This window comes from Musca autumnalis, unplaced genomic scaffold, assembly GCF_047663935.1.
Source record: "Musca autumnalis isolate F117 unplaced genomic scaffold, ASM4766393v1 scaffold_3, whole genome shotgun sequence".
NCBI classification, from domain to species: Eukaryota; Metazoa; Arthropoda; class Insecta; order Diptera; family Muscidae; genus Musca; species Musca autumnalis.
The window spans coordinates 26,010,731-26,082,819 of NW_027411866.1; the positions used below are offsets into that span (position 1 = coordinate 26,010,731).

General features: G+C 37.5%; 2 protein-coding genes across 2 annotated transcripts; both read left to right on the forward strand.

Annotated features, from left to right (window-relative positions):
- The first annotated feature begins 23,738 nt into the window (after nucleotides 1–23,738).
- On the forward strand, nucleotides 23,739–26,056 carry LOC141397747 (uncharacterized). Its single transcript, XM_073974407.1, has 2 exons — nucleotides 23,739–25,251; nucleotides 25,307–26,056. Exons 1-2 carry the CDS (start codon nucleotides 24,676–24,678, stop codon nucleotides 25,313–25,315), a joined length of 585 nt encoding a protein of 194 aa, XP_073830508.1. The 5' UTR covers nucleotides 23,739–24,675; the 3' UTR covers nucleotides 25,316–26,056.
- Nucleotides 26,057–49,351: 23,295 nt separating this feature from the next.
- LOC141398108 (uncharacterized) lies at nucleotides 49,352–50,481 on the forward strand. The gene is made up of 2 exons (XM_073975337.1): nucleotides 49,352–50,122; nucleotides 50,178–50,481. Exons 1-2 carry the CDS (start codon nucleotides 49,352–49,354, stop codon nucleotides 50,184–50,186), a joined length of 780 nt encoding a protein of 259 aa, XP_073831438.1. The 3' UTR covers nucleotides 50,187–50,481.
- Nucleotides 50,482–72,089: the final 21,608 nt, after the last annotated feature.

A 72,089-nucleotide genomic window follows, 5' to 3' on the forward strand; every position in this document is an offset into this window, starting at 1 on the left:
ATTTCAGCTTGAATTATTACATCCAGTGACTTCATATCATGAAAATCCTGGTACTGACGGTAACGTTGCCAGATACGTCTTGATCTGTTTCTAGATTTTATTAAATTTTTTATGTATAAAGGGAGTTGTTTTCCAGTGTGTTTAACTGGTATTTGAGGAACGCTAAAAGATATGGCTCTTTTAATGGAATCTTTAAACATAGATATTAATGAGTCCACTTGTTCGGTGTTTACTATTTCGTTAATGTTAGGAGTAACTAGGCTTGAATTAATACTTCTAGAATAAGCCCTCCAGTTGGCTTTATTAAAATCATACTTTAAGAATTGTTGACATATAACACTATGATCTACCGTTATCTTAACAGGTAAATGATCTGAATTTAGATTATTCAGCGAGGTTGCTTGAGATAAAAATTCTGGAATGTTGGATAGGAAGAAGTCAAGGGTTGACCCTTGCCTATTTCTATTAGATGGTATGTACGTGTGGTCACTTGGATAGATAATATTGGTATTGTATGTTGTTATTTTTTCACGAAGCACATTACCCCAAGCATTAGCTCTTAGGCATCCCCAATCTTGGTGGCGGCAATTGAAATCTCCACCTAAAATATATTTATCGCCTCTTGTTAGCTTAAAGAGGTCATTTGCAAAAAGAAATTTCCTGTTAGTATCAGATCTCACTGCTCCCCCCGGAAAATAACAGGCATAAATATCTATGGGTGTAGAACTGGTAATAATTTGGATACCCACATTTTCAATTATATGTGTGTTGACTATAGGTAGCAAACTATGTCTCACCGACTTTTTGACAATGACAGCTACTCCTCCGCCCCTAATAGTATCCCTATCATAGCGGTAAATACGAAATGCACTGTGCCTTATAGAAATGTTTGGTTTTAACCAGGTTTCAGACACTAAACATACATGAATGTCATTGCTTAAAAGAAAATTAAAAAGTTCGATATTTTTATTACGAATGCCTCTAGCATTCCAAGTAATAATATTGATTTTATCCATTAAGAGAGAAATTTGCAAGCCAAATTGGTAATAACCACGAATTGGTCTGCCTTAGTTTTACAGTTTTTAAGATTAGTTATGAGATCTAGAGTTAGATTTCTAATTTCTTCCATTGAAAATAAATCATTGTTAGATACATTGTTGTTATCATATGAAGTGATGTTGATGTTGTTGACTCCAGTTTGCCAAGCGGGACCTGAAATAGGTTGCGGTTGTTGGAGTTTGTTTGGAAAATTACTATGGTTCATATTGAAATTGTTACTGGCAATAGGTTGTCTTCGAGAAGTACGTTGAATTCGTTGACGAATCTCTAGATATGACTGCCTATTTGGGCATTTGTCTGAAACAGATTGGTGACCGCCACCGCTATTTGCACATTTTATTACATTGTCCTTGCAATCAGACGTTTTATGGGCACCTGCACAGTTTGCACAAAATGTTTTGACGTTGCATCGGCTAGCTCCATGGCCAAACATTTGGCAATTGTAACATTGCGTTATTTGAGTTTTGTTTGAACTCTGATAATCCCATGTGACTTTGTTACGTTCAATATCAGAGTAATACTGCCTTAGCTGCTTCATTGTTATGGTTTTGCGTTGAAAATATACAACAAATATAATAAATTCTGGCAAACGAACTGCTTTCTTTACCACCAATTTTACGTCAAGGCACTTCAGACCCATATCTATCAATTTTTTCTTTACAATTTGAGGATCTTGTTTGTCGAGTCCAAAAAGCAGAGCTTTGTATGGTTTCTCATCCTTTGTAGCGTATGTAAAATACTCGTACTTGCTTTCCAAGCATTTACAAATCTTTTCAAAATCAGCCTTCAATTGACAGAATAACTTTACTCCGATAGAAATTTTTCGTACCGAATAATTTTCAACATTGACAGATTTACAAATCTCATGAACTTCCACAGTTGTAACCTTTAAGATAGTAATAGGAGAGACCTGGATTTTTGCAGGCTTTTTTTCAATGATAACTTCATCATCAACATCTTCGTTATCCACTGTTTGTAGTGGAGCATAATAATTATTTGATGTCATCATAAATGATGCTGAATTAGGCCTATTTTTCTTGTTCATATTTAAAACGCACTGTGCGTTTTGATCATCGTGGCCATGTGCACGTTTTATTTTGTTTGTTTTGATCACTTAATTCGTAGTATAATTGTTGTTGTAAGTAATAATTACACAAATCAACGTTATGCGTAGAAACACGTCTGTTACTGACGAGAGCAAGAGAGTGACTGTGTTCCGTATCGAAGATAGATGCAGAAGCATCCAAGTCTCCCGAAATACAAGGGTCAGCTTTGTCAAATCAATCACATGTCCATATGAGAGCAAATATATCGTGACCTATAGAATCTACAGTCTCGTTTCTTACGACGTTTGTTAAGCAAACTTTGACACACAATCCATGCAATTTATATGATGATATCGAGTTCCGTATCGAAATTAGATGCAGAAGCATCCAAGTCTCACGAAATACAAGGGTCAGCTTTGTCAAATCAATCACATGTCCATATGAGAGCAAATATATCGTCACCTATAGAATCTACAGTCTCGTTTCTTACGTCGTTTGTTAAGCAAACTTTGACACACAATCCATGCAATTTATATGATGATGTCGAGTTCCGTTTCGAAGATAGATGCAGAAGCATCCAAGTCTCCCGAAATACAAGGGTCAGCTTTGTCAAATCAATCACATGCCCATATGAGAGCAAATATATCATGACCTATAGAATCTACAGTCTCGTTTCTTACATCGTTTAGTAAGCAAACTTTGACACACAATCCATGCAATTTATATGATGATATCGAGTTCCGTATCGAAATTAGATGCAGAAGCATCCAAGTCTCACGAAATACAAGGGTCAGCTTTGTCAAATCAATCACATGTCCATATGAGAGCAAATATATCGTCAGCTAAAGAATCTACAGTCTCGTTTCTTACGTCGTTTGTAAAGCAAACTTTGACACACAATCCATGCAATTTATACGATGATATCGAGTTCCGTATCGAAATTAGATGCAGAAGCATCAAAGTCTCACGAAATACAAGGGTCAGCTTTGTCAAATCAATCACATGTCCATATGAGAGCAAATATATCGTCACCTATAGAATCTACAGTCTCGTTTCTTACGACGTTTGTTAAGCAAACTTTGACACACAATCCATGCAATTTACAGTCTGTCGCAAAAGTTAGTATACACCGTTGAAACCAAAATGCATTAGGGATAAATATCACTATAACTTATAGAAAACAACAAACAATTAGTTTTATTTGATAGACAAGAAGGTTGTCTTCCGTAATAACAAGTAAAAGTGCGCAATATTTGCATACATTAGCAAATGTACGGTTCGAATCCCAAAAAGACCAAAATTTATGTCGCAAAAGTTAGTATACAACGGAGAATCCTCGTGGAACTGTGTAAAAAATTCTTGATATTTTTGAACAAAATAAACCTAAATCTGTACTTAAGATCATAAAGAGTATATTAATTGGTTTAAATGGCAGTTATAGTACTTATAGTGACAAGTCCAACGTACACTGGATCGTAAAATCCACAAACATTGGTCATCTACAAATACAGCAACTGTAGCGACAAAATTCCGAGCGTTATGTCCTGTTTATGAATTCTAAAGCCATGAAATGCTCAGAAAAGTTCTAAAGTTTCAATATGGGGTGATTTTGATCGAGTTTCGACTTGTCCTGTTTGAAAAAAAGGGAATTTCTTGAAGGAAATCTATACTTTTGAGGCCATTGTCCTTTTGAAACATATAATAATCCTTAATCCTTACACATAAGGACTTTCCTTTTGAGTTAATTTTCTCACAAATGTTGCACCTTTTTATATTCTCACCAAAAGTAAATAGTAGGAGAACCTCAAGGTCCGTTGTAAGCCCTACAGTTATACTGTCCTACCGGCCTTTTAGCAGTATCCGACATTCTTTTTGTGTCCCTAGTGTCTAATGTATTACTAATGTCTAATGAACTACTTCTAACTGATCCATTTAGTTCTATTTTAGTCCTAAGTGAAGCGAACACAGCTTTTCAGAACGTTTTTGCACAAACCATGCGTTATAATAGCAGAGAAAGCTCTGTATTAAAATTTTAAATTAGCTATTATATCCTTCTGTGGTGGTGGAGTATCACTGTAGGGCTTACACCAGAACTTGAGGTTCTCGTACTATTTATTTTTGGTGGGAAAGTGAACAGGGACATAATTTGTAAGAAAATTAACTTAAAAGGAAGGTCCTTATGTGTAAGGATAAAGGATTGTTACATGTTTCAAAAGGACAACGGGCTCGAAAGTATGGGTTTCCTTCAAGAAATTCCCGTTTTTTCAAATAGGACAAGTCGAAACTCGATCAAGATCACGCCATATTGAAACTTTAGAGCTTTTCCTAGCATTTCACGGCTTTAAAATTCATAAACAGGACATAACACCCGGAATTTTGTCGCTACAATTGTTGTATTTGTAGATGACCAATTTTTGTGGATTTTACGATCCAGTGTACGTTGGACTTGTCACTATAAGTACTATAACTGCCATTATAACCAATAAATATACTCTTTATGATCTTGAGTACAGATTTAGTTTCATTTTGTTCAAAAATATCAAGAATTTTTTAAACAGTTCCACGGGGATTCTCCTTTGTATACTAACTTTTGCGACATAAAGTTTGGTCTTTTTGGGATTCGAACCGTACATTTGCTAATGTATGCAAATATTGCGCACTTTTAATTGTTATTGCGGAAGACAACCTTCTTATCTATCAAATAAAACTAATTGTTTGTTGTTTTCAATAAGTTATAGTGATATTTATCGCTAATACATTTTGGTTTCAACGGTGTATACTAACTTTTGCGACAGACTGTATATGATGATATCGAGTTCCGTATCGAAATTAGATGCAGAAGCATCCAAGTCTCCCGAAATACAAGGGTCAGCTTTGTCAAATCAATCACATGTCCATATGAGAACAAATATATCGTGACCTATAGAATCTACAGTCTCGTTTCTTACGTCATTTGTTAAGCAAACTTTGACACACAATCCATGCAATTTATATGATGATATCGAGTTCCGTTTCGAAGATAGATGCAGAAGCATCCAAGTCTCCCGAAATACAAGGGTCAGCTTTGTCAAATCAATCACATGTCCATATGAGAGCAAATATATCGTGACCTATAGAATCTACAGTCTCGTTTCTTACGACGTTTGTTAAGCAAACTTTGACACACAATCCATGCAATTTATATGATGATATCGAGTTCCGTTTCGAAGATAGATGCAGAAGCATCCAAGTCTTACGAAATACAAGGGTCAGCTTTGTCAAATCAATCACATGTCCATATGAGAGCAAATAAATCGTGACCTATAGAATCTACAGTCTCGTTTCTTACGTCGTTTGTTAAGCAAACTTTGACACACAATCCATGCAATTTATATGATGATATCGAGTTCCGTATCGAAATTAGATGCAGAAGCATCCAAGTCTCCCGAAATACAAGGGTCAGCTTTGTCAAATCAATCACATGTCCATATGAGAACAAATATATCGTCACCTATAGAATCTACAGTCTCGTTTCTTACGTCGTTTGTTAAGCAAACTTTGACACACAATCCATGCAATTTATATGATGATATCGAGTTCCGTTTCGAAGATAGATGCAGAAGCATCCAAGTCTCCCGAAATACAAGGGTCAGCTTTGTCAAATCAATCACATGTCCATATGAGAGCAAATAAATCGTGACCTATAGAATCTACAGTCTCGTTTCTTACGTCGTTTGTTAAGCAAACTTTGACACACAATCCATGCAATTTATATGATGATATCGAGTTCCGTTTCGAAATTAGATGCAGAAGCATCCAAGTCTCCCGAAATACAAGGGTCAGCTTTGTCAAATCAATCACATGTCCATATGAGAACAAATATATCGTCACCTATAGAATCTACAGTCTCGTTTCTTACGTCGTTTGTTAAGCAAACTTTGACACACAATCCATGCAATTTATATGATGATATCGAGTTCCGTTTCGAAGATAGATGCAGAAGCATCCAAGTCTCCCGAAATACAAGGGTCAGCTTTGTCAAATCAATCACATGTCCATATGAGAGCAAATATATCGTGACCTATAGAATCTACAGTCTCGTTTCTTACGACGTTTGTTAAGCAAACTTTGACACACAATCCATGCAATTTATATGATGATATCGAGTTCCGTTTCGAAGATAGATGCAGAAGCATCCAAGTCTCCCGAAATACAAGGGTCAGCTTTGTCAAATCAAACACATGTCCATATTAGAGCAAATAAATCGTGACCTATAGAATCTACAGTCTCGTTTCTTACGTCGTTTGTTAAGCAAACTTTGACACACAATCCATGCAATTTATATGATGATATCGAGTTCCGTTTCGAAATTAGATGCAGAAGCATCCAAGTCTCCCGAAATACAAGGGTCAGCTTTGTCAAATCAATCACATGTCCATATGAGAGCAAATATATCGTGACCTATAGAATCTACAGTCTCGTTTCTTACGACGTTTGTTAAGCAAACTTTGACACACAATCCATGCAATTTATATGATGATATCGAGTTCCGTATCGAAATTAGATGCAGAAGCATCCAAGTCTCCCGAAATACAAGGGTCAGCTTTGTCAAATCAATCACATGTCCATATGAGAGCAAATAAATCGTGACCTATAGAATCTACAGTCTCGTTTCTTACGTCGTTTGTTAAGCAAACTTTGACACACAATCCATGCAATTTATATGATGATATCGAGTTCCGTTTCGAAGATAGATGCAGAAGCATCCAAGTCTCCCGAAATACAAGGGTCAGCTTTGTCAAATCAATCACATGTCCATATGAGAGCAAATATATCGTCAGCTAAAGAATCTACAGTCTCGTTTCTTACGACGTTTGTTAAGCAAACTTTGACACACAATCCATGCAATTTTTTTGATGATATCGAGTTCCGTATCGAAATTAGATGCAGAAGCATCCAAGTCTCACGAAATACAAGGGTCAGCTTTGTCAAATCAATCACATGTCCATATGAGAGCAAATATATCGTCACCTATAGAATCTACAGTCTCGTTTCTTACGTCGTTTGTTAAGCAAACTTTGACACACAATCCATGCAATTTATATGATGATATCGAGTTCCGTTTCGAAATTAGATGCAGAAGCATCCAAGTCTCCCGAAATACAAGGGTCAGCTTTGTCAAATCAATCACATGTCCATATGAGAGCAAATATATCGTGACCTATAGAATCTACAGTCTCGTTTCTTACGACGTTTGTTAAGCAAACTTTGACACACAATCCATGCAATTTATATGATGATATCGAGTTCCGTTTCGAAGATAGATGCAGAAGCATCCAAGTCTCCCGAAATACAAGGGTCAGCTTTGTCAAATCAATCACATGTCCATATGAGAGCAAATATATCGTCAGCTAAAGAATCTACAGTCTCGTTTCTTACGACGTTTGTTAAGCAAACTTTGACACACAATCCATGCAATTTTTTTGATGATATCGAGTTCCGTATCGAAATTAGATGCAGAAGCATCCAAGTCTCACGAAATACAAGGGTCAGCTTTGTCAAATCAATCACATGTCCATATGAGAGCAAATATATCGTCACCTATAGAATCTACAGTCTCGTTTCTTACGTCGTTTGTTAAGCAAACTTTGACACACAATCCATGCAATTTATATGATGATATCGAGTTCCGTATCGAAATTAGATGCAGAAGCATCCAAGTCTCCCGAAATACAAGGGTCAGCTTTGTCAAATCAATCACATGTCCATATGAGAGCAAATATATCGTGACCTATAGAATCTACAGTCTCGTTCCTTACGTCGTTTGTTAAGCAAACTTTGACACACAATCCATGCAATTTATATGATGATGTCGAGTTCCGTTTCGAAGATAGATGCAGAAGCATCCAAGTCTCACGAAATACAAGGGTCAGCTTTGTCAAATCAATCACATGTCCATATGAGAGCAAATATATCGTCACCTATAGAATCTACAGTCTCGTTTCTTACGTCGTTTGTAAAGCAAACTTTGACACACAATCCATGCAATTTATATGATGATATCGAGTTCCGTATCGAAATTAGATGCAGAAGCATCCAAGTCTCACGAAATACAAGTGTCAGCTTTGTCAAATCAATCACGTGTCCATATGAGAGCAAATTATCGTCAGCTAAAGAATCTACAGTCTCGTTTCTTACGTCGTTTGTTAGGCAAACTTTGACACACAATCCATGCAATTTATATGATGATATCGTGTTCCGTATCGAAATTAGATGCAGAAGCATCCAAGTCTTACGAAATACAAGGGTCAGCTTTGTCAAATCAATCACATGTCCATATGAGAACAAATATATCGTGACCTATAGAATCTACAGTCTCGTTTCTTACGTCGTTTGTTAAGCAAACTTTGACACACAATCCATGCAATTTATATGATGATATCGAGTTCCGTATCGAAATTAGATGCAGAAGCATCCAAGTCTCCCGAAATACAAGGGTCAGCTTTGTCAAATCAATCACATGTCCATATGAGAGCAAATAAATCGTCAGCTAAAGAATCTACACTCTCGTTTCTTACGTCGTTTGTTAGGCAAACTTTGACACACAATCCATGCAATTTATATGATGATATCGAGTTCCGTATCGAAATTAGATGCAGAAGCATCCAAGTCTCACGAAATACAAGGGTCAGCTTTGTCAAATCAATCACATGTCCATATGAGAGCAAATAAATCGTCAGCTAAAGAATCTACAGTCTCGTTTCTTACGTCGTTTGTTAGGCAAACTTTGACACACAATCCATGCAATTTATATGATGATATCGTGTTCCGTATCGAAATTAGATGCAGAAGCATCCAAGTCTTACGAAATACAAGGGTCAGCTTTGTCAAATCAATCACATGTCCATATGAGAACAAATATATCGTGACCTATAGAATCTACAGTCTCGTTTCTTACGTCGTTTGTTAAGCAAACTTTGACACACAATCGATGCAATTTATATGATGATATCGAGTTCCGTATCGAAATTAGATGCAGAAGCATCCAAGTCTCACGAAATACAAGGGTCAGCTTTGTCAAATCAATCACATGTCCATATGAGAGCAAATATATAGTGACCTATAGAATCTACAGTCTCGTTTCTTACGTCGTTTGTAAAGCAAACTTTGACACACAATCCATGCAATTTATATGATGATATCGAGTTCCGTATCGAAATTAGATGCAGAAGCATCCAAGTCTCACGAAATACAAGGGTCAGCTTTGTCAAATCAATCACATGCCCATATGAGAGCAAATATATCGTGACCTATAGAATCTACAGTCTCGTTTCTTACGTCGTTTGTTAAGCAAACTTTGACACACAATCCATGCAATTTATATGATGATATCGAGTTCCGTATCGAAATTAGATGCAGAAGCATCCAAGTCTCACGAAATACAAGGGTCAGCTTTGTCAAATCAATCACATGTCCATATGAGAGCAAATATATCGTCAGCTAAAGAATCTACAGTCTCGTTTCTTACGTCGTTTGTTAAGCAAACTTTGACACACAATCCATGCAATTTATATGATGATATCGAGTTCCGTATCGAAATTAGATGCAGAAGCATCCAAGTCTCACGAAATACAAGGGTCAGCTTTGTCAAATCAATCACATGTCCATATGAGAGCAAATATATCGTCAGCTAAAGAATCTACAGTCTCGTTTCTTACGTCGTTTGTTAAGCAAACTTTGACACACAATCCATGCAATTTATATGATGATATCGAGTTCCGTATCGAAATTAGATGCAGAAGCATCCAAGTCTCACGAAATACAAGGGTCAGCTTTGTCAAATCAATCACATGTCCATATGAGAGCAAATATATCGTCAGCTAAAGAATCTACAGTCTCGTTTCTTACGTCGTTTGTTAAGCAAACTTTGACACACAATCCATGCAATTTATATGATGATATCGTGTTCCGTATCGAAATTAGATGCAGAAGCATCCAAGTCTCCCGAAATACAAGGGTCAGCTTTGTCAAATCAATCACATGTCCATATGAGAGCAAATATATCGTGACCTATAGAATCTACAGTCTCGTTTCTTACGTCGTTTGTTAAGCAAACTTTGACACACAATCCATGCAATTTATATGATGATGTCGAGTTCCGTATCGAAATTAGATGCAGAAGCATCCAAATCTCACGAAATACAAGGGTCAGCTTTGTCAAATCAATCACATGTCCATATGAGAGCAAATATATCGTCAGCTAAAGAATCTACAGTCTCGTTTCTTACGTCGTTTGTTAAGCAAACTTTGACACACAATCCATGCAATTTATATGATGATATCGTGTTCCGTATCGAAATTATATGCAGAAGCATTCAAGTCTCACGAAATACAAGGGTCAGCTTTGTCAAATCAATCACATGTCCATATGAGAGCAAATATATCGTGACCTATAGAATCTACAGTCTCGTTTCTTACGACGTTTGTTAAGCAAACTTTGACACACAATCCATGCAATTTATATGATGATGTCGAGTTCCGTTTCAAAGATAGATGCAGAAGCATCCAAGTCTCACGAAATACAAGGGTCAGCTTTGTCAAATCAATCACATGTCCATATGAGAGCAAATATATCGTGACCTAAATTATCTACAGTCTCGTTTCTTACGTCGTTTGTTAAGCAAACTTTGACACACAATCCATGCAATTTATATGATGATATCGTGTTCCGTATCGAAATTAGATGCAGAAGCATCCAAGTCTCCCGAAATACAAGGGTCAGCTTTGTCAAATCAATCACATGTCCATATGAGAGCAAATATATCGTCAGCTAAAGAATCTACAGTCTCGTTTCTTACGTCGTTTGTTAAGTAAACTTTGACACACAATCCATGCAATTTATATGATGATATCGAGTTCCGTATCGAAATTAGATGCAGAAGCATCCAAGTCTCCCGAAATACAAGGGTCAGCTTTGTCAAATCAATCACATGTCCATATGAGAGCAAATATATCGTGACCTATAGAATCTACAGTCTCGTTTCTTACGACGTTTGTTAAGCAAACTTTGACACACAATCCATGCAATTTATATGATGATATCGAGTTCCGTTTCGAAGATAGATGCAGAAGCATCCAAGTCTCCCGAAATACAAGGGTCAGCTTTGTCAAATCAATCACATGTCCATATGAGAGCAAATATATCGTGACCTATAGAATCTACAGTCTCGTTTCTTACGACGTTTGTTAAGCAAACTTTGACACACAATCCATGCAATTTATATGATGATATCGAGTTCCGTATCGAAATTAGATGCAGAAGCATCCAAGTCTCCCGAAATACAAGGGTCAGCTTTGTCAAATCAATCACATGTCCATATGAGAGCAAATATATCGTCACCTATAGAATCTACAGTCTCGTTTCTTACGTCGTTTGTTAAGCAAACTTTGACACACAATCCATGCAATTTATATGATGATATCGAGTTCCGTATCGAAATTAGATGCAGAAGCATCCAAGTCTCCCGAAATACAAGGGTCAGCTTTGTCAAATCAATCACATGTCCATATGAGAGCAAATATATCGTCACCTATAGAATCTACAGTCTCGTTTCTTACGTCGTTTGTTAAGCAAACTTTGACACACAATCCATGCAATTTTTTTGATGATATCGAGTTCCGTATCGAAATTAGATGCAGAAGCATCCAAGTCTCACGAAATACAAGGGTCAGCTTTGTCAAATCAATCACATGTCCATATGAGAGCAAATATATCGTCACCTATAGAATCTACAGTCTCGTTTCTTACGTCGTTTGTTAAGCAAACTTGGACACACAATCCATGCAATTTATATGATGATATCGAGTTCCGTATCGAAATTAGATGCAGAAGCATCCAAGTCTCCCGAAATACAAGGGTCAGCTTTGTCAAATCAATCACATGTCCATATGAGAGCAAATATATCGTGACCTATAGAATCTACAGTCTCGTTCCTTACGTTGTTTGTTAAGCAAACTTTGACACACAATCCATGCAATTTATATGATGATGTCGAGTTCCGTTTCGAAGATAGATGCAGAAGCATCCAAGTCTCACGAAATACAAGGGTCAGCTTTGTCAAATCAATCACATGTCCATATGAGAGCAAATATATCGTCAGCTAAAGAATCTACAGTCTCGTTTCTTACGTCGTTTGTTAAGCAAACTTTGACACACAATCCATGCAATTTATATGATGATATCGTGTTCCGTATCGAAATTAGATGCAGAAGCATCCAAGTCTCCCGAAATACAAGGGTCAGCTTTGTCAAATCAATCACATGTCCATATGAGAGCAAATATATCGTGACCTATAGAATCTACAGTCTCGTTTCTTACGTCGTTTGTTAAGCAAACTTTGACACACAATCCATGCAATTTATATGATGATGTCGAGTTCCGTTTCAAAGATAGATGCAGAAGCATCCAAGTCTCACGAAATACAAGGGTCAGCTTTGTCAAATCAATCACATGTCCATATGAGAGCAAATATATCGTCAGCTAAAGAATCTACAGTCTCGTTTCTTACGTCGTTTGTTAAGCAAACTTTGACACACAATCCATGCAATTTATATGATGATATCGTGTTCCGTATCGAAATTATATGCAGAAGCATCCAAGTCTCCCGAAATACAAGGGTCAGCTTTGTCAAATCAATCACATGTCCATATGAGAGCAAATATATCGTGACCTATAGAATCTACAGTCTCGTTTCTTACGACGTTTGTTAAGCAAACTTTGACACACAATCCATGCAATTTATATGATGATGTCGAGTTCCGTTTCAAAGATAGATGCAGAAGCATCCAAGTCTCACGAAATACAAGGGTCAGCTTTGTCAAATCAATCACATGTCCATATGAGAGCAAATATATCGTGACCTAAATTATCTACAGTCTCGTTTCTTACGTCGTTTGTTAAGCAAACTTTGACACACAATCCATGCAATTTATATGATGATATCGTGTTCCGTATCGAAATTAGATGCAGAAGCATCCAAGTCTCCCGAAATACAAGGGTCAGCTTTGTCAAATCAATCACATGTCCATATGAGAGCAAATATATCGTCAGCTAAAGAATCTACAGTCTCGTTTCTTACGTCGTTTGTTAAGCAAACTTTGACACACAATCCATGCAATTTATATGATGATGTCGTTTTCCGTATCGAAATTAGATGCAGAAGCATCCAAGTCTCACGAAATACAAGGGTCAGCTTTGTCAAATCAATCACATGTCCATATGAGAGCAAATATATCGTGACCTATAGAATCTACAGTCTCGTTTCTTACGACGTTTGTTAAGCAAACTTTGACACACAATCCATGCAATTTATATGATGATATCGAGTTCCGTATCGAAATTAGATGCAGAAGCATCCAAGTCTTACGAAATACAAGGTTCAGCTTTTCAAATCAATCACATGTCCATATGAGAGCAAATATATCGTCAGCTAAAGCATCTACAGTCTCGTTTCTTACGTCGTTTGTTAAGCAAACTTTGACACACAATCCATGCAATTTATATGATGATATCGAGATCCGTATCGAAATTAGATGCAGAAGCATCCAAGTCTAACGAAATACAAGGGTCAGCTTTGTCAAATCAATCACATGTCCATATGAGAGCAAATATATCGTGACCTAAATTATCTACAGTCTCGTTTCTTACGTCGTTTGTTAAGCAAACTTTGACACACAATCCATGCAATTTATATGATGATGTCGAGTTCCGTATCGAAATTAGATGCAGAAGCATCCAAGTCTCACGAAATACAAGGGTCAGCTTTGTCAAATCAATCACATGTCCATATGAGAGCAAATATATCGTGACCTATAGAATCTACAGTCTCGTTTCTTACGTCATTTGGTAAGCAAACTTTGACACACAATACATGCAATTTATATGATGATATCGAGTTCCGTATCGAAATTAGATGCAGAAGCATCCAAGTCTCACGAAATACAAGGGTCAGCTTTGTCAAATCAATCACATGTCCATATGAGAGCAAATATATCGTCAGCTAAAGCATCTACAGTCTCGTTTCTTACGTCGTTTGGTAAGCAAACTTTGACACACAATCCATGCAATTTATATGATGATATCGAGTTCCGTATCGAAATTAGATGCAGAAGCATCCAAGTCTCACGAAATACAAGGGTCAGCTTTGTCAAATCAATCACATGTCCATATGAGAGCAAATATATCGTCACCTATAGAATCTACAGTCTCGTTTCTTACGTCGTTTGGTAAGCAAACTTTGACACACAATCCATGCAATTTATATGATGATGTCGAGTTCCGTATCGAAGATAGATGCAGAAGCATCCAAGTTTCCCGAAATACAAGGGTCAGCTTTGTCAAATCAATCACATGTCCATATGAGAGCAAATATATCGTGACCTATAGAATCTACAGTCTCGTTTCTTACGTCGTTTGTTAAGCAAACTTTGACACACAATCCATGCAATTTATATGATGATATCGAGTTCCGTATCGAAATTATATGCAGAAGCATCCAAGTCTCCCGAAATACAAGGGTCAGTTTTGTCAAATCAATCACATGCCCATATGAGAGCAAATATATCGTGACCTATAGAATCTACAGTCTCGTTTCTTACGACGTTTGTTAAGCAAACTTTGACACACAATCCATGCAATTTATATGATGATATCGAGTTCCGTTTCGAAGATAGATGCAGAAGCATCCAAGTCTCACGAAATACAAGGGTCAGCTTTGTCAAATCAATCACATGTCCATATGAGAGCAAATATATCGTGACCTATAGAATCTACAGTCTCGTTTCTTACGACGTTTGTTAAGCAAACTTTGACACACAATCCATGCAATTTATATGATGATATCGAGTTCCGTTTCGAAATTAGATGCAGAAGCATCCAAGTCTCACGAAATATAAGGGTCAGCTTTGTCAAATCAATCACATGTCCATATGAGAGCAAATATATCGTGACCTATAGAATCTACAGTCTCGTTTCTTACGTCGTTTGTTAAGCAAACTTTGACACACAATCCATGCAATTTATATGATGATATCGAGTTCCCTTTCGAAGATAGATGCAGAAGCATCCAAGTCTCCCGAAATACAAGGGTCAGCTTTGTCAAATCAAACACATGTCCATATGAGAGCAAATATATCGTCAGCTAAAGAATCTACCGTCTCGTTTCTTACGTCGTTTGTTAAGCAAACTTTGACACACAATCCATGCAATTTATACGATGATATCGAGTTCCGTATCGAAATTATATGCAGAAGCATCCAAGTCTCCCGAAATACAAGGGTCAGCTTTGTCAAATCAATCACATGTCCATATGAGAGCAAATATATCGTCATCTAAAGAATCTACAGTCTCGTTTCTTACGTCGTTTGGTAAGCAAACTTTGGCACACAATCCATGCAATTTATACGATGATATCGAGTTCCGTATCGAAATTATATGCAGAAGCATCCAAGTCTCCCGAAATACAAGGGTCAGCTTTGTCAAATCAAACACATGTCCATATGAGAGCAAATATATCGTCAGCTAAAGAATCTACCGTCTCGTTTCTTACGTCGTTTGTTAAGCAAACTTTGACACACAATCCATGCATTTTATACGATGATATCGAGTTCCGTATCGAAATTATATGCAGAAGCATCCAAGTCTCACGAAATACAAGGGTCAGCTTTGTCAAATCAATCACATGTCCATATGAGAGCAAATATATCGTCATCTAAAGAATCTACAGTCTCGTTTCTTACGTCGTTTGGTAAGCAAACTTTGACACACAATCCATGCAATTTATACGATGATATCGAGTTCCGTATCGAAATTATATGCAGAAGCATCCAAGTCTCACGAAATACAAGGGTCAGCTTTGTCAAATCAATCACATGTCCATATGAGAACAAATATATCGTGACCTATAGAATCTACAGTCTCGTTTCTTAAGACGTTTGTTAAGCAAACTTTGACACACAATCCATGCAATTTATATGATGATATCGTGTTCCGTATCGAAATTAGATGCAGAAGCATCCAAGTCTTACGAAATACAAGGGTCAGCTTTGTCAAATCAATCACATGTCCATATGAGAGCAAATATATCGTCACCTATAGAATCTACAGTCTCGTTTCTTACGTCGTTTGTTAAGCAAACTTTGACACACAATCCATGCAATTTATATGATGATATCGTGTTCCGTATCGAAATTAGATGCAGAAGCATCCAAGTCTTACGAAATACAAGGGTCAGCTTTGTCAAATCAATCACATGTCCATATGAGAGCAAATATATCGTCAGCTATAGAATCTACAGTCTCGTTTCTTACGTCGTTTGTTAAGCAAACTTTGACACACAATCCATGCAATTTATATGATGATATCGAGTTCCGTATCGAAATTATATGCAGAAGCATCCAAGTCTCCCGAAATACAAGGGTCAGTTTTGTCAAATCAATCACATGCCCATATGAGAGCAAATATATCGTGACCTATAGAATCTACAGTCTCGTTTCTTACGACGTTTGTTAAGCAAACTTTGACACACAATCCATGCAATTTATATGATGATATCGAGTTCCGTTTCGAAGATAGATGCAGAAGCATCCAAGTCTCACGAAATACAAGGGTCAGCTTTGTCAAATCAATCACATGTCCATATGAGAGCAAATATATCGTGACCTATAGAATCTACAGTCTCGTTTCTTACGACGTTTGTTAAGCAAACGTTGACACACAATCCATGCAATTTATATGATGATGTCGAGTTCCGTATCGAAATTATATGCAGAAGCATCCAAGTCTCCCGAAATACAAGGGTCAGCTTTGTCAAATCAATCACATGTCCATATGAGAGCAAATATATCGTCATCTAAAGAATCTACAGTCTCGTTTCTTACGTCGTTTGTTAAGCAAACTTTGACACACAATCCATGCAATTTATACGATGATATCGAGTTCCGTATCGAAATTATATGCAGAAGCATCCAAGTCTCCCGAAATACAAGGGTCAGCTTTGTCAAATCAAACACATGTCCATATGAGAGCAAATATATCGTCAGCTAAAGAATCTACCGTCTCGTTTCTTACGTCGTTTGTTAAGCAAACTTTGACACACAATCCATGCAATTTATACGATGATATCGAGTTCCGTATCGAAATTATATGCAGAAGCATCCAAGTCTCCCGAAATACAAGGGTCAGCTTTGTCAAATCAAACACATGTCCATATGAGAGCAAATATATCGTCAGCTAAAGAATCTACCGTCTCGTTTCTTACGTCGTTTGTTAAGCAAACTTTGACACACAATCCATGCAATTTATACGATGATATCGAGTTCCGTATCGAAATTATATGCAGAAGCATCCATGTCTCACGAAATACAAGGGTCAGCTTTGTCAAATCAAACACATGTCCATATGAGAGCAAATATATCGTGACCTATAGAATCTACAGTCTCGTTTCTTAAGACGTTTGTTAAGCAAACTTTGACACACAATCCATGCAATTTATATGATGATATCGAGTTCCGTTTCGAAATTAGATGCAGAAGCATCCAAGTCTCACGAAATACAAGGGTCAGCTTTGTCAAATCAATCACATGTCCATATGAGAGCAAATATATCGTCACCTATAGAATCTACAGTCTCGTTTCTTACGTCGTTTGGTAAGCAAACTTTGACACACAATCCATGCAATTTATATGATGATATCGTGTTCCGTATCGAAATTAGATGCAGAAGCATCCAAATCTTAAGAAATACAAGGGTAAGCTTTGTCAAATCAATCACATGTCCATATGAGAGCAAATATATCGTGACCTATAGAATCTACAGTCTCGTTCCTTACGTCGTTTGGTAAGCAAACTTTGACACACAATCCATGCAATTTATATGATGATATCGTGTTCCGTATCGAAATTAGATGCAGAAGCATCCAAGTCTTACGAAATACAAGGGTCAGCTTTGTCAAATCAATCACATGACCATATGAGAACAAATATATCGTGACCTATAGAATCTACAGTCTCGTTTCTTACGTCGTTTGTTAAGCAAACTTTGACACACAATCCATGCAATTTATATGATGATATCGTGTTCCGTATCGAAATTAGATGCAGAAGCATCCAAGTCTTACGAAATACAAGGGTCAGCTTTGTCAAATCAATCACATGTCCATATGAGAGCAAATATATCGTCAGCTATAGAATCTACAGTCTCGTTTCTTACGTCGTTTGTTAAGCAAACTTTGACACACAATCCATGCAATTTATATGATGATGTCGAGTTCCGTATCGAAATTATATGCAGAAGCATCCAAGTCTCCCGAAATACAAGGGTCAGCTTTGTCAAATCAATCACATGTCCATATGAGAGCAAATATATCGTCATCTAAAGAATCTACAGTCTCGTTTCTTACGTCGTTTGTTAAGCAAACTTTGACACACAATCCATGCAATTTATACGATGATATCGAGTTCCGTATCGAAATTATATGCAGAAGCATCCAAGTCTCCCGAAATACAAGGGTCAGCTTTGTCAAATCAAACACATGTCCATATGAGAGCAAATATATCGTCAGCTAAAGAATCTACCGTCTCGTTTCTTACGTCGTTTGTTAAGCAAACTTTGACACACAATCCATGCAATTTATACGATGATATCGAGTTCCGTATCGAAATTATATGCAGAAGCATCCAAGTCTCCCGAAATACAAGGGTCAGCTTTGTCAAATCAAACACATGTCCATATGAGAGCAAATATATCGTCAGCTAAAGAATCTACCGTCTCGTTTCTTACGTCGTTTGTTAAGCAAACTTTGACACACAATCCATGCAATTTATACGATGATATCGAGTTCCGTATCGAAATTATATGCAGAAGCATCCATGTCTCACGAAATACAAGGGTCAGCTTTGTCAAATCAATCACATGTCCATATGAGAACAAATATATCGTGACCTATAGAATCTACAGTCTCGTTTCTTAAGACGTTTGTTAAGCAAACTTTGACACACAATCCATGCAATTTATATGATGATATCGAGTTCCGTTTCGAAATTAGATGCAGAAGCATCCAAGTCTCACGAAATACAAGGGTCAGCTTTGTCAAATCAATCACATGTCCATATGAGAGCAAATATATCGTCACCTATAGAATCTACAGTCTCGTTTCTTACGTCGTTTGGTAAGCAAACTTTGACACACAATCCATGCAATTTATATGATGATATCGAGTTCCGTATCGAAATTAGGTGCAGAAACATCCAAATCTCACGAAATACAAGGGTCAGCTTTGTCAAATCAATTACGTGTCCATATGAGAGCAAATATATCGTGACCTATAGAATCTACAGTCTCGTTTCTTACGTCGTTTGTTAAGCAAACTTTGACACACAATCCATGCAATTTATATGATGATATCGTGTTCCGTATCGAAATTAGATGCAGAAGCATCCAAATCTTAAGAAATACAAGGGTAAGCTTTGTCAAATCAATCACATGTCCATATGAGAGCAAATATATCGTGACCTATAGAATCTACAGTCTCGTTCCTTACGTCGTTTGGTAAGCAAACTTTGACACACAATCCATGCAATTTATATGATGATATCGTGTTCCGTATCGAAATTAGATGCAGAAGCATCCAAGTCTTACGAAATACAAGGGTCAGCTTTGTCAAATCAATCACATGACCATATGAGAACAAATATATCGTGACCTATAGAATCTACAGTCTCGTTTCTTACGTCGTTTGTTAAGCAAACTTTGACACACAATCCATGCAATTTATATGATGATATCGTGTTCCGTATCGAAATTAGATGCAGAAGCATCCAAGTCTTACGAAATACAAGGGTCAGCTTTGTCAAATCAATCACATGTCCATATGAGAGCAAATATATCGTCAGCTATAGAATCTACAGTCTCGTTTCTTACGTCGTTTGTTAAGCAAACTTTGACACACAATTCATGCAATTTATATGATGATATCGAGTTCCGTTTCGAAGATAGATGCAGAAGCATCCAAGTCTCCCGAAATACAAGGGTCAGCTTTGTCAAATCAATCACATGTCCATATGAGAGCAAATATATCGTGACCTATAGAATCTACAGTCTCGTTTCTTACGACGTTTGTTAAGCAAACTTTGACACACAATCCATGCAATTTATATGATGATGTCGAGTTCCGTTTCGAAGATAGATGCAGAAGCATCCAAGTCTCACGAAATACAAGGGTCAGCTTTGTCAAATCAATCACATGTCCATATGAGAGCAAATATATCGTCAGCTATAGAATCTACAGTCTCGTTTCTTACGTCGTTTGTTAAGCAAACTTTGACACACAATTCATGCAATTTATATGATGATATCGAGTTCCGTTTCGAAGATAGATGCAGAAGCATCCAAGTCTCCCGAAATACAAGGGTCAGCTTTGTCAAATCAATCACATGTCCATATGAGAGCAAATATATCGTGACCTATAGAATCTACAGTCTCGTTTCTTACGACGTTTGTTAAGCAAACTTTGACACACAATCCATGCAATTTATATGATGATGTCGAGTTCCGTTTCGAAGATAGATGCAGAAGCATCCAAGTCTCACGAAATACAAGGGTCAGCTTTGTCAAATCAATCACATGTCCATATGAGAGCAAATATATCGTCAGCTAAAGAATCTACAGTCTCGTTTCTTACGTCGTTTGTTAAGCAAACTTTGACACACAATCCATGCAATTTATATGATGATTTCGAGTTCCGTATCGAAATTAGATGCAGAAGCATCCAAGTCTCACGAAATACAAGGGTCAGCTTTGTCAAATCAATCACATGTCCATACGAGAGCAAATATATCGTGACCTATAGAATCTACAGTCTCGTTTCTTACGACGTTTGTTAAGCAAACTTTGACACACAATCCATGCAATTTATATGATGATGTCGAGTTCCGTTTCGAAGATAGATGCAGAAGCATCCAAGTCTCACGAAATACAAGGGTCAGCTTTGTCAAATCAATCACATGTCCATATGAGAGCAAATATATCGTCAGCTATAGAATCTACAGTCTCGTTTCTTACGTCGTTTGTTAAGCAAACTTTGACACACAATTCATGCAATTTATATGATGATATCGAGTTCCGTTTCGAAGATAGATGCAGAAGCATCCAAGTCTCCCGAAATACAAGGGTCAGCTTTGTCAAATCAATCACATGTCCATATGAGAGCAAATATATCGTGACCTATAGAATCTACAGTCTCGTTTCTTACGACGTTTGTTAAGCAAACTTTGACACACAATCCATGCAATTTATATGATGATGTCGAGTTCCGTTTCGAAGATAGATGCAGAAGCATCCAAGTCTCACGAAATACAAGGGTCAGCTTTGTCAAATCAATCACATGTCCATATGAGAGCAAATATATCGTCAGCTAAAGAATCTACAGTCTCGTTTCTTACGTCGTTTGTTAAGCAAACTTTGACACACAATCCATGCAATTTATATGATGATTTCGAGTTCCGTATCGAAATTAGATGCAGAAGCATCCAAGTCTCACGAAATACAAGGGTCAGCTTTGTCAAATCAATCACATGTCCATACGAGAGCAAATATATCGTGACCTATAGAATCTACAGTCTCGTTTCTTACGACGTTTGTTAAGCAAACTTTGACACACAATCCATGCAATTTATATGATGATGTCGAGTTCCGTTTCGAAGATAGATGCAGAAGCATCCAAGTCTCACGAAATACAAGGGTCAGCTTTGTCAAATCAATCACATGTCCATATGAGAGCAACTATATCGTCAGCTAAAGAATCTACAGTCTCGTTTCTTACGACGTTTGTTAAGCAAACTTTGACACACAATCCATGCAATTTATATGATGATATCGTGTTCCGTATCGAAATTAGATGCAGAAGCATCCAAGTCTTACGAAATACAAGGGTCAGCTTTGTCAAATCAATCACATGACCATATGAGAACAAATATATCGTGACCTATAGAATCTACAGTCTCGTTTCTTACGTCGTTTGTTAAGCAAACTTTGACACACAATCCATGCAATTTATATGATGATATCGTGTTCCGTATCGAAATTAGATGCAGAAGCATCCAAGTCTTACGAAATACAAGGGTCAGCTTTGTCAAATCAATCACATGTCCATATGAGAGCAAATATATCGTCAGCTATAGAATCTACAGTCTCGTTTCTTACGTCGTTTGTTAAGCAAACTTTGACACACAATTCATGCAATTTATATGATGATATCGAGTTCCGTTTCGAAGATAGATGCAGAAGCATCCAAGTCTCCCGAAATACAAGGGTCAGCTTTGTCAAATCAATCACATGTCCATATGAGAGCAAATATATCGTGACCTATAGAATCTACAGTCTCGTTTCTTACGACGTTTGTTAAGCAAACTTTGACACACAATCCATGCAATTTATATGATGATGTCGAGTTCCGTTTCGAAGATAGATGCAGAAGCATCCAAGTCTCACGAAATACAAGGGTCAGCTTTGTCAAATCAATCACATGTCCATATGAGAGCAAATATATCGTCAGCTAAAGAATCTACAGTCTCGTTTCTTACGTCGTTTGTTAAGCAAACTTTGACACACAATCCATGCAATTTATATGATGATTTCGAGTTCCGTATCGAAATTAGATGCAGAAGCATCCAAGTCTCACGAAATACAAGGGTCAGCTTTGTCAAATCAATCACATGTCCATACGAGAGCAAATATATCGTGACCTATAGAATCTACAGTCTCGTTTCTTACGACGTTTGTTAAGCAAACTTTGACACACAATCCATGCAATTTATATGATGATGTCGAGTTCCGTTTCGAAGATAGATGCAGAAGCATCCAAGTCTCACGAAATACAAGGGTCAGCTTTGTCAAATCAATCACATGTCCATATGAGAGCAACTATATCGTCAGCTAAAGAATCTACAGTCTCGTTTCTTACGTCGTTTGTTAAGCAAACTTTGACACACAATCCATGCAATTTATATGATGATATCGAGTTCCGTTTCGAAGATAGATGCAGAAGCATCCAAGTCTCACGAAATACAAGGGTCAGCTTTGTCAAATCAATCACATGTCCATATGAGAGCAAATATATCGTCATCTAAAGAATCTACAGTCTCGTTTCTTACGACGTTTGTTAAGCAAACTTTGACACACAATCCATGCAATTTATATGATGTAGTATACTAGTTATCATATTGTTACTTTCCTACTGCTTTCTTAGTTTGTAAGCTAGCGTAACCTGTTTAGTCTATAAGTCAGGAGGAGGCATTGTGACTCACAAGAGAGCCAATGTACTCTAAGTGAGCGTAAATTTGTTATCGCTCACAGCCTGTGTAGATGCTAACACGTTGTGAACAACAACAAATTTACGCTCATTGAGAGCACAAGAGAGACCCAAAAATGTTCTCTGCCTCCTCCTGCTATAAGTACATTGTAAGTCACTCAATTATTCTCGTGAGCGCAGGTACGGGTGAGTTGTTGTGTGTAGGCATTGTTGATTGTTGTGTGAGGCGTTATTAGTTATTTAGCAAGAACGATAGAATGATCCACTCAGTCTTGTTTTGGAGAAAGAACACACAACAACGGTCATCCTTACGCGCGCACACTTGTGTTACGAAGTAATAGAAAACAAAGACAACAATAATAAAATAAAACAACAACAACTGTGTTTTATTGGAAAGGCATTATCTGCTACAACCTCAGAAGTGGTTCTCGCCTACTGCAAAACTGTGTTAAATATTTTTGGTGTTCAAGCCGATATAAGCAAATTAAATATAATTCACAAACAATACTGCATATCATCGTTGCTAAATAAAATGGATCAACAACAATTTAATGCGTGTGCTGGTGAATTCACAAATAAAAGTACAGACAACGTTACAATTCGACCAAAAAAAGTTGTCTTACCGTTAGACAGTGACGAGGAACAAAGTGGTGGCGTAAGTGAAAATGTACAGTCCGATCCTGACAAACAAAATACAGGCAAACAAAATACAGCCAAAATGAAATACAAAACTACAGACAACAATTTGGAGCAATATAAAGAAATAGATGTTGAGTCAAATAACAAACCTACAGATAGCAATTTTGAGAAATATAAAGAAATAGACATTGAATCAATAATTACTGGCGGCACTTTCGGCGAAACAAAAAATTTACAGTCTCCCCTTAAAAACCTTCCGACAAAAGAAGTTCAAGAAACACCAAATAAAGTGGGAAAAACTACAGAAAACGTAGAGACAGATTTGGCGACAAAGTTAAGAGAAAAGGAGTTAGAACTTTTACGCAAAGAGAACGAGTTGTTACGTAAAGAAAAAGAATTTATGCAAAAAGAAAATGATCTACTGAAACTGGTGGCCGTTAACAACAACAACAACAGTGGTGCACAACTTACAGACAACAATATCTCTCTTTCGATGGTGAGCAATTTTCTGCCTACGTTTGATGGCAGCACGGACGCAGCATTCTGGGTAACAAGACTTACAAAAGGTATACAAGTTGTCTGACGCCATGGTGCGTGCGTTGCTTGCCATGAAGTTGGTGGGCAAACCTTTGAACTGGCTACACTCACGACGCAATACTGTAACAGAGAGTGTGGCAGAGATTTTCAGTCAGTTTTGCCTGATGTTTGGCACGAATGAGAGCAAGATGGAGATGAGAAAAAAGTTCGAACGTCGCACATGGCGTTTTGATGAAAACTTCACAGATTATTGCAATGATAAGACAAAACTTGCAGAAAAATTAAAATTTGAAGACGACGAATTAATAGAGTACATTATAGACGGCATACCAAATATGCAGCTGCGCCGTCAAACAGTGATGCAGAGATTCCTTAGTGTGAATGAGCTATGCAAGTCGTTGGCTGCCATAAAATTGCCGAAAGCAAACAGCGAGAGTCGTGACGCAGCCGCTACCAAATTGGACGTTCGCTGCTATAATTGTAATAGTATGGGGCATTATGCTGCGGACTGCAACAAACCGAGACGGCAGCCGGGAACGTGCTATGCCTGTGGCAGAGCAGGCCATACGGTGGGCCAGTGCGACAAAAACAAAAAGAAGGATGTGTCGACATCAGAAAACAATTATGTAAGATATTTCGTATATAATTTTAGTCCTAGTGTTAATATTAATTTTTCTTTAGAAACTTTAATTGATACCGGTAGCTCTGTTAGCCTTATAAGAGAAGACGCGTTGCCGGCCGGAACACAAATATTCCCCTTACCAGACATGAATTTTTATGGTTTAAATTTTTCCACTTTAAAAACACTTGGATTTTGTTTTTGTTTTCTGAATTATTCAAATAAATATATTGAAATAAAACTGGTGGTTGTTCATAGATCGTCAATGAAATATTCCGTATTGTTGGGAAGAGATTTTTTAGAAAAGTCTCAGAGCAAATTGTTATTGTTTGGCTGTGAACCAGACGTAGAGCCAGAACAAATGTATGTCCACAAATTAGAGGTAAATAACAACTCAAAAATTACTGAATCGAGTTTAGATCAAGAATATCTCCAGTTTGAGAATGAGATTTTAGCGATCGATATTACGTCAAACTATACAGACTTCAACTTAAAGGTTGGGGATGCTGTACACCAACATACTTTAGCCAAATTGAATGCGTTGTTTAAAGAAACTTATGTAGATATGAAACGTCCGGAAATACCAGAAATACATTATGAAATGAAACTGATATTAGAGAATTCCAAACCTTTCAATTGTCCTCCGAGACGACTTTCCTATACAGAAAAAATAGAGTTACAGAAAATATTAGACGACTACTTAGAAAAAGGAATTATAAGAGCTAGTGAATCTGAATATGCCTCACCTATAGTGTTAGTTAAGAAAAAAACTGGAGACCTACGTATGTGTGTAGATTTTAGAAAATTAAACAAAGTTACCGCCAAACATAATTACCCGATTCCGTTGATCGACGATCTTCTAGAAAGCTTAGCAAACAAAACAATATTTACTAAACTAGATTTCAAAAATGGTTTCCATCACGTTTTTATGGATGAAGATTCTATAAAATATGCAGCATTCATTACACCTTTAGGTCAATATGAATTTCTGCGTATGCCGTTTGGTCTGAAGAATGCTCCGTCGGTTTTCCAAATGTTTATAAACAGTGTTTTCAAAGACCTTATTAGAACGGGAGATGTTGTAATATATCTAGACGATATTATGATTGCCACTCATGATATCAAACGACATTTAGAAGTATTAAGAGAAGTCATGTTGAGGTTGGTACAAAATAAATTGGAGTTGCGGTTAGATAAGTGTGAATTTTTGCGGGACAACATAAAATATTTAGGTTATACCATAGACAAATTGGGTATACGGGCCGACGATAGGGGATTAGAAGCGATCAAAAATTTCCCTCTACCCGACAAGGTACGGGCAGTGCAAAGCTTTCTTGGCCTTTGCTCATATTTCAGACGTTTTATCAAAGATTTTTCGATTTTAGCAAAACCACTTTATGATTTGACTAGAAAAGATAAACAATTTTATTTCGGACAATTGGAGCTTGAAACATTTGAATTATTAAAAAGAAAACTGCTAGACTCGCCAGTTTTAGCTTTATATAACCCGTCCGCAGAAACGGAGCTCCATTGCGATGCGAGTGCTTTAGGGTTCGGATCTATATTAATGCAAAAACAAAAAGACAAAAAGTGGCATCCTGTGTTTTATTTTTCTAAAAGGACTACAGATGCTGAATCAAAGTTTCACAGCTACGAATTAGAGACCTTAGCGATAGTTTATGCACTTAGGAGATTTCGTGTTTATTTATATGGCAAAACATTCAAAATAATTACCGATTGTAATTCTTTGACCTTGACGTTAAATAAAAAAGAGTTAAACCCGAGAATCGCCAGGTGGGCATTGGAATTACAAAATTTCGACTATGTTGTTGAACATAGAGAAGGGCGACGTATGCAGCATGTAGATGCGTTAAGTCGATCATTAGATATTATGATTATAGACATTAAAACTTTTGAAGAAAATTTAATAATCGCTCAAAATAAAGATCCAGAAATTGTTAAACTTAAAGAAAAGTTACAGACGTCAGACAATAAATATTATGAAATGAGGATTGGCGTACTTTATAAAAAATTAAAAACCGGAAAGTTGCTTTTTGTTGTCCCTGCTCAAATGGAAACCCATGTTCTGTATAAGTATCATGATGAGATGGGACATGTTGGCATTAACAAAGTTACAGTTACAGTTACCTAATAAATAAAACTTATTGGTTCCCTCACATAAATAATAAAGTTAGAGATCACATACAAAACTGTTTGAAGTGTATAACTTTTTCTCCTAAAAGCGGCCCTGTAGAAGGATTCCTACATAACATCCCGAAACCGACAAAACCATTTGAAATGATTCACGTAGACCATTATGGGCCAGTAGACAGAAACAGTTCAAAGAAACACATATTTGTGGTTATCGATGCTTGCTCTAAGTTTGTTAAATTGTATCCGACAAAGACTACTGCCACAAAGGAAGTAATAAAAGCCTTGCAAGAATATTTTAGATATTACAGTCGACCGCGATACATTATTTCTGATAGAGGGTCATGTTTCACTTCGAATGATTTTAACAAATTTGTCAAGGACAATGACATAAAACATATTAAGATAGCTACTTTTTCGCCGGAAGCTAACGGCCAGGTAGAACGTGTTAATAGAACTTTAGGGCCAATGATTGCAAAACTTATAAATACAGAAACTAATACGACTTGGGAAAAAACATTAGAAACTGTCGAATTCACAATAAATAATACCTGCAACAGAATGATAAACCAACACCCTAGTGTAATTTTATTTGGTGTCAACCAACGGGGAAAATTTTCAGACCAAATTAGAGACAATGTAATGGAACAAGATACTAGAAACTTAAATTCAATTCGACTTAGTGCAAATGAAAGACAATATGCAGCACAACAATACAATAAAAACAAGTAAGCAAAGGCTATAGTCGGACGGGACCGACCATGTGATACCCTACACCACAACCAGTAGGAATTAGCTATGTGCAACCGCCTTGCACGCTTAATGTCCGGGTTCGATTCCCATCAAATTGTCTACGTTGGCAAAATACCCCTTGGTAATGTTGGCTATATTTCCTGAGTATTTCAGCCATGAAAACGTCTCTACAAGTGGCAACTTAGGACACGCCGTTCGGACTCGGCGATAAAAACTAGGTCACATATCAATAATTTAATATGAATCAATTGATATAAGAGATGCCTCCCTTGTCTTCACTGAGATGTTTGTGGAAAAATGTATAAATTATACATTTCTAAATAATATTCGAAAATTGGAAAATTCACATTGATTAGCCCCTCCTGCTCCTAGTTTGCTTCAAAATACGTGAAATCTGTAGGTATCGTAATATGGGGCTATACCAAATCAATTTTAGTAAGCTAAATTCTGTGTTTTGGAAATATTTGGGAATTATTTTTTCAGATTTGTAATTTTATTTGGAGCCGGCAGGGGTTTTTGGAACTTCTGGACTATTATCTCAGGAAGTATAACTTACCCCGGGAAAGGGACCAGAATAGGGACCGTGAAAAGGACCTTCTTCTTCTCCAAAAAAGAAAATAATAATCAAATAGATCCGATACGAGTCCTCAAACTGCACTTTTCCCAAATTTTGTGTGGGAGGTACTCGAAGGACGGACCGATATAGTCCATATTCCGACCTGACACATGACAGGATAAAATAATACGATGTGTAAAGTTTCGACCAATTAGAAAATCCCCTTGAGAGTCAACTTGCGGATTTGCGGTGCAAGTACAATCTGCTGAAAAAAATTCAAAACGATTCGAGAGGACTCTTAAATTTCCCTTTTCCGAATTTTGTGTGGGAGGTACCCTAAGGACCGATAAAGTCTTATCCGATCTATATCTGGAAGGAATAATAATATATGGAAAGTTTGGAGCAAATCGATTGCTCACTTTGCCAGTTATCGTTCACACAATTTTTTGAAACAATTTTGAACTTTTTTGGGGGAGGTGTGGACCGACATAGCCTACATTCGAACTTAAACAATGTTTGGGCAAAATATTACGTTGTATAAAATTTGGTTCTAATCTGTAGATCCGTTCGAGAGTTATCGTGCGCCCCAACCAGCTAGACATTAAGAGAGACAGATGAACGGACAGCGCTAAACAGACTCCAAATTGTCTGAAACGAATTTCGTCCAAATATACTTGGCGTCTAAAACCAATATTTTGATGAGACACATCTTTGGTCGTACTTTGTTTGTATCCCCTTTACCCTAAATCCTGAGGTATAAAATAGGTGGCGAGGCGACCCTATGTTGCAATATTTGTATAAACATCCAATTTGATAACTGAACTGAAAATTTCTCTGTCATAATAGAGACAATTTGTAGCATGGGAGGAAATTGTGGTTCTCTATACGAAACTAATTATATATCAGGCAGTAGGTGCGTTATCTAGCTTACACCTTATTGCAATATGCATCACGGGAAAGATCAGTAATTATTTTTCCATATATATGCTACTTTGCCGGTATATGCCCTCCAGGAATGAAAATATGGACCAAAAATAAAATTTGTATATTTTTCATACAAAAGTAGTGGTCTATGTCAACCGCTAAATAATATCAGATCATCATGCAAAATTATAGGCATTTTCTTCAACCTAAACTCTTACCTCGTGCAAAATTTCGTGACTATTGAGCTATAATTGCGACCTCTAGCGGGTTTATGATTACACTACAAACAAAAAACTGGATATATTATGCTGTAACTCTGTTATCTGATCACGTACATCAACATAATTGACATCAATTGAAAGGTCAAGAGATCGTCTTCCAAATATAACTCACGAGTGGGGAATGTGTCTTTCAGGAGCAAAGATATAAACTGTCTAAATATTATCTGATCGACATCTCAAATTGCAAGCTTCTTCTTTGCCATATACTCCTACCTTATTTAAAATTTCGAGGCGATCGGACTATTATTGCGACCAACAGAGCAGCTACAAAATCGGATAAAAATTATGTGTTTGGACCATTTCACCCTCTAAATATTTCACGATCATCACCAATTAAAATAGCGATCTATTCTGTTGTGAAGCCGACCTCCATACCAAATTTCTTGACGATCGGTCCATAATTGCGGCCTGGAGTTTGATTACAATTTATAATGGACAGACGGACACACGGACGGACGGACGGACGGACACACATCTCAAAATCGCTTTATCTCGGCGAGATATGAAGATTGGTATACCACATTGGGGGTCTCCGACGAATATTTCGCGGTGTTACATGAATTTTTCCCAAAACAAACTTATAATACCCTTTCCACATAGTGGTGTAGGGTATAATTATACAGATCTCAAGAGGAAACAACCAGTGTTGTACGAAAAAGGCGATTATGTTGTAATAAAAAATATTGACAGTAGTGTAGAAGTCTCTAAAAAATTTGTGCCAAAATTTAAGGGTCCATACGTTGTTACAGGAGTACTAGAAAATGATCGTTATGAACTACAAGATGTAGAAGGTTTTCAACAAAGCAGAATACCTTACAAAGGAATATGGGCAGCACATAACATGAAACATTGGCATAGGGGACCTGGTCAGTTAAACCAATGCAATTCACAACATACTGAACTATTTTTAGACAGTGTAACAGAACAACGCAAACTTCCACCCATTACACATAACAGTGAGGTTCCTTAAGGCAACCGTGTCGAAAAGAGTCAGGTGATCTTTATGGTCAGGAAGGCCGATTGTAGTATACTAGTTATCATATTGTTACTTTCCTACTGCTTTCTTAGTTTGTAAGCTAGCGTAACCTGTTTAGTCTATAAGTACATTGTAAGTCACTCAATTATTCTCGTGAGCGCAGGTACGGGTGAGTTGTTGTGTGTAGGCATTGTTGATTGTTGTGTGAGGCGTTATTAGTTATTTAGCAAGAACGATAGAATGATCCAGTCAGTCTTGTTTTGGAGAAAGAACACACAACAACGGTCATCCTTACGCGCGCACACTTGTGTTACGAAGTAATAGAAAACAAAGACAACAATAATAAAATAAAACAACAACAACTGTGTTTTATTGGAAAGGCATTATCTGCTACAATGATGATATCGTGTTCCGTATCGAAATTAGATGCAGAAGCATCCAAGTCTCACGAAATACAAGGGTCAGCTTTGTCAAATCAATCACATGTCCATATGAGAGCAAATATATCATCACCTATAGAATCTACAGTCTCGTTTCTTACGACGTTTGTTAAGCAAACTTTGACACACAATCCATGCAATTTATATGATGATATCGTGTTCCGTATCGAAATTAGATGCAGAAGCATCCAAGTCTCACGAAATACAAGGGTCAGCTTTGTCAAATCAATCACATGTCCATATGAGAGCAAATATATCGTGACCTATAGAATCTACAGTCTCGTTTCTTACGTCGTTTGTTAAGCAAACTTTGACACACAATCCATGCAATTTATATGATGATATCGAGTTCCGTATCGAAATTATATGCAGAAGCATCCAAGTCTTACGAAATACAAGGGTCAGCTTTGTCAAATCAATCACATGTCCATATGAGAGCAAATATATCGTCAGCTAAAGAATCTACAGTCTCGTTTCTTACGTCGTTTGTTAAGCAAACTTTGACACACAATCCATGCAAATTATATGATGATATCGAGTTCCGTATCGAAATTAGATGCAGAAGCATCCAAGTCTCACGAAATACAAGGGTATCGTGACCTATAGAATCTACAGGGTGACGTAGGGGATGGAAGATACCAAGGAACGGTCCTGACCGGTTTTAACATGGCAAAGCCCAGGATTTATCTTGGTCCCTCTTTCATCCCAAGTGGACACTGACCTCCCCGTGGTGTCACCTGGGGAACTGCCTTTAACACCCGTTAAAGGTAGTGAGCTAACATGTGCCGCGCGTTCACCCATAAGAACGTTAAAAACTTGGGTTTGGGCGTCGGGTTAGTAACCCTCCCCTAGAAAAAACAGCCTACTATGAAAAAACGAAAGAAAAGAAAAACAAACCCCTCTAAAGTTGACGAACCCCGCAAACGTTTTAAGGACCATGATCTGCGAATCTGCACCTGGAATGTTCGCACTCTTTATAGAGAAGGTGCAGTCTTCGCATTGGCAGACGTACTTGAAAAGTACAAGACCGATATTACTGCCATACAGGAAATACGATGGATTGGGAAAGGCGTCACAACAACACCTAAAGGTGACGCACTGTATTATAGCTGCCATGACGTAAAGCATGAGTTTGGTTGTGGATTCGTAGTTAGTCGGAGACTAAAACATCTTGTATCCAGCTTCACTCCAGTGAATGAAAGACTTGCTGCAATTCGAATAAAAGCTAAATTCTTCAACATCAGCTTTATTTGCGCTCATGCTCCCACTGAAGAAAAGGATGAACAGACCAAAGATATATTTTACGAGCGCTTAGAAGAAACATATGACCGTTGCCCTGCCCATGACATTAAAATCATTCTAGGCGATTTTAATGCCAAAATTGGAAAGGAGAATATCTTTGGCCCAACAGTCGGGAAATTCAGTCTCCACAGTGAAACATCTGACAATGGTATGAGACTGATAGACTTTGCAGCTGCAAAAAACATGGTAGTTAGCAGTACCAGATTTAATCATCTCGATATTCATAAGGGCACCTGGCTGTCTCCAGATCAGAAAACAAGAAACCAAATTGATCATGTTGTGATAGATGGAAGACATTCATCGAGCGTGTTGGATGTACGATCGTTCCGAGGCGCAAACATTGATTCGGACCACTACCTTGTTGCAGCAAAGGTACGCACCCGCTTAAACGTAGCAAACAAAGTACGAACAGACACAACACGAAAGTTAGACATCGGTAAGCTGCAATCACAACAGATAGCCACAGCATATTCCACTCAACTAGCCCAATTGCTTAATCAAAGCCCTCCTCATCCCGATAACATATCAGCGCAATGGCAAAGCATTGCCCACTCCATGCAAACAGCCGCAAAATCCATACTTGGATACCAGAGACCTCCACCAAGGAATCCATGGTATGATGAGGAGTGTCGTGCTGCCACCGAAGAGAAAAATGCGGCATTTAAGGCTACTTTACAATCCGTAGCAACGCGTAGCGCACGAGAGAGATACAGGGAGAAAAGGAGAGAGGAGAAACGTCTTTTCCGCAGGAAAAAGAGAGAGATGGAAAAGCGGGAGTGTGAAAAAATCGAGATGTACAGGAGCCAGAATGAAGTCCGAAAATTCTACCAAAGAGTCAAGCATCAAACTGACGGCTTTGGTACAGGCACATCCTCCTGTAGAGACCAGCAAGGTAATTTGGTAACTGATACAGATAGTGTACTCAGGATATGGAAAGAACATTTTTCAAATCTGTTGGTATCCAATAGCAGCGAAGACGACGAAGATACCACAGTCCCAATCCCAGAAGATGGTATTGAATGTATACCGCCCAGCCAAGATGAGGTAAAGACAGCAATAAATCGGCTGAAGAGTAATAAGGCAGCAGGGGCCGATGGCTTACCAGCCGAGCTGTTCAAAACCGGAGGCGACACGCTGATAAGGTGTATTCATCAGCTAGTTAGCACCATCTGGCAGGAAGAACGAGTACCCGACGATTGGAACCTGAGTATCCTGTGCCCCGTCCACAAGAAGGGAGATAAGACTGTATGCTCTAACTATAGGGGCATAAGTCTACTCCCTATTGCCTACAAGATCGTGTCAGGGATATTGTGCGAACGACTAAAGCCAATGGTCAACGAGATTATTGGACCATACCAATGCGGCTTTAGACCTGGCAAGTCCACCATTGACCAGATATTTACCCTGCGGCAAATCCTGGAGAAGACCCAAGAGATGCAGATCGACACCTACCACCTTTTTGTCGATTATAAAGCAGCCTTCGACAGTCCGCTGCGCTCAAAGGTATTCCAAGCCATGTCTGAATTTGGTATTCCCGCAAAGCTCATCCGGCTTTGTAAAATGACTTTAACTGACACGAGGTCCTCAGTTAAAATAGGAAAGAACCTCTCCGAAGAGTTTGGTACCAAAAGAGGTTTCAGACAAGGAGACAGCCTTTCGTGTGACCTCTTCAACATCCTGCTAGAAAAGGTTATACGAGAGGCAAACGTCAAAAGAAGTGGCACAATCTACACCAATAGTCACATGTTACTTGCTTATGCTGATGATATAGACATCATGGGTCGATCAGTAAAAGAAGTAACTGATACCTTTATAAAAGTCGAAGGAGAATCTGCTAAAGTGGGTCTGGCGGTAAACGGTGAGAAGACCAAGTTGATGGTGTCGACGCGCAATGCGTCCATTGAGCTCGGACCGACTGTGGAAGTTGGTTCCTATAATATTGAGGTAGTAAAAGACTTCGTCTACCTCGGCACCTCCGTCAACACAACAAACGACATCAGTTGTGAAATAAAAAGAAGAATTGTATTGGCCAACAGATGCTACTTTGGATTAAGTAAGCAGTTTAAAAACAAAGCCACATCTCGTCAAACAAAAATAACGCTCTACAAAACACTGATACTACCCGTGCTGATGTATGGCTCCGAAGCCTGGGTACTTGCGCAAGCAGACATGGCAGTGCTTGGTGTGTTTGAGAGAAAAATTCTTCGAAAGATCTACGGACCAATCTGCGTTGACGGTGAATATCGACGTCGCATGAACCACGAGCTGTATCTGCTATACAACGACATCAACATTGTTAAACGTATCGAGATGCAGCGATTGCGTTGGCTAGGCCATGTCAAAAGAATGAGCGATGATGAACCCACTAAAAAGGCGTATGAATACATGCCACATGGCGGTGCACGCAGAATTGGCAGGCCAAGGAATAGATGGCGCAAACAAGTGGATGTTGAGATGAAAAGGCGCGGTATTCCAGAGAGCAAAGCAACAAATAGAGAGGAATGGAGATCTCTTCTTAGTTCGGCCTATAGAACAAATGTTCTGTAATGGGCCAGCTAAGTAAGTAAGTAATAGAATCTACAGTCTCGTTTCTTACGTCGTTTGTTAAGCAAACTTTGACACACAATCCATGCAATTTATATGATGATATCGTGTTCCGTATCGAAATTAGATGCAGAAGCATCCAAGTCTCCCGAAATACAAGGGTCAGCTTTGTCAAATCAATCACATGTCCATATGAGAGCAAATATATCGGGACCTATAGAATCTACAGTCTCGTTTCTTACGTCGTTTGTAAAGCAAACTTTGACACACAATCCATGCAATTTATATGATGATGTCGAGTTCCGTTTCGAAGATAGATGCAGAAGCATCCAAGTCTCACGAAATACAAGGGTCAGCTTTGTCAAATCAATCACATGTCCATATGAGAGCAAATATATCGTGACCTATAGAATCTACAGTCTCGTTTCTTACGTCGTTTGTAAAGCAAACTTTGACACACAATCCATGCAATTTATATGATGATGTCGAGTTCCGTTTCGAAGATAGATGCAGAAGCATCCAAGTCTCACGAAATACAAGGGTCAGCTTTGTCAAATCAATCACATGTCCATATGAGAGCAAATATATCGTCATCTAAAGAATCTACAGTCTCGTTTCTTACGTCGTTTGTTAAGCAAACTTTGACACACAATCCATGCAATTTATATGATGATATCGAGTTCCGTATCGAAATTAGATGCAGAAGCACCCAAGTCTCACGAAATACAAGGGTCAGCTTTGTCAAATCAATCACATGGCCATATGAGAGCAAATATATCGTGACCTATAATATCTACAGTCTCGTTTCTTACGTCGTTTGTTAAGCAAACTTTGACACACAATCCATGCAATTTATATGATGATGTCGAGTTCCGTATCGAAATTAGATGCAGAAGCATCCAAGTCTCCCGAAATACAAGGGTCAGCTTTGTCAAATCAATCACATGGCCATATGAGAGCAAATATATCGTGACCTATAATATCTACAGTCTCGTTTCTTACGTCGTTTGTTAAGCAAACTTTGACACACAATCCATGCAATTTATATGATGTTGTCGAGTTCCGTATCGAAATTAGATGCAGAAGCAGCCAAGTCTCACGACATACAAGGGTCAGCTTTGTCAAATCAATCACATGGCCATATGAGAGCAAATATATCGTCAGCTAAAGAATCTACAGTCTCGTTTCTTACGTCGTTTGTTAAGCAAACTTTGACACACAATCCATGCAATTTATATGATGATATCGTGTTCCGTATCGAAATTAGATGCAGAAGCATCCAAGTCTCCCGAAATACAAGGGTCAGCTTTGTCAAATCAATCACATGGCCATATGAGAGCAAATATATCGTGACCTATAATATCTACAGTCTCGTTTCGTACGTCGTTTGTTAAGCAAACTTTGACACACAATCCATGCAATTTATATGATGTTGTCGAGTTCCGTATCGAAATTAGATGCAGAAGCAGCCAAGTCTCACGACATACAAGGGTCAGCTTTGTCAAATCAATCACATGGCCATATGAGAGCAAATATATCGTGACCTATAATATCTACAGTCTCGTTTCTTACGTCGTTAGTAAAGCAAACTTTGACACACAATCCATGCAATTTATATGATGATGTCGAGTTCCGTATCGAAATTAGATGCAGAAGCATCCAAGTCTCACGACATACAAGGGTCAGCTTTGTCAAATCAATCACATGTCCATATGAGAGCAAATATATCGTCAGCTAAAGAATCTACAGTCTCGTTTCTTACGACGTTTGTTAAGCAAACTTTGACACACAATCCATGCAATTTATATGATGATGTCGAGTTCCGTATCGAAATTAGATGCAGAAGCATCCAAGTCTCCCGAAATACAAGGGTCAGCTTTGTCAAATCAATCACATGCCCATATGAGAGCAAATATATCGTGACCTATAGAATCTACAGTCTCGTTTCTTACGTCGTTTGTTAAGCAAACTTTGACACACAATCCATGCAATTTATATGATGATATCGAGTTCCGTATCGAAATTAGATGCAGAAGCATCCAAGTCTTACGAAATACAAGGGTCAGCTTTGTCAAATCAATCACATGCCCATATGAGAGCAAATATATCGTGACCTATAGAATCTACAGTCTCGTTTCTAACGTCGTTTGTTAAGCAAACTTTGACACACAATCCATGCAATTTATATGATGTTGTCGAGTTCCGTATCGAAATTAGATGCAGAAGCAGCCAAGTCTCACGACATACAAGGGTCAGCTTTGTCAAATCAATCACATGGCCATATGAGAGCAAATATATCGTCAGCTAAAGAATCTACAGTCTCGTTTCTTACGTCGTTTGTTAAGCAAACTTTGACACACAATCCATGCAATTTATATGATGATGTCGAGTTCCGTATCGAAATTAGATGCAGAAGCATCCAAGTCTCCCGAAATACAAGGGTCAGCTTTGTCAAATCAATCACATGCCCATATGAGAGCAAATATATCGTGACCTATAGAATCTACAGTCTCGTTTCTTACGTCGTTTGTTAAGCAAACTTTGACACACAATCCATGCAATTTATATGATGTTGTCGAGTTCCGTATCGAAATTAGATGCAGAAGCAGCCAAGTCTCACGACATACAAGGGTCAGCTTTGTCAAATCAATCACATGGCCATATGAGAGCAAATATATCGTCAGCTAAAGAATCTACAGTCTCGTTTCTTACGTCGTTTGTTAAGCAAACTTTGACACACAATCCATGCAATTTATATGATGATATCGTGTTCCGTATCGAAATTAGATGCAGAAGCATCCAAGTCTCCCGAAATACAAGGGTCAGCTTTGTCAAATCAATCACATGGCCATATGAGAGCAAATATATCGTGACCTATAATATCTACAGTCTCGTTTCGTACGTCGTTTGTTAAGCAAACTTTGACACACAATCCATGCAATTTATATGATGTTGTCGAGTTCCGTATCGAAATTAGATGCAGAAGCAGCCAAGTCTCACGACATACAAGGGTCAGCTTTGTCAAATCAATCACATGGCCATATGAGAGCAAATATATCGTGACCTATAATATCTACAGTCTCGTTTCTTACGTCGTTAGTAAAGCAAACTTTGACACACAATCCATGCAATTTATATGATGATGTCGAGTTCCGTATCGAAATTAGATGCAGAAGCATCCAAGTCTCACGACATACAAGGGTCAGCTTTGTCAAATCAATCACATGTCCATATGAGAGCAAATATATCGTCAGCTAAAGAATCTACAGTCTCGTTTCTTACGACGTTTGTTAAGCAAACTTTGACACACAATCCATGCAATTTATATGATGATGTCGAGTTCCGTATCGAAATTAGATGCAGAAGCATCCAAGTCTCCCGAAATACAAGGGTCAGCTTTGTCAAATCAATCACATGCCCATATGAGAGCAAATATATCGTGACCTATAGAATCTACAGTCTCGTTTCTTACGTCGTTTGTTAAGCAAACTTTGACACACAATCCATGCAATTTATATGATGATATCGAGTTCCGTATCGAAATTAGATGCAGAAGCATCCAAGTCTCCCGAAATACAAGGGTCAGCTTTGTCAAATCAATCACATGCCCATATGAGAGCAAATATATCGTGACCTATAGAATCTACAGTCTCGTTTCTAACGTCGTTTGTTAAGCAAACTTTGACACACAATCCATGCAATTTATATGATGATATCGAGTTCCGTATCGAAATTATATGCAGAATTATCCAAGTCTTACGAAATACAAGGGTCAGTTTTGTCAAATCAATCACATGTCCATATGAGAGCAAATATATCGTCAGCTAAAGAATCTACAGTCTCGTTTCTTACGTCGTTTGTTAAGCAAACTTTGACACACAATCCATGCAATTTATATGATGATATCGAGTTCCGTATCGAAATTAGATGCAGAAGCATCCAAGTCTCCCGAAATACAAGGGTCAGCTTTGTCAAATCAATCACATGCCCATATGAGAGCAAATATATCGTGACCTATAGAATCTACAGTCTCGTTTCTTACGTCGTTTGTTAAGCAAACTTTGACACACAATCCATGCAATTTATATGATGATATCGAGTTCCGTATCGAAATTAGATGCAGAAGCATCCAAGTCTTACGAAATACAAGGGTCAGCTTTGTCAAATCAATCACATGCCCATATGAGAGCAAATATATCGTGACCTATAGAATTTACAGTCTCGTTTCTTACGTCGTTTGTTAAGCAAACTTTGACACAATCCATGCAATTTATATGATGATATCGAGTTCCGTATCGAAATTATATGCAGAATTATCCAAGTCTTACGAAATACAAGGGTCAGTTTTGTCAAATCAATCACATGTCCATATGAGAGCAAATATATCGTCAGCTAAAGAATCTACAGTCTCGTTTCTTACGTCGTTTGTTAAGCAAACTTTGACACACAATCCATGCAATTTATATGATGATATCGAGTTCCGTATCGAAATTAGATGCAGAAGCATCCAAGTCTCACGAAATACAAGGGTCAGCTTTGTCAAATCAATCACATGTCCATATGAGAGCAAATATATCGTGACCTATAGAATCTACAGTCTCGTTTCTTACGACGTTTGTTAAGCAAACTTTGACACACAATCCATGCAATTTATATGATGATATCGAGTTCCGTTTCGAAGATAGATGCAGAAGCATCCAAGTCTCACGAAATACAAGGGTCAGTTTTGTCAAATCAATCACATGCCCATATGAGAGCAAATATATCGTGACCTATAGAATTTACAGTCTCGTTTCTTACGTCGTTTGTTAAGCAAACTTTGACACAATCCATGCAATTTATATGATGATATCGAGTTCCGTATCGAAATTATATGCAGAAGCATCCAAGTCTTACGAAATACAAGGGTCAGTTTTGTCAAATCAATCACATGTCCATATGAGAGCAAATATATCGTCAGCTAAAGAATCTACAGTCTCGTTTCTTACGTCGTTTGTTAAGCAAACTTTGACACACAATCCATGCAATTTATATGATGATATCGAGTTCCGTATCGAAATTAGATGCAGAAGCATCCAAGTCTCACGAAATACAAGGGTCAGCTTTGTCAAATCAATCACATGTCCATATGAGAGCAAATATATCGTCAGCTAAAGAATCTACAGTCTCATTTCTTACGTCGTTTGTTAAGCAAACTTTGACACACAATCCATGCAATTTATATGATGATATCGAGTTCCGTATCGAAATTAGATGCAGAAGCATCCAAGTCTCACGAAATACAAGGGTCAGCTTTGTCAAATCAATCACATGTCCATATGAGAGCAAATATATCGTCAGCTAAAGAATCTACAGTCTCATTTCTTACGTCGTTTGTTAAGCAAACTTTGACACACAATCCATGCAATTTATATGATGATATCGAGTTCCGTATCGAAATTAGATGCAGAAGCATCCAAGTCTCACGAAATACAAGGGTCAGCTTTGTCAAATCAATCACATGTCCATATGAGAGCAAATATATCGTGACCTATAGAATCTACAGTCTCGTTTCTTACGACGTTTGTTAAGCAAACTTTGACACACAATCCATGCAATTTATATGATGATATCGAGTTCCGTATCGAAATTAGATGCAGAAGCATCCAAGTCTCACGAAATACAAGGGTCAGCTTTGTCAAATCAATCACATGTCCATATGAGAGCAAATATATCGTCACCTATAGAATCTACAGTCTCGTTTCTTACGTCGTTTGTTAAGCAAACTTTGACACACAATCCATGCAATTTATATGATGATGTCGAGTTCCGTTTCGAAGATAGATGCAGAAGCATCCAAGTCTCCCGAAATACAAGGGTCAGCTTTGTCAAATCAATCACATGTCCATATGAGAGCAAATATATCGTGACCTATAGAATCTACAGTCTCGTTTCTTACGACGTTTGTTAAGCAAACTTTGACACACAATCCATGCAATTTATATGATGAAATCGAGTTCCGTTTCGAAGATAGATGCAGAAGCATCCAAGTCTCACGAAATACAAGGGTCAGCTTTGTCAAATCAATCACATGTCCATATGAGAGCAAATATATCGTGACCTATAGAATCTGCAGTCTCGATTCTTACTTCGTTTGTTAAGCAAACTTTGACACACAATCCATGCAATTTATATGATGATGTCGAGTTCCGTTTCGAAGATAGATGCAGAAGCATCCAAGTCTCACGAAATACAAGGGTCAGCTTTGTCAAATCAATCACATGTCCATATGAGAGCAAATATATCGTGACCTATAGAATCTACAGTCTCGTTTCTTACGTCGTTTGCTAAGCAAACTTTGACACACAATCCATGCAATTTATATGATGAAATCGAGTTCCGTTTCGAAGATAGATGCAGAAGCATCCAAGTCTCACGAAATACAAGGGTCAGCTTTGTCAAATCAATCACATGTCCATATGAGAGCAAATATATCGTGACCTATAGAATCTACAGTCTCGTTTCTTACTTCGTTTGTTAAGCAAACTTTGACACACAATCCATGCAATTTATATGATGATATTGAGTTCCGTATCGAAATTAGATGCAGAAGCATCCAAGTCTTACGAAATACAAGGGTCAGCTTTGTCAAATCAATCACATGTCCATATGAGAGCAAATATATCGTGACCTATAGAATCTACAGTCTCGTTTCTTACGTCGTTTGTTAAGCAAACTTTGACACACAATCCATGCAATTTATATGATGATATTGAGTTCCGTATCGAAATTAGATGCAGAAGCATCCAAGTCTTACGAAATACAAGGGTCAGCTTTGTCAAATCAATCACATGTCCATATGAGAGCAAATATATCGTGACCTATAGAATCTACAGTCTCGTTTCTTACGTCGTTTGTTAAGCAAACTTTGACACACAATCCATGCAATTTATATGATGATGTCGAGTTCCGTATCGAAATTAGATGCAGAAGCATCCAAATCTCACGAAATACAATGGTCAGCTTTGTCAAATCAATCACATGTCCATATGAGAACAAATATATCGTGACCTATAGAATCTACAGTCTCGTTTCTTACGTCGTTTGTTAAGCAAACTTTGACACACAATCCATGCAATTTATATGATGATATCGAGTTCCGTTTCGAAGATAGATGCAGAAGCATCCAAGTCTCCCGAAATACAAGGGTCAGCTTTGTCAAATCAATCACATGTCCATATGAGACCAAATATATCGTCATCTAAAGAATCTACAGTCTCGTTTCTTACGTCGTTTGGTAAGCAAACTTTGACACACAACCCATGCAATTTATATGATGATATCGAGTTCCTTTTCGAAGATAGATGCAGAAGCATCCAAGTCTCACGAAATACAAGGGTCAGCTTTGTCAAATCAATCACATGTCCATATGAGAGCAAATATATCGTGACCTATAGAATCTACAGTCTCGTTTCTTACGACGTTTGTTAAGCAAACTTTGACACACAATCCATGCAATTTATATGATGATATCGAGTTCCGTTTCGAAGATAGATGCAGAAGCATCCAAGTCTCACGAAATACAAGGGTCAGCTTTGTCAAATCAATCACATGTCCATATGAGAGCAAATATATCGTCATCTAAAGAATCTACAGTCTCGTTTCTTACGTCGTTTGGTAAGCAAACTTTGACACACAACCCATGCAATTTATATGATGATATCGAGTTCCTTTTCGAAGATAGATGCAGAAGCATCCAAGTCTCACGAAATACAAGGGTCAGCTTTGTCAAATCAATCACATGTCCATATGAGAGCAAATATATCGTGACCTATAGAATCTACAGTCTCGTTTCTTACGACGTTTGTTAAGCAAACTTTGACACACAATCCATGCAATTTATATGATGATATCGAGTTCCGTTTCGAAGATAGATGCAGAAGCATCCAAGTCTCACGAAATACAAGGGTCAGCTTTGTCAAATCAATCACATGTCCATATGAGAGCAAATATATCGTCACCTATAGAATCTACAGTCTCGTTTCTTACGTCGTTTGTAAAGCAAACTTTGACACACAATTCATGCAATTTATATGATGATATCGTGTTCCGTATCGAAATTAGATGCAGAAGCATCCAAGTCTCACGAAATACAAGGGTCAGCTTTGTCAAATCAATCACATGTCCATATGAGAGCAAATATATCGTCACCTATAGAATCTACAGTCTCGTTTCTTACGTCGTTTGTTAAGCAAACTTTGACACACAATCCATGCAATTTATATGATGATATCGAGTTCCCTTTCGAAGATAGATGCAGAAGCATCCAAGTCTCCCGAAATACAAGGGTCAGCTTTGTCAAATCAAACACATGTCCATATGAGAGCAAATATATCGTCAGCTAAAGAATCTACAGTCTCGTTTCTTACGTCGTTTGTTAAGCAAACTTTGACACACAATCCATGCAATTTATATGATGATGTCGAGTTCCGTATCGAAATTATATGCAGAAGCATCCAAGTCTCCCGAAATACAAGGGTCAGCTTTGTCAAATCAATCACATGTCCATATGAGAGCAAATATATCGTCATCTAAAGAATCTACAGTCTCGTTTCTTACGTCGTTTGTTAAGCAAACTTTGACACACAATCCATGCAATTTATATGATGATGTCGTGTTCCGTATCGAAATTAGATGCAGAAGCATCCAAGTCTCCCGAAATACAAGGGTCAGCATTGTCAAATCAATCACATGTCCATATGAGAGCAAATATATCGTGACCTATAGAATCTACAGTCTCGTTTCTTACGTCGTTTGGTAAGCAAACTTTGACACACAATCCATTCAATTTATACGATGATATCGAGTTCCGTATCGAAATTAGATGCAGAAGCATCCAAGTCTCACGAAATACAAGGGTCAGCTTTGTCAAATCAATCACATGTCCATATGAGAGCAAATATATCGTCAGCTAAAGAATCTACAGTCTCGTTTCTTACGTCGTTTGGTAAGCAAACTTTGACACACAATCCATGCAATTTATATGATGATATCGTGTTCCGTATCGAAATTAGATACAGAAGCATCCAAGTCTCACGAAATACAAGGGTCAGCTTTGTCAAATCAATCACATGTCCATATGAGAACAAATATATCGTGACCTATAGAATCTACAGTCTCGTTTCTTAAGACGTTTGTTAAGCAAACTTTGACACACAATCCATGCAATTTATATGATGATATCGAGTTCCGTATCGAAATTAGGTGCAGAAGCATCCAAGTCTCCCGAAATACAAGGGTCAGCTTTGTCAAATCAATCACATGTCCATATGAGAGCAAATATATCGTCACCTATAGAATCTACAGTCTCGTTTCTTACGACGTTTGTTATGCAATTTATATGATGATGTCGAGTTCCGTATCGAAATTAGATGCAGAAGCATCCAAGTCTCCCGAAATACAAGGGTCAGCTTTGTCAAATCAATCACATGTCCATATGAGAGCAAATATATCGTGACCTATAATATATACAGTCTCGTTTCTTACGTCGTTTGTAAAGCAAACTTTGACACACAATCCATGCAATTTATATGATGATATCGAGTTCCGTATCGAAATTAGATGCAGAAGCATCCAAGTCTCCCGAAATACAAGGGTCAGCTTTGTCAAATCAATCACATGTCCATATGAGAGCAAATATATCGTGACCTATAATATCTACAGTCTCGTTTCTTACGTCGTTTGTAAAGCAAACTTTGACACACAATCCATGCAATTAATATGATGATGTCGTGTTCCGTATCGAAGATAGATGCAGAAGCATCCAAGTCTCCCGAAATACAAGGGTCAGCTTTGTCAAATCAATCACATGTCCATATGAGAGCAAATATATCGTGACCTATAGAATCTACAGTCTCGTTTCTTACGACGTTTGTTAAGCAAACTTTGACACACAATCCATGCAATTTATATGATGATGTCGAGTTCCGTATCGAAATTAGATGCAGAAGCATCCAAGTCTCCCGAAATACAAGGGTCAGCTTTGTCAAATCAATCACATGTCCATATGAGAGCAAATATATCGTGACCTATAATATCTACAGTCTCGTTTCTTACGTCGTTTGTAAAGCAAACTTTGACACACAATCCATGCAATTTATATGATGATGTCGAGTTCCGTATCGAAATTAGATGCAGAAGCATCCAAGTCTTACGAAATACAAGGGTCAGCTTTGTCAAATCAATCACATGTCCATATGAGAGCAAATATATCGTCATCTAAAGAATCTACAGTCTCGTTTCTTACGACGTTTGTTAAGCAAACTTTGACACACAATCCATGCAATTTATATGATGTAGTATACTAGTTATCATATTGTTACTTTCCTACTGCTTTCTTAGTTTGTAAGCTAGCGTAACCTGTTTAGTCTATAAGTACATTGTAAGTCACTCAATTATTCTCGTGAGCGCAGGTACGGGTGAGTTGTTGTGTGAAGGCATTGTTGATTGTTGTGTGAGGCGTTATTAGTTATTTAGCAAGAACGATAGAATGATCCACTCAGTCTTGTTTTGGAGAAAGAACACACAACAACGGTCATCCTTACGCGCGCACACTTGTGTTACGAAGTAATAGAAAACAAAGACAACAATAATAAAATAAAACAACAACAACTGTGTTTTATTGGAAAGGCATTATCTGCTACAACCTCAGAAGTGGTTCTCGCCTACTGCAAAACTGTGTTAAATATTTTTGGTGTTCAAGCCGATATAAGCAAATTAAATATAATTCACAAACAATACTGCATATCATCGTTGCTAAATAAAATGGATCAACAACAATTTAATGCGTGTGCTGGTGAATTCACAAATAAAAGTACAGACAACGTTACAATTCGACCAAAAAAAGTTGTCTTACCGTTAGACAGTGACGAGGAACAAAGTGGTGGCGTAAGTGAAAATGTACAGTCCGATCCTGACAAACAAAATACAGGCAAACAAAATACAGCCAATATGAAATACAAAACTACAGACAACAATTTGGAGCAATATAAAGAAATAGATGTTGAGTCAAATAACAAACCTACAGATAGCAATTTTGAGAAATATAAAGAAACTAGCAAATGCCCGCTACTTCGTATGCGGAAAGGGAACAAAATTTATATAAACAATATTTAATACGGGAATGGTGAATACTGGAGATTCTGTTGTACTAACACCTATTTTTATTAACAATACTTTTTTCGATTGTAGTCAGAATTTACAAAAAAAATCTGAAGTATCGCATCCCTACACAACTACCATATTTTTTATTTCGAATTTCCAAAACTACGTATCATATTGCAAATTTCAGATTTGACTCCTGGTTTTAACCCTTCACTAACACAGCATTCCCTTCCAGTACGAATTTCCAAACACTAAACTTTATCTCACGCCTTCACAACAACAATCACGCACATTTACAATGCAAGATTCTAGCTTTAGTGGTTTCGCCCAGAACCCGAATAGGTCCGTTAAATTTTCGGCATTCAAAATGGCCATAAAAATCCAAAATGACCATAAAAATCCACGTTTTCGTATATCCCCATATAACGGTACCTCTTGACTTAGTGTATTTTAAAAGATTACTTCCTTATATTCAACATATATCCTAACCCCAATTCACTTTTCTAGCTTTATCTGTTCTCCTGAAACCCATTATAGTACTATTTAGTACTTTTTGTATAAATAAGTACGAATTTTCAAAACCTCCTCCCTACCTCCACTCTAAACACCAATATGAATTTCCAAAACTACCTCAATCCTCACTCCAACAGTAATCTGTTCACGCAAATACAGCGAATTCCGTACCAGTTAGTACTGCTTCGTTCACATTAGTACCATTTTCCAAAGCTTCCTCCATATCTCAATTCTATATTCTAACAGTAATCTTAATTCCAAATTTCAGGATTCCAGCTCTTCAAATCCAAATAAGACTAAACTCACTACCATTTAGGACTTTTCGACCTTTGGTACATCTTTCTTACTCTTAATCAGTGACCCCCATTCCAAATTTCAGGATTCCGGCCCTATTCGTTAACCCATATCTAAATTGTACTATATTTAGTAATATTTAGTACTTTTCGTATAAGTTTAGTTCGAATTCCAAAAACCTTTCATTTTTACTCTTCAACAGTGATTCTCATTCCAAATTTCAGGATTCCAGATCTATCCGTTCACCCAAATCCAAATTGTACTAAATTTAGTATCATTTAGTACTTTTCGTGCACTTATAGCTCAAATTTCCAAAAACCTTTCTTTGTTACTCTCCATCAGTGACCCTCATTACAAATTTCAGGATTCAAGCTCAATCCGTTCACCCAAATCCAAATTGTACTAAATTTAGTACCATTTAGAACTTTTCGTGCACTTATAGTTCGAATTTACAAAAACCTTTCTTTGTTACTCTCCACCACTGACCCTAATTTCAAATTTCAGGATTCCAGCTCTATCCATTCATCCAAATCCAAATTGTACAAAATTTAGTACCATTTAGTACTTTTCGTACCCTTATAGTTCGAGTTTACAAAAACCTTCATTGTTACTCTTCATCAGTGACACTCATTCCAAATGTCTGTATTCCAGTTCAATCCGTTCACCCAAATCAAAATTGTACTAAATTTAGTACCATTTAGTACTTTTCGTATCCTTATAGTTCGAAATTCCAAAAACCTTTCATTGTTACTCTTCATCAGTGACCCTCATTCCAAATGTTTGTATTCCCGCTCTATCCGTTCACCCAAACCCAAATTGTACTAAATTTAGTACCATTTAGTACTTTTCGTGCACTTGTAGTTCGAATTTCTAAACACCTTTCTTTTTTACTCTCCATCAGTGACCCTCATTACAAATTTCAGGATTCCAGCTCTATCCGTTCACCCAAATCCAAATTGTACTAAATTTAGTACCATTTATTACTTTTCGTACACTTATAGTTCTAATTCCGAAAACCTTTCATTTTACTCTTCATTAGTGATCCTCATTCCAAATTTCAGGATTCCAGCTCTATCCGTTCACACAAATCCAAATTGTACTAAATTTAGTACCATTTAGTACTTTTACCCTTATAGTTCGAATTTACAAAAACCTTTCATTGTTACTCTTCATCGGCAACCCCCATTCCAAATGTCTGTATTCCAGCTCAATCCGTTCACCCAAATCCAAATTGTACTAAATTTAGTACCATTTAGTACTATTCGTGCACTTATAGTTCGAATTTCCAAAAAGTTTTCTTCGTTACTCTCCACAATTGACCGTAATTTTAAATTTCAAGATTCCAGCTCCATCCGTCCACACAAATCCAAATTGTACTAAATTTAGTACCATTTAGTAATTTTCGTACACATAAGTACGAATTTCCAAAATCACCCTCATGTCTCAATCATACACTTCAACAGTAATCTTACTTCCAAATTTCAGGATTCCAGTTCTATCCGTTCACCCAAATATAATTTGTACTAAATTTAGTATCATTTAGTACTTTTCGTACACATTAGTACGATTTTCCAAAAACATTTAATTACATCAACACCACTTCCCAACCTTGATTTCCATACCAAATTCCATGATTCTAGCTATATCCGTTCAAAATATACAATTGGTACTAAATTTTGTAAATTTTAGTACTTTTCGTACACTTAGAGGTCGATTTTCCAAAAAACCCTTTGGTACATCTTTCTAGATCTCCATCAGTTACCCTCATTCCAAATTTCAGACTTCTAGTTCTTACCGTTTCGCTAATACAAAGGGTACCATATTTAGTACCTTTTAGTACTTTTCGTACACTTCTAGGCCGAATTTCCAAAAACCCAGCCTTATCTCACCCCTACACACCAACAGCAACCTACACCCAAAATTTCAACTTTCTAGCTTCAGCGGTTTCGTCTGGGCGTTGATGAATCAGTCAGTCAGTGAATACCTCACCTCACTGCTCTTTTATATATATAGATAGACATTGAATCAATAATTACTGGCGGCGCTTTCGGCGAAACAAAAAATTTACAGTCTCCCCTTAAAAACCTTCCGACAAAAGAAGTTCAAGAAACACCAAATAAAGTGGGAAAAACTACAGAAAACGTAGAGACAGATTTGGCGACAAAGTTAAGAGAAAAGGAGTTAGAACTTTATGCAAAGAGAACGAGTTGTTACGTAAAGAAAAAGAATTTATGCAAAAAGAAAATGATGTACTGAAACTGGTGGCCGTTAACAACAACAACAACAGTGGTGCACAACTTACAGATAACAATATCTCTCTTTCGATGGTGAGCAATTTTCTGCCTACGTTTGATGGCAGCACGGACGCAGCATTCTGGGTAACGCAGCTACAAGACTTACAAAAGGTATACAAGTTGTCTGACGACATGGTGCGTGCGTTGCTTGCCATGAAGTTGGTGGGCAAACCTTTGAACTGGCTACACTCACGACGCAATACTGTAACAGAGAGTGTGGCAGAGATTTTCAGTCAGTTTTGCCTGATGTTTGGCACGAATGAGAGCAAGATGGAGATGAGAAAAAAGTTCGAACGTCGCACATGGCGTTTTGATGAAAACTTGACAGATTATTGCAATGATAAGACAAAAATTGCAGAAAAATTAAAATTTGAAGACGACGAATTAATAGAGTACATTATAGACGGCATACCAAATATGCAGCTGCGCCGTCAAACAGTGATGCAGAGATTCCTTAGTGTGAATGAGCTATGCAAGTCGTTGGCTGCCATAAAATTGCCGAAAGCAAACAGCGAGAGTCGTGACGCAGCCGCTACCAAATTGGACGTTCGCTGCTATAATTGTAATAGTATGGGGCATTATGCTGCGGACTGCAACAAACCGAGACGGCAGCCGGGAACGTGCTATGCCTGTGGCAGAGCAGGCCATACGGTGGGCCAGTGCGACAAAAACAAAAAGAAGGATGTGTCGACATCAGAAAACAATTATGTAAGATATTTCGTATATAATTTTAGTCCTAGTGTTAATATTAATTTTTCTTTAGAAACTTTAATTGATACCGGTAGCTCTGTTAGCCTTATAAGAGAAGACGCGTTGCCGGCCGGAACACAAATATTCCCCTTACCAGACATGAATTTTTATGGTTTAAATTTTTCCACTTTAAAAACACTTGGATTTTGTTTTTGTTTTCTGAATTATTCAAATAAATATATTGAAATAAAACTGGTGGTTGTTCATAGATCGTCAATGAAATATTCCGTATTGTTGGGAAGAGATTTTTTAGAAAAGTCTCAGAGCAAATTGTTATTGTTTGGCTGTGAACCAGACGTAGAGCCAGAACAAATGTATGTCCACAAATTAGGGGTAAATAACAACTCAAAAATTACTGAATCGAGTTTAGATCAAGAATATCTCCAGTTTGAGAATGAGATTTTAGCGATCGATATTACGTCAAACTATACAGACTTCAACTTAAAGGTTGGGGATGCTGTACACCAACATACTTTAGCCAAATTGAATGCGTTGTTTAAAGAAACTTATGTAGATATGAAACGTCCGGAAATACCAGAAATACATTATGAAATGAAACTGATATTAGAGAATTCCAAACCTTTCAATTGTCCTCCGAGACGACTTTCCTATACAGAAAAAATAGAGTTACAGAAAATATTAGACGACTACTTAGAAAAAGGAATTATAAGAGCTAGTGAATCTGAATATGCCTCACCTATAGTGTTAGTTAAGAAAAAAACTGGAGACCTACGTATGTGTGTAGATTTTAGAAAATTAAACAAAGTTACCGCCAAACATAATTACCCGATTCCGTTGATCGACGATCTTCTAGAAAGCTTAGCAAACAAAACAATATTTACTAAACTAGATCTCAAAAATGGTTTCCATCACGTTTTTATGGATGAAGATTCTATAAAATATACAGCATTCATTACACCTTTAGGTCAATATGAATTTCTGCGTATGCCGTTTGGTCTGAAGAATGCTCCGTCGGTTTTCCAAATGTTTATAAACAGTGTTTTCAAAGACCTTATTAGAACGGGAGATGTTGTAATATATCTAGACGATATTATGATTGCCACTCATGATATCAAACGACATTTAGAAGTATTAAGAGAAGTCATGTTGAGGTTGGTACAAAATAAATTGGAGTTGCGGTTAGATAAGTGTGAATTTTTGCGGGACAACATAAAATATTTAGGTTATACCATAGACAAATTGGGTATACGGGCCGACGATAGGGGATTAGAAGCGATCAAAAATTTCCCTCTACCCGACAAGGTACGGGCAGTGCAAAGCTTTCTTGGCCTTTGCTCATATTTCAGACGTTTTATCAAAGATTTTTCGATTTTAGCAAAACCACTTTATGATTTGACTAGAAAAGATAAACAATTTTATTTCGGACAATTGGAGCTTGAAACATTTGAATTATTAAAAAGAAAACTGCTAGACTCGCCAGTTTTAGCTTTATATAACCCGTCCGCAGAAACGGAGCTCCATTGCGATGCGAGTGCTTTAGGGTTCGGATCTATATTAATGCAAAAACAAAAAGACAAAAAGTGGCATCCTGTGTTTTATTTTTCTAAAAGGACTACAGATGCTGAATCAAAGTTTCACAGCTACGAATTAGAGACCTTAGCGATAGTTTATGCACTTAGGAGATTTCGTGTTTATTTATATGGCAAAACATTCAAAATAATTACCGATTGTAATTCTTTGACCTTGACGTTAAATAAAAAAGAGTTAAACCCGAGAATCGCCAGGTGGGCATTGGAATTACAAAATTTCGACTATGTTGTTGAACATAGAGAAGGGCGACGTATGCAGCATGTAGATGCGTTAAGTCGATCATTAGATATTATGATTATAGACACTAACACTTTTGAAGAAAATTTAATAATCGCTCAAAATAAAGATCCAGAAATTGTTAAACTTAAAGAAAAGTTACAGACGTCAGACAATAAATATTATGAAATGAGGAATGGCGTACTTTATAAAAAATTAAAAACCGGAAGGTTGCTTTTTGTTGTCCCTGCTCAAATGGAAACCCATGTTCTGTATAAGTATCATGATGAGATGGGACATGTTGGCATTAACAAAGTTACAGACCTAATAAATAAAACTTATTGGTTCCCTCACATAAATAATAAAGTTAGAGATCACATACAAAACTGTTTGAAGTGTATAACTTTTTCTCCTAAAAGCGGCCCTGTAGAAGGATTCCTACATAACATCCCGAAACCGACAAAACCATTTGAAATGATTCACGTAGACCATTATGGGCCAGTAGACAGAAACAGTTCAAAGAAACACATATTTGTGGTTATCGATGCTTGCTCTAAGTTTGTTAAATTGTATCCGACAAAGACTACTGCCACAAAGGAAGTAATAAAAGCCTTGCAAGAATATTTTAGATATTACAGTCGACCGCGATACATTATTTCTGATAGAGGGTCATGTTTCACTTCGAATTATTTTAACAAATTTGTCAAGGACAATGACATAAAACATATTAAGATAGCTACTTTTTCACCGGAAGCTAACGGCCAGGTAGAACGTGTTAATAGAACTTTAGGACCAATGATTGCAAAACTTATAAATACAGAAACTAATACGACTTGGGAAAAAACATTAGAAACTGTCGAATTCACAATAAATAATACCTGCAACAGAATGATAAACCAACACCCTAGTGTAATGTTATTTGGTGTCAACCAACGGGGAAAATTTTCAGACCAAATTAGAGACAATGTAATGGAACAAGATACTAGAAACTTAAATTCAATTCGACTTAGTGCAAATGAAAGACAATATGCAGCACAACAATACAATAAAAATTATACAGATCTCAAGAGGAAACAACCAGTGTTGTACGAAAAAGGCGATTATGTTGTAATAAAAAATATTGACAGTAGTGTAGGAGTCTCTAAAAAATTTGTGCCAAAATTTAAGGGTCCATACGTTGTTACAGGAGTACTAGAAAATGATCGTTATGAACTACAAGATGTAGAAGGTTTTCAACAAAGCAGAATACCTTACAAAGGAATATGGGCAGCACATAACATGAAACATTGGCATAGGGGACCTGGTCAGTTAAACCAATGCAATTCACAACATACTGAACTATTTTTAGACAGTGTAACAGAACAACGCAAACTTCCACCCATTACACACAACAGTGAGGTTCCTTAAGGCAACCGTGTCGAAAAGAGTCAGGTGATCTTTATGGTCAGGAAGGCCGATTGTAGTATACTAGTTATCATATTGTTACTTTCCTACTGCTTTCTTAGTTTGTAAGCTAGCGTAACCTGTTTAGTCTATAAGTACATTGTAAGTCACTCAATTATTCTCGTGAGCGCAGGTACGGGTGAGTTGTTGTGTGTAGGCATTGTTGATTGTTGTGTGAGGCGTTATTAGTTATTTAGCAAGAACGATAGAATGATCCAGTCAGTCTTGTTTTGGAGAAAGAACACACAACAACGGTCATCCTTACGCGCGCACACTTGTGTTACGAAGTAATAGAAAACAAAGACAACAATAATAAAATAAAACAACAACAACTGTGTTTTATTGGAAAGGCATTATCTGCTACAATGATGATATCGTGTTCCGTATCGAAATTAGATGCAGAAGCATCCAAGTCTCACGAAATACAAGGGTCAGCTTTGTCAAATCAATCACATGTCCATATGAGAGCAAATATATCGTGACCTATAGAATCTACAGTCTCGTTTCTTACGTCGTTTGTTAAGCAAACTTTGACACACAATCCATGCAATTTATATGATGATATCGAGTTCCGTTTCGAAGATAGATGCAGAAGCATCCAAGTCTCACGAAATACAAGGGTCAGCTTTGTCAAATCAATCACATGCCCATATGAGAGCAAATATATCGTCACCTATAGAATCTACAGGCTCGTTTCTTACGACGTTTGTTAAGCAAACTTTGACACACAATCCATGCAATTTATATCATGATGTCGTGTTCCGTATCGAAATTAGATGCAGAAGCACGAAATACAAGGGTCAGCTTTGTCAAATCAATCACATGCCCATATGAGAGCAAATATATCGTGACCTATAGAATCTACAGTCTCGTTTCTTACGTCGTTTGTTAAGCAAACTTTGACACACAATCCATGCAATTTATATGATGATATCGAGTTCCGTTTCGAAGATAGATGCAGAAGCATCCAAGTCTCACGAAATACAAGGGTCAGCTTTGTCAAATCAATCACATGTCCATATGAGAGCAAATATATCGTCACCTATAGAATCTACAGTCTCGTTTCTTACGACGTTTGTTAAGCAAACTTTGACACACAATCCATGCAATTTATATGATGATGTCGAGTTCCGTATCGAAATTAGATGCAGAAGCATCCAAGTCTTACGAAATACAAGGGTCAGCTTTGTCAAATCAATCACATGTCCATATGAGAGCAAATATATCGTCATCTAAAGAATCTACAGTCTCGTTTCTTACGACGTTTGTTAAGCAAACTTTGACACACAATCCATGCAATTTATATGATGATATCGTGTTCCGTATCGAAATTAGATGCAGAAGCATCCAAGTCTCACGAAATACAAGGGTCAGCTTTGTCAAATCAATCACATGTCCATATGAGAGCAAATATATCGTGACCTATAGAATCTACAGTCTCGTTTCTTACGTCGTTTGTTAAGCAAACTTTGACACACAATCCATGCAATTTATATGATGATATCGAGTTCCGTTTCGAAGATAGATGCAGAAGCATCCAAGTCTCACGAAATACAAGGGTCAGCTTTGTCAAATCAATCACATGTCCATATGAGAGCAAATATATCGTGACCTATAGAATCTACAGTCTCGTTTCTTACGACGTTTGTTAAGCAAACTTTGACACACAATCCATGCAATTTATATGATGATGTCGTGTTCCGTATCGAAATTAGGTACAGAAGCATCCAAGTCTCACGAAATACAAGGGTCAGCTTTGTCAAATCAATCACATGTCCATATGAGAGCAAATATATCGTGACCTATAGAATCTACAGTCTCGTTTCTTACGACGTTTGTTAAGCAAACTTTGACACACAATCCATGCAATTTATATGATGATGTCGTGTTCCGTATCGAAATTAGGTACAGAAGCATCCAAGTCTCACGAAATACAAGGGTCAGCTTTGTCAAATCAATCACATGTCCATATGAGAGCAAATATATCGTGACCTATAGAATCTACAGTCTCGTTTCTTACGACGTTTGTTAAGCAAACTTTGACACACAATCCATGCAATTTATATGATGATGTCGTGTTCCGTATCGAAATTAGATGCAGAAGCACGAAATACAAGGGTCAGCTTTGTCAAATCAATCACATGCCCATATGAGAGCAAATATATCTTGACCTATAGAATCTACAGTCTCGTTTCTTACGTCGTTTGTTAAGCAAACTTTGACACACAATCCATGCAATTTATATGATGATGTCGAGTTCCGTTTCGAAGATAGATGCAGAAGCATCCAAGTCTCACGAAATACAAGGGTCAGCTTTGTCAAATCAATCACATGTCCATATGAGAGCAAATATATCGTCACCTATAGAATCTACAGTCTCGTTTCTTACGACGTTTGTTAAGCAAACTTTGACACACAATCCATGCAATTTATATGATGATGTCGAGTTCCGTATCGAAATTAGGTACAGAAGCATCCAAGTCTCACGAAATACAAGGGTCAGCTTTGTCAAATCAATCACATGTCCATATGAGAGCAAATATATCGTGACCTATAGAATCTACAGTCTCGTTTCTTACGACGTTTGTTAAGCAAACTTTGACACACAATCCATGCAATTTATATGATGATGTCGTGTTCCGTATCGAAATTAGATGCAGAAGCACGAAATACAAGGGTCAGCTTTGTCAAATCAATCACATGCCCATATGAGAGCAAATATATCGTGACCTATAGAATCTACAGTCTCGTTTCTTACGTCGTTTGTTAAGCAAACTTTGACACACAATCCATGCAATTTATATGATGATATCGAGTTCCGTTTCGAAGATAGATGCAGAAGCATCCAAGTCTCACGAAATACAAGGGTCAGCTTTGTCAAATCAATCACATGTCCATATGAGAGCAAATATATCGTCACCTATAGAATCTACAGTCTCGTTTCTTACGACGTTTGTTAAGCAAACTTTGACACACAATCCATGCAATTTATATGATGATATCGAGTTCCGTATCGAAATTAGATGCAGAAGCATCCAAGTCTTACGAAATACAAGGGTCAGCTTTGTCAAATCAATCACATGTCCATATGAGAGCAAATATATCGTCATCTAAAGAATCTACAGTCTCGTTTCTTACGTCGTTTGTTAAGCAAACTTTGACACACAATCCATGCAATTTATATGATGATATCGAGTTCCGTTTCGAAGATAGATGCAGAAGCATCCAAGTCTCACGAAATACAAGGGTCAGCTTTGTCAAATCAATCACATGTCCATATGAGAGCAAATATATCGTCAGCTAAAGAATCTACAGTCTCGTTTCTTACGTCGTTTGGTAAGCAAACTTTGACACACAATCTATGCAATTTATATGATGATATCGAGTTCCGTTTCGAAGATAGATGCAGAAGCATCCAAGTCTCACGAAATACAAGGGTCAGCTTTGTCAAATCAATCACATGTCCATATGAGCGCAAACATATCGTCACCTATAGAATCTACAGTCTCGTTTCTTACGACGTTTGTTAAGCAAACTTTGACACACAATCCATGCAATTTATATGATGATATCGAGTTCCGTATCGAAATTAGGTACAGAAGCATCCAAGTCTCACGAAATACAAGGGTCAGCTTTGTCAAATCAATCACATGTCCATATGAGAGCAAATATATCGTGACCTATAGAATCTACAGTCTCGTTTCTTACGACGTTTGTTAAGCAAACTTTGACACACAATCCATGCAATTTATATGATGATGTCGTGTTCCGTATCGAAATTAGATGCAGAAGCATCCAAGTCTCACGAAATACAAGGGTCAGCTTTGTCAAATCAATCACATGCCCATGTGAGAGCAAATATATCGTGAGCTAAAGAATCTACAGTCTCGTTTCTTACGTCGTTTGGTAAGCAAACTTTGACACACAATCCATGCAATTTATATGATGATATCGAGTTCCGTATCGAAATTAGGTACAGAAGCATCCAAGTCTCACGAAATACAAGGGTCAGCTTTGTCAAATCAATCACATGTCCATATGAGAGCAAATATATCGTGACCTATAGAATCTACAGTCTCGTTTCTTACGACGTTTGTTAAGCAAACTTTGACACACAATCCATGCAATTTATATGATGATGTCGTGTTCCGTATCGAAATTAGATGCAGAAGCATCCAAGTCTCACGAAATACAAGGGTCAGCTTTGTCAAATCAATCACATGCCCATATGAGAGCAAATATATCGTCAGCTAAAGAATCTACAGTCTCGTTTCTTACGTCGTTTGTTAAGCAAACTTTGACACACAATCCATGCAATTTATATGATGATATCGAGTTCCGTTTCGAAGATAGATGCAGAAGCATCCAAGTCTCACGAAATACAAGGGTCAGCTTTGTCAAATCAATCACATGTCCATATGAGAGCAAATATATCGTCACCTATAGAATCTACAGTCTCGTTTCTTACGACGTTTGTTAAGCAAACTTTGACACACAATCTATGCAATTTATATGATGATATCGAGTTCCGTTTCGAAGATAGATGCAGAAGCATCCAAGTCTCACGAAATACAAGGGTCAGCTTTGTCAAATCAATCACATGTCATATGAGAGCAAATATATCGTCACCTATAGAATCTACAGTCTCGTTTCTTACGTCGTTTGTTAAGCAAACGTTGACACACAATCCATGCAATTTATATGATGATATCGTGTTCCGTATCGAAATTAGATGCAGAAGCATCCAAGTCTCACGAAATACAAGGGTCAGCTTTGTCAAATCAATCACATGTCCATATGAGAGCAAATATATCGTCACCTATAGAATCTACAGTCTCGTTTCTTACGTCGTTTGGTAAGCAAACTTTGACACACAATCCATGCAATTTATATGATGATATCGTGTTCCGTATCGAAATGATATGCAGAAGCATCCAAGTCTCACGAAATACAAGGGTCAGCTTTGTCAAATCAATCACATGTCCATATGAGAGCAAATATATCGTCACCTATAGAATCTACAGTCTCGTTTCTTACGTCGTTTGGTAAGCAAACTTTGACACACAATCCATGCAATTTATATGATGATATGGTGTTCCGTATCGAAATGATATGCAGAAGCATCCAAGTCTCCCGAAATACAAGGGTCAGCTTTGTCAAATCAATCACATGTCCATATGAGAGCAAATATATCGTCACCTATAGAATCTACAGTCTCGTTTCTTACGTCGTTTGGTAAGCAAACTTTGACACACAATCCATGCAATTTATATGATGATATCGTGTTCCGTATCGAAATTAGATGCAGAAGCATCCAAGTCTTACGAAATACAAGGGTCAGCTTTGTCAAATCAATCACATGTCCATATGAGAACAAATATATCGTGACCTATAGAATCTACAGTCTCGTTTCTTACGCCGTTTGTTAAGCAAACTTTGACACACAATCCATGCAATTTATATGATGATATCGAGTTCCGTTTCGAAGATAGATGCAGAAGCATCCAAGTCTCCCGAAATACAAGGGTCAGCTTTGTCAAATCAAACACGTGTCCATATGAGAGCAAATATATCGTCACCTATAGAATCTACAGTCTCGTTTCTTACGTCGTTAGTAAAGCAAACTTTGACACACAATCCATGCAATTTATATGATGATGTCGAGTTCCGTATCGAAATTATATGCAGAAGCATCCAAGTTTACGAAATACAAGGGTCAGCTTTGTCAAATCAATCACATGTCCATATGAGAGCAAATATATCGTCAGCTAAAGAATCTACAGTCTCGTTTCTTACGTCGTTTGTTAAGCAAACTTTGACACACAATCCATGCAATTTATATGATGATATAGAGTTCCGTATCGAAATTAGATGCAGAAGCATCCAAGTCTCACGAAATACAAGGGTCAGCTTTGTCAAATCAATCACATGTCCATATGAGAGCAAATATATCGTGACCTATAGAATCTACAGTCTCGTTTCTTACGACGTTTGTTAAGCAAACTTTGACACACAATCCATGCAATTTATGTGATGATGTCGAGTTCCGTATCGAAGATAGATGCAGAAGCATCCAAGTCTTACGAAATACAAGGGTCAGCTTTGTCAAATCAATCACATGTCCATATGAGAGCAAATATATCGTGACCTATAGAATCTACAGTCTCGTTTCTTACGACGTTTGTTAAGCAAACTTTGACACACAATCCATGCAATTTATGTGATGATGTCGAGTTCCGTATCGAAGATAGATGCAGAAGCATCCAAGTCTTACGAAATACAAGGGTCAGCTTTGTCAAATCAATCACATGTCCATATGAGAGCAAATATATCGTGACCTATAGAATCTACAGTCTCGTTTCTTACGACGTTTGTTAAGCAAACGTTGACACACAATCCATGCAATTTATATGATGATATCGAGTTCCGTTTCGAAGATAGATGCAGAAGCATCCAAGTCTCACGAAATACAAGGGTCAGCTTTGTCAAATCAATCACATGTCCATATGAGAGCAAATATATCGTGACCTATAGAATCTACAGTCTCGTTTCTTACGACGTTTGGTAAGCAAACTTTGACACACAATCCATGCAATTTATATGATGATATCGAGTTCCGTATCGAAATTAGATGCAGAAGCATCCAAGTCTCACGAAATACAAGGGTCAGCTTTGTCAAATCAATCACATGTCCATATGAGAGCAAATATATCGTGACCTATAGAATCTACAGTCTCGTTTCTTACGTCGTTTGGTAAGCAAACTTTGACACACAATCCATGCAATTTATATGATGATATCGAGTTCCGTATCGAAATTAGATGCAGAAGCATCCAAGTCTCACGAAATACAAGGGTCAGCTTTGTCAAATCAATCACATGTCCATATGAGAGCAAATATATCGTGACCTATAGAATCTACAGTCTCGTTTCTTACGTCGTTTGGTAAGCAAACTTTGACACACAATCCATGCAATTTATATGATGATATCGAGTTCCGTATCGAAATTAGATGCAGAAGCATCCAAGTCTCACGAAATACAAGGGTCAGCTTTGTCAAATCAATCACATGTCCATATGAGAGCAAATATATCGTGACCTATATAATCTACAGTCTCGTTTCTTACGTCGTTTGGTAAGCAAACTTTGACACACAATCCATGCAATTTATATGATGATATCGAGTTCCGTATCGAAATTAGATGCAGAAGCATCCAAGTCTCACGAAATACAAGGGTCAGCTTAGTCAAATCAATCACATGCCCATATGAGAGCAAATATATCGTCACCTATAGAATCTACAGTCTCGTTTCTTACGTCGTTTGTTAAGCAAACTTTGACACACAATCCATGCAATTTATATGATGATGTCGAGTTCCGTATCGAAATTAGATGCGGAAGCATCCAAGTCTCCCGAAATACAAGGGTCAGCTTTGTCAAATCAATCACATGTCCATATGAGAGCAAATATATCGTGACCTATAGAATCTACAGTCTCGTTTCTTACGTCGTTTGGTAAGCAAACTTTGACACACAATCCATGCAATTTATATGATGATATCGAGTTCCGTATCGAAATTAGATGCGGAAGCATCCAAGTCTCACGAAATACAAGGGTCAGCTTTGTCAAATCAATCACATGTCCATATGAGAGCAAATATATCGTGACCTATAATATCTACAGTCTCGTTTCTTACGTCGTTTGTAAAGCAAACTTTGACACACAATCCATGCAATTTATATGATGATGTCGTGTTCCGTATCGAAGATAGATGCAGAAGCATCCAAGTCTCCCGAAATACAAGGGTCAGCTTTGTCAAATCAATCACATGTCCATATGAGAGCAAATATATCGTGACCTATAGAATCTACAGTCTCGTTTCTTACGTCGTTTGGTAAGCAAACTTTGACACACAATCCATGCAATTTATATGATGATATCGAGTTCCGTATCGAAATTAGATGCGGAAGCATCCAAGTCTCACGAAATACAAGGGTCAGCTTTGTCAAATCAATCACATGTCCATATGAGAGCAAATATATCGTGACCTATAATATCTACAGTCTCGTTTCTTACGTCGTTTGTAAAGCAAACTTTGACACACAATCCGTGCAATTTATATGATGATATCGTGTTCCGTATCGAAATTAGATGCAGAAGCATCCAAGTCTCCCGAAATACAAGGGTCAGCTTTGTCAAATCAATCACATGTCCATATGAGAGCAAATATATCGTGACCTATAGAATCTACAGTCTCGTTTCTTACGTCGTTTGTTAAGCAAACTTTGACACACAATCCATGCAATTTATATGATGATATCGAGTTCCGTATAGAAATTATATGCAGAAGCATCCAAGTCTTACGAAATACAAGGGTCAGCTTTGTCAAATCAATCACATGTCCATATGAGAGCAAATATATCGTCAGCTAAAGAATCTACAGTCTCGTTTCTTACGTCGTTTGTTAAGCAAACTTTGACACACAATCCATGCAATTTATATGATGATATCGTGTTCCGTATCGAAATTAGATGCAGAAGCATCCAAGTCTCCCGAAATACAAGGGTCAGCTTTGTCAAATCAATCACATGTCCATATGAGAGCAAATATATCGTGACCTATAGAATCTACAGTCTCGTTTCTTACGTCGTTTGTTAAGCAAACTTTGACACACAATCCATGCAATTTATATGATGATATCGAGTTCCGTTTCGAAGATAGATGCAGAAGCATCCAAGTCTCACGAAATACAAGGGTCAGCTTTGTCAAATCAATCACATGTCCATATGAGAGCAAATATATCGTGACCTATAGAATCTACAGTCTCGTTTCTTACGTCGTTTGGTAAGCAAACTTTGACACACAATCCATGCAATTTATATGATGATATCGAGTTCCGTATCGAAATTAGATGCAGAAGCATCCAAGTCTCACGAAATACAAGGGTCAGCTTTGTCAAATCAATCACATGTCCATATGAGAGCAAATATATCGTCAGCTAAAGAATCTACAGTCTCGTTTCTTACGTCGTTTGTTAAGCAAACTTTGACACACAATCCATGCAATTTATATGATGATATCGAGTTCCGTATCGAAATTAGATGCAGAAGCATCCAAGTTTACGAAATACAAGGGTCAGCTTTGTCAAATCAATCACATGTCCATATGAGAGCAAATATATCGTCAGCTAAAGAATCTACAGTCTCGTTTCTTACGTCGTTTGTTAAGCAAACTTTGACACACAATCCATGCAATTTATATGATGATATCGAGTTCCGTTTCGAAGATAGATGCAGAAGCATCCAAGTCTCACGAAATACAAGGGTCAGCTTTGTCAAATCAATCACATGTCCATATGAGAGCAAATATATCGTCAGCTAAAGAATCTACAGTCTCGTTTCTTACGTCGTTTGTTAAGCAAACTTTGACACACAATCCATGCAATTTATATGATGATATCGAGTTCCGTATCGAAATTAGATGCAGAAGCATCCAAGTCTCACGAAATACAAGGGTCAGCTTTGTCAAATCAATCACATGTCCATATGAGAGCAAATATATCGTCAGCTAAAGAATCTACAGTCTCGTTTCTTACGTCGTTTGTTAAGCAAACTTTGACACACAATCCATGCAATTTATATGATGATGTCGAGTTCCGTATCGAAATTATATGCAGAAGCATCCAAGTCTTACGAAATACAAGGGTCAGCTTTGTCAAATCAATCACATGTCCATATGAGAGCAAATATATCGTGACCTATAGAATCTACAGTCTCGTTTCTTACGTCGTTTGTTAAGCAAACTTTGACACACAATCCATGCAATTTATATGATGATATCGAGTTCCGTATCGAAATTAGATGCAGAAGCATCCAAGTTTACGAAATACAAGGGTCAGCTTTGTCAAATCAATCACATGTCCATATGAGAGCAAATATATCGTCAGCTAAAGAATCTACAGTCTCGTTTCTTACGTCGTTTGTTAAGCAAACTTTGACACACAATCCATGCAATTTATATGATGATATCGAGTTCCGTTTCGAAGATAGATGCAGAAGCATCCAAGTCTCACGAAATACAAGGGTCAGCTTTGTCAAATCAATCACATGTCCATATGAGAGCAAATATATCGTCAGCTATAGAATCTACAGTCTCGTTTCTTACGTCGTTTGTTAAGCAAACTTTGACACACAATCCATGCAATTTATATGATGATATCGAGTTCCGTATCGAAATTAGATGCAGAAGCATCCAAGTCTCACGAAATACAAGGGTCAGCTTTGTCAAATCAATCACATGTCCATATGAGAGCAAATATATCGTCAGCTAAAGAATCTACAGTCTCGTTTCTTACGTCGTTTGTTAAGCAAACTTTGACACACAATCCATGCAATTTATATGATGATGTCGAGTTCCGTATCGAAATTATATGCAGAAGCATCCAAGTCTTACGAAATACAAGGGTCAGCTTTGTCAAATCAATCACATGTCCATATGAGAGCAAATATATCGTGACCTATAGAATCTACAGTCTCGTTTCTTACGTCGTTTGTTAAGCAAACTTTGACACACAATCCATGCAATTTATATGATGATATCGTGTTCCGTATCGAAATTAGATGCAGAAGCATTCAAGTCTCCCGAAATACAAGGGTCAGCTTTGTCAAATCAATCACATGTCCATATGAGAGCAAATATATCGTCACCTATAGAATCAACAGTCTCGTTTCTTACGTCGTTTGTTAAGCAAACTTTGACACACAATCCATGCAATTTATATGATGATATCGAGTTCCGTATCGAAATTAGATGCAGAAGCATCCAAGTCTCACGAAATACAAGGGTCAGCTTTGTCAAATCAATCACATGTCCATATGAGAGCAAATATATCGTCAGCTAAAGAATCTACAGTCTCGTTTCTTACGACGTTTGTTAAGCAAACTTTGACACACAATCCATGCAATTTATATGATGATGTCGAGTTCCGTATCGAAATTAGGTACAGAAGCATCCAAGTCTCACGAAATACAAGGGTCAGCTTTGTCAAATCAATCACATGTCCATATGAGAGCAAATATATCGTCAGCTAAAGAATCTACAGTCTCGTTTCTTACGACGTTTGTTAAGCAAACTTTGACACACAATCCATGCAATTTATATGATGATGTCGAGTTCCGTATCGAAATTAGGTACAGAAGCATCCAAGTCTCACGAAATACAAGGGTCAGCTTTGTCAAATCAATCACATGTCTATATGAGAGCAAATATATCGTGACCTATAGAATCTACCGTCTCGTTTCTTACGTCGTTTGTTAAGCAAACTTTGACACACAATCCATGCAATTTATATGATGATATCGAGTTCCGTTTCGAAGATAGATGCAGAAGCATCCAAGTCTCACGAAATACAAGGGCCAGCTTTGTCAAATCAATCACATGTCCATATGAGAGCAAATATATCGTCATCTAAAGAATCTACAGTCTCGTTTCTTACGTCGTTAGTAAAGCAAACTTTGACACACAATCCATGCAATTTATATGATGATATCGAGTTCCGTTTCGAAGATAGATGCAGAAGCATCCAAGTCTCCCGAAATACAAGGGTCAGCTTTGTCAAATCAATCACATGTCCATATGAGAGCAAATATATCGTGACCTATATAATCTACAGTCTCGTTTCTTACGACGTTTGTTAAGCAAACTTTGACACACAATCCATGCAATTTATATGATGATATCGTGTTCCGCATCGAAATTAGATGCAGAAGCATCCAAGTCTCCCGAAATACAAGGGTCAGCATTGTCAAATCAATCACATGTCCATATGAGAACAAATATATCGTGACCTATAGAATCTACAGTCTCGTTTCTTACGACGTTGGTTAAGCAAACTTTGACACACAATCCATGCAATTTATATTATGATATCGTGTTCCGTATCGAAATTAGATGCAGAAGCATCCAAGTCTTACGAAATACAATGGTCAGCTTTGTCAAATCAATCACATGTCCATATGAGAGCAAATATATCGTCACCTATAGAATCTACAGTCTCGTTTCTTACGACGTTGGTTAAGCAAACTTTGACACACAATCCATGCAATTTATATGATGATATCGAGTTCCGTTTCGAAGATAGATGCAGAAGCATCCAAGTCTCACGAAATACAAGGGTCAGCTTTGTCAAATCAATCACATGTCCATATGAGAGCAAATATATCGTCACCTATAGAATCTACAGTCTCGTTTCTTACGACGTTTGTTAAGCAAACTTTGACACACAATCCATGCAATTTATATGATGATATCGAGTTCCGTATCGAAATTAGATGCAGAAGCATCCAAGTCTCACGAAATACAAGGGTCAGCTTTGTCAAATCAATCACATGTCCATATGAGAGCAAATATATCGTGACCTATAATATCTACAGTCTCGTTCCTTACGTCGTTTGGTAAGCAAACTTTGACACACAATCCATGCAATTTATATGATGATATCGAGTTCCGTAACGAAATTAGATGCAGAAGCATCCAAGTCTCACGAAATACAAGGGTCAGCTTTGTCAAATCAATCACATGTCCATATGAGAGCAAATATATCGTGACCTATAGAATCTACAGTCTCGTTTCTTACGTCGTTTGTTAAGCACACTTTGACACACAATCCATGCAATTTATATGATGATATCGAGTTCCGTATCGAAATTAGATTCAGAAGCATGCAAGTCTCACGAAGTACAAGGGTCAGCTTTGTCAAATCAATCACATGTCCATATGAGAGCAAATATATCGTGACCTATAGAATCTACAGTCTCGTTCCTTACGTCGTTTGGTAAGCAAACTTTGACACACAATCCATGCAATTTATATGATGATGTCGTGTTCCGTATCGAAATTAGATGCAGAAGCATCCAAATCTTACGAAATACAAGGGTCAGCTTTGTCAAATCAATCACATGTCCATATGAGAGCAAATATATTGTGACCTATAGAATCTACAGTCTCGTTTCTTACGTCGTTTGTTAAGCAAACTTTGACACACAATCCATGCAATTTATATGATGATGTCGAGTTCCGTTTCGAAATTAGATGCAGAAGCATCCAAGTCTTACGAAATACAAGGGTCAGCTTTGTCAAATCAATCACATGTCCATATGAGAGCAAATATATCGTGACCTATAGAATCTACAGTCTCGTTTCTTACGTCGTTTGTTAAGCAAACTTTGACACACAATCCATGCAATTTATATGATGATATCGTGTTCCGTATCGAAATTAGATGCAGAAGCATCCAAGTCTTACGAAATACAAGGGTCAGCTTTGTCAAATCAATCACATGTCCATATGATAGCAAATATATCGTGACCTATAGAATCTACAGTCTCGTTTCTTACGACGTTTGTTAAGCAAACTTTGACACACAATCCATGCAATTTATATGATGATATCGAGTTCCGTTTCGAAATTAGATGCAGAAGCATCCAAGTCTTACGAAATACAAGGGTCAGCTTTGTCAAATCAATCACATGTCCATATGAGAGCAAATATATCGTGACCTATAGAATCTACAGTCTCGTTTCTTACGTCGTTTGTTAAGCAAACTTTGACACACAATCCATGCAATTTATATGATGATGTCGTGTGCCGTATCGAAGATAGATGCAAAAGCATCCAAGTCTCCCGAAATACAAGGGTCAGCTTTGTCAAATCAATCACATGTCCATATGAGAGCAAATATATCGTGACCTATAGAATCTACAGTCTCGTTTCTTACGTCGTTTGTTAAGCAAACTTTGACACACAATCCATGCAATTTATATGATGATATCGAGTTCCGTATCGAAATTAGATGCAGAAGCATCCAAGTCTCACGAAATACAAGGGTCAGCTTTGTCAAATCAATCACATGTCCATATGAGAGCAAATATATCGTCACCTATAGAAACTACAGTCTCGTTTCTTACGTCGTTTGTAAAGCAAACTTTGACACACAATCCATGCAATTTGTATGATGATGTCGAGTTCCGTTTCGAAATTAGATGCAGAAGCATCCAAGTCTCACGAAATACAAGGGTCAGCTTTGTCAAATCAATCACATGTCCATATGAGAGCAAATATATCGTCACCTATAGAATCTACAGTCTCGTTTCTTACGTCGTTTGTTAAGCAAACTTTGACACACAATCCATGCGATTTATATGATGATATCGAGTTCCGCTTCGAAATTAGATGCAGAAGCATCCAAGTCTTACGAAATACAAGGGTCAGCTTTGTCAAATCAATCACATGTCCATATGAGAGCAAATATATCGTGACCTATAGAATCTACAGTCTCGTTTCTTACGTCGTTTGTAAAGCAAACTTTGACACACAATCCATGCAATTTATATGATGATGTCGAGTTCCGTATCGAAATTAGATGCAGAAGCATCCAAGTCTCACGAAATACAAGGGTCAGCTTTGTCAAATCAATCACATGTCCATATGAGAGCAAATATATCGTCACCTATAGAATCTACAGTCTCGTTTCTTACGACGTTTGTTAAGCAAACTTTGACACACAATCCATGCAATTTATATGATGATATCGAGTTCCGTTTCGAAGATAGATGCAGAAGCATCCAAGTCTCCCGAAATACAAGGGTCAGCTTTGTCAAATCAATCACATGTCCATATGAGAGCAAATATATCGTGACCTATAGAATCTACAGTCTCGTTTCTTACGTCGTTTGTAAAGCAAACTTTGACACACAATCCATGCAATTTATACGATGATATCGAGTTCCGTATCGAAATTAGATGCAGAAGCATCCAAGTCTCACGAAATACAAGGGTCAGCTTTGTCAAATCAATCACATGTCCATATGAGAGCAAATATATCGTGACCTATAGAATCTACAGTCTCGTTTCTTACGACGTTTGTTAAGCAAACTTTGACACACAATCCATGCAATGTATATGATGATATCGAGTTCCGTATCGAAATTAGATGCAGAAGCATCCAAGTCTCACGAAATACAAGGGTCAGCTTAGTCAAATGAATCACATGTCCATATGAGAGCAAATATATCGTGACCTATAATATCTACAGTCTCGTTTCTTACGTCGTTTGTAAAGCAAACTTTGACACACAATCCATGCAATTTATATGATGATGTCGAGTTCCGTTTCGAAGATAGATGCAGAAGCATCCAAGTCTCACGAAATACAAGGGTCAGCTTTGTCAAATGAATCACATGTCCATATGAAAGCAAATATATCGTGACCTATAATATCTACAGTCTCGTTTCTTACGTCGTTTGTAAAGCAAACTTTGACACACAATCCATGCAATTTATATGATGATGTCGAGTTCCGTATCGAAATTAGATGCAGAAGCATCCAAGTCTCCCGAAATACAAGGGTCAGCTTTGTCAAATCAATCACATGTCCTTATGAGAGCAAATATATCGTGACCTATAATATCTACAGTCTCGTTTCTTACGACGTTTGTTAAGCAAACTTTGACACACAATCCATGCATTTTATATGATGATATCGAGTTCCGTTTCGAAATTAGATGCAGAAGCATCCAAGTCTCACGAAATACAAGGGTCAGCTTTGTCAAATCAATCACATGTCCATATGAGAGCAAATATATCGTGACCTATAATATCTACAGTCTCGTTTCTTACGTCGTTTGTAAAGCAAACTTTGACACACAATCCATGCAATTTATATGATGATGTCGAGTTCCGTATCGAAATTAGATGCAGAAGCATCCAAGTCTCCCGAAATACAAGGGTCAGCTTTGTCAAATCAATCACACGTCCTTATGAGAGCAAATATATCGTGACCTATAATATCTACAGTCTCGTTTCTTACGACGTTTGTTAAGCAAACTTTGACACACAATCCATGCATTTTATATGATGATATCGAGTTCCGTTTCGAAATTAGATGCAGAAGCATCCAAGTCTCACGAAATACAAGGGTCAGCTTTGTCAAATCAATCACATGTCCTTATGAGAGCAAATATATCGTGACCTATAATATCTACAGTCTCGTTTCTTACGTCGTTTGTAAAGCAAACTTTGACACACAATCCATGCAATTTATATGATGATGTCGAGTTCCGTATCGAAATTAGATGCAGAAGCATCCAAGTCTCCCGAAATACAAGGGTCAGCTTTGTCAAATCAATCACATGTCCTTATGAGAGCAAATATATCGTGACCTATAGAATCTACAGTCTCGTTTCTTACGACGTTTGTTAAGCAAACTTTGACACACAATCCATGCAATTTATATGATGATATCGAGTTCCGTTTCGAAATTAGATGCAGAAGCATCCAAGTCTTACGAAATACAAGGGTCAGCTTTGTCAAATCAATCACATGTCCATATGAGAGCAAATATATCGTGACCTATAGAATCTACAGTCTCGTTTCTTACGTCGTTTGTAAAGCAAACTTTGACACACAATCCATGCAATTTATATGATGATGTCGAGTTCCGTATCGAAATTAGATGCAGAAGCATCCAAGTCTCACGAAATACAAGGGTCAGCTTTGTCAAATCAATCACATGTCCATATGAGAGCAAATATATCGTGACCTATAATATCTACAGTCTCGTTTCTTACGTCGTTTGTAAAGCAAACTTTGACACACAATCCATGCAATTTATATGATGATGTCGTGTGCCGTATCGAAGATAGATGCAAAAGCATCCAAGTCTCCCGAAATACAAGGGTCAGCTTTGTCAAATCAATCACATGTCCATATGAGAGCAAATATATCGTGACCTATAGAATCTACAGTCTCGTTTCTTACGACGTTTGTTAAGCAAACTTTGACACACAATCCATGCAATTTATATGATGATATCGAGTTCCGTTTCGAAATTAGATGCAGAAGCATCCAAGTCTTACGAAATACAAGGGTCAGCTTTGTCAAATCAATCACATGTCCATATGAGAGCAAATATATCGTCACCTATAGAAACTACAGTCTCGTTTCTTACGTCGTTTGTAAAGCAAACTTTGACACACAATCCATGCAATTTATATGATGATGTCGAGTTCCGTATCGAAATTAGATGCAGAAGCATCCAAGTCTCACGCAATACAAGGGTCAGCTTTGTCAAATCAATCACATGTCCATATGAGAGCAAATATATCGTGACCTATAGAATCTACAGTCTCGTTTCTTACGTCGTTTGGTAAGCAAACTTTGACACACAATCCATGCAATTTATATGATGATGTCGAGTTCCGTTTCGAAGATAGATGCAGAAGCATCCAAGTCTCACGAAATACAAGGGTCAGCTTTGTCAAATCAATCACATGTCCATATGAGAGCAAATATATCGTCACCTATAGAATCTACAGTCTCGTTTCTTACGTCGTTTGTTAAGCAAACTTTGACACACAATCCATGCAATTTATATGATGATATCGAGTTCCGTTTCGAAATTAGATGCAGAAGCATCCAAGTCTTACGAAATACAAGGGTCAGCTTTGTCAAATCAATCACATGTCCATATGAGAGCAAATATATCGTCACCTATAGAATCTACAGTCTCGTTTCTTACGTCGTTTGTAAAGCAAACTTTGACACACAATCCATGCAATTTATATGATGATGTCGAGTTCCGTATCGAAATTAGATGCAGAAGCATCCAAGTCTCACGCAATACAAGGGTCAGCTTTGTCAAATCAATCACATGTCCATATGAGAGCAAATATATCGTGACCTATAGAATCTACAGTCTCGTTTCTTACGTCGTTTGGTAAGCAAACTTTGACACACAATCCATGCAATTTATATGATGATGTCGAGTTCCGTTTCGAAGATAGATGCAGAAGCATCCAAGTCTCACGAAATACAAGGGTCAGCTTTGTCAAATCAATCACATGTCCATATGAGAGCAAATATATCGTGACCTATAGAATCTACAGTCTCGTTTCTTACGTCGTTTGGTAAGCAAACTTTGACACACAATCCATGCAATTTATATGATGATGTCGAGTTCCGTTTCGAAGATAGATGCAGAAGCATCCAAGTCTCACGAAATACAAGGGTCAGCTTTGTCAAATCAATCACATGTCCATATGAGAGCAAATATATCGTGACCTATAGAATCTACAGTCTCGTTTCTTACGTCGTTTGTTAAGCAAACTTTGACACACAATCCATGCAATTTATATGATGATATCGTGTTCCGTATCGAAATTAGATGCAGAAGCATCCAAGTCTTACGAAATACAAGGGTCAGCTTTGTCAAATCAATCACATGTCCATATGAGAGCAAATATATCGTGACCTATAGAATCTACAGTCTCGTTTCTTACGTCGTTTGTTAAGCAAACTTTGACACACAATCCATGCAATTTATATGATGATATCGAGTTCCGTATCGAAATTAGATGCAGAAGCATCCAAGTCTCACGAAATACAAGGGTCAGCTTTGTCAAATCAATCACATGTCCATATGAGAGCAAATATATCGTGACCTATAATATCTACAGTCTCGTTTCTTACGTCGTTTGTAAAGCAAACTTTGACACACAATCCATGCAATTTATATGATGATGTCGTGTGCCGTATCGAAGATAGATGCAAAAGCATCCAAGTCTCCCGAAATACAAGGGTCAGCTTTGTCAAATCAATCACATGTCCATATGAGAGCAAATATATCGTGACCTATAGAATCTACAGTCTCGTTTCTTACG

Coding starts and splice junctions, on each gene's coding strand:
- LOC141397747 (XM_073974407.1), top strand. CDS start 24,676: ATGGTGCGTGCGTTGCTTGCCATGAAGTTGGTGGGCAAACCTTTGAAC.
- LOC141398108 (XM_073975337.1), top strand. CDS start 49,352: ATGCAAAAAGAAAATGATGTACTGAAACTGGTGGCCGTTAACAACAAC.